The following is a 72,089-nucleotide window of genomic DNA, read 5'->3' on the forward strand; positions in this document are numbered from 1 at the left end:
GCTTGACAAATCACCCCGGGACTTTCAGGGTAGGAGCTAAGCGGAGCGCCCCATTAGTTTTGAAAATTTCGCGAGGATTCGTCAACCAGCGCCAAAGTTATTGAAAATAGAATTTTGAGATTTCCTATGGAAACTAGGTTGTAACTATAACTATCTACTGGCACCCGCCAGTAGATTATATATATATATATATATATATATATATATATATATATATATATATATATATATATATATATATATATATATATATATATATTCACTGAAAAAACCATAGGTTTCACACATGTTATAGTTAGCTGGACATTTTACTGATAAAAAACCAATGAAATTCCCCCGTTATAGTTACTGTAGGCAACTATAACTCACGCGACCGCAATCCTCTGCTGATGCTAATACTGTATTTAGACACTTATTTGCCCATGTCTTCTTCCATTATATTTTAGCTATACATATATTACAAATATTTTTTTTTCATAAAGACACATATGTCATCAGCAGAGGATTACGGTCGCGTGAGTTATAGTTGCCTACAGTAACTATAACGGGGGAATTTCATTGGTTTTTTATCAGTAAAATGTCCAGCTAACTATAACATGTGTGAAACCTATGGTTTTTTCAGTGAATTTGCAAGGTTTTTTAAATGCTAATTCCTAACTATAACGTGTGTGAAACCTATGGTTTTTTCAGTGAATTTGTAAGTTTTTTTAAATGCTAAGTTACTTTACGCCATTTGTGGCGTGCGCGCCCACTTAACGCAGTTCGTTCCGTGCGCGCACGGTGCGCTTCGCGCACCGTGCGCGCACAGTGAGCACGCGGTGCGCTTTGCGCACCGCGTGCCCACGTTACGCTAGATGGGCCATGAACGCACGATGCGCTTCGCGCACCGTGCGCACATGGAGGACATATGATGAGCATCGTTGTGATAGGTAAAATATATGTTTTGTTTAGCTCTAATTAGCCATGCACAAAAGGTGCCCTTCGGGCACCTTTTGGAAACGGGGTGGGGAGAATGTGGATATTTTTTTTTTTATTATTATTTCTTACCGTACGCGTACGGTAAGCGTAATCGGCGAAATTTAAAAAAAAATTAAAATTGCCTTTTTTCACTTGGGGGATCGTTGGGGACTCCCTCGACATGGCTAGGTGCTTGGGAGCTGTGTAAACAGCCCCTTTACATGTTTTTGCACTTGGTTTTTCAACCCCCTGTCAGAGTGTGAGAGAGAAAATGGCGGCCGCCGCTTCCTGGTTTCGACCGATTCGAATGTTTACTAAGATCTAAGGGCCAATCAGAATCGCGCTCGCGCACGCCACCGTACGCGTACGGTAAGCGCACCGTAAGCGCACCGTAAGCTGGCTCAGATATATATATTGATTTAAAGGCTATTTTCTCAGAATCTACTGTACAGATTTACACCAAACCTACAAAAGGCACTTCCTTGACCTGAGGACTACCTCTCTGCCAAATTTCAAGTAATTCTGTTCAGCCGTTCGGGCTGTAGCTGTGTCTAAAGGTCCTATGGAAAAATGCATGGGAAAAACGCGTTTTGGGACCCCTCTTTTATCTCAGCCCCCGCTTGACGAATCCCCCCGAGACTTTTAGGGTAGGAGCGGAGCGTAGCGCCCCACCTATTTTGAAAAATTCGCGAGGATTCGTCAACCGGCGCCAAAGTTATTCAAAATAGAATGTTGCGGATTTCCTATGGAAACGTGGTCCTAACTATAACTACCTACTGGCAACCGCCAGTAGGTAATATATATATATATATATATATATATATATATATATATATATATATATATATATATTCACTGAAAAAACCAAAGGTTTCAAAAACGTTATAGTTAGGAATTAGCATTTAAAAAACCTTGCAAATTCACTGAAAAAACCATAGGTTTCACACATGTTATAGTTAGCTGGACATTTCACTCGTGAAAAACCTATGAAATTTCCCCGTTATAGTTAGTTCAGCTAACTATAACTCGCGCACCCGCAATCCACTGCTGATGACGTCACATATTACATCACTCATGACATGGTCAGTGACATCACTCATGACATCACTGACCTTGCAAATTTTTTCAGTGAATTTGCAAGGTCTTTTAAATGCTAATTCCTAACTATAATGTTTTTGAAACCTTTGGTTTTTTCAGTGAATTTGCAAGGTTTTTTAAATGCTAATTCCTAACTATAACGTCTTTGAAACCTTTGGTTTTTTCAGTGAATTTGTACGGTTTTTTAAATGCTAATTTTTGTATTATTTAATTAAAGATATTTTTTTTTATTAAAAATAAAATTCCTATATATTCATTTATATATTATCTGTATCTTTTTTTTTTTTATTTATAAAAAAATTTCAATTAGGATAACGTTTTTTTTTTTTAATTAATTTTGTAAATTATTTTTTGTCCACTTTTTTTTTTAATATAAATTCTTGGGGTGCGCGCTCTGAGCGCGCTCCTAGTACTATTTCGTAAGTTTTTTATGAATTCCGTCGTACGTTATTTACGTACACAAATATACGTCATAGTGCGCGCTGGGAGCGCGCACCCAGTACGTATGTGTGCGTACGTACGTACGCATGCGTGCATGCGTCCTACGCGCTCTACGTGGTTTACTTCTGCATACGCTAAAATTACGCGCAATAACGGTCGCGTATACGCGTGTTCAACGTATGCGCGCTAGGTACGCGCATATGACGTATGCACATGCGCTCTTACGCGTTCGCGCATACGTAATCACGAGGTGCGCGCTCGGAGCTTGCGCAGTGCGCGCACCTCGGGTTTATGCATAATAAAACAATATTTCTTATTGGTTATCATTACTTTCAGTTTCTAATTGTTTCAATACCACACCCAATCCCCTCATGGCAAGTCATGTGATCAAGAATCATCTCTTTTGATTGGTTTGAAGTACTTTCAGTTCCAGATTCTTCCCAAACCACACCTACTCCCCTCATTATTAGTTCTGATTCCTTTGGAGAAGGAGCTATTCTGTTGTTGAGAGACAATGGCTGAACAGCAACCAACTTCAGACAGTGACCAGGACACTCTTGAGAGGCAGAGGAACAGGAAGCTGAAAGACAGCTTTATATGGCAGTTTTTCACTTTTCCAGAAGGTCTGAAAAAGGTAAATGCACCGAAAGTTACATGTGTACTTTGTGATAAAGTCTTATCTCGTGGGAATCCTAACAAGAAATATTCTTTTAGCATTCACACTATGTTGAGACATGTTAACAAAATGCATCCAGTAACTTTTCGTCGAGCTTCTGGAGCAAACCCTCCACCTGCTCAGCCGACGACATCTGCAGCAGCTCAGCCGAGCACATCTTCGGCAGCTCAGGCGAGCACTTCAGCTGCGATGGTGCCTTCACCTGTTTCTACACCTCTTGTTGGTCCACCTTGTTTGGCGAGGTTGTCTACACGGTGCACTGATTGCGGTTCTCTTATTTCTGTGGGGGAGACCAGACTTGATCTCCTTCAGAGAAAATTTGATGCGCATCCGTGCACTAGGCCATAGATGTTTTTTCTTTTTTTTCGTTTTTCTCTTCCTGTTTCCCTCCATTAACTCAAGGGCTCTTTTAAGAGCCACTTATAAACTAAACCCCCCAAATTTTTTTGGGAGATATTTTTTGGGGAAATTTTTTTGAGGTGCGCGCACCCTGCGCGCACCCAAGGTATTTTTTTAATTTTTTTTTTTTTTTTTAAATTAATATACAAAAAGAGGTGAAGAAATGGAAGCATGAAAAGGGAGGATTGAATAATACTAATATTTTTCACTTATTTAAAAAAAAAAAAATTCTTAAAAAAAATTATAAAAAGTATTTTGCAAGGAAACAGAATTTTTTTTTTTATTTTTTGTTTCCAGTTCTGCAAAAAAAGAAAAAAAGTATTAATATTCAATCATACATTACAATAAGCATTACATGTTTTTACATATTTTACAAAGCAATTTTTTGCCCTTTTTTTGCTGTTTTCAGAATTTTTTTATTTTTCACTTAAAATAGTGAAAACAATTGTATTCATCATTTAACAGCGGGCAAAAAAAAAACAATCTAAAAGATTGCTTAAAAAAAGCCCCAAAACTATCCTCACTAAAATATACCTTGTTAGAAAAATTAAATATATAATACAAGTACTTTTCTAGAAGAATAAAAAATTTCTAGACAAACCGTCTTTAAACCTTCTCGCAAAAGCACACATGCCAAAATAATTTCTGTCAAAGGAGTCCACAATTGTTTTTATTACTTTTCCTTTAGGCCAAATAGTAATTTCAAAATCCTTTTTAAGTGATATCTTCAATTATAAACCTTTAAAATTACAAAAAATGCTTTCTTCAGATGCAGTTTTTAGTTTTCAAAATTTAGGTTTCAGAAAAATTAAGTAAGAATTGGGTAAATCATAAGGCAAACGTTGCTTGAAAATCAATTGGGAATCATTACACAGTGTCCAGCCTTTTTCACATTTAAGATAAACTGTCTAATGTCCAGAAGTTACAGTAGGTCCTTCATGAAAAATTATTGCAACTGTAACAAAAGTTTTTCCAGAAATTGATAATTGCTGTCCTGTAAACTTCTTTATTAAAGTGTCCAATTTTGAACCATCACTTCTACAACGTTGCATCATTAAAATTACATACTGACCATATTTCTGTAAAAATAATGTAGAAAACATGTCAGATTTACATTCAGAACATTCCATGTTGTGATTGGCATCTTTAACTAATTTACTAAAAGTCACTGATTTACTTTGTGGTAATGGTAAAAATATGAACCTTTCGGAATCAACATTACTACTACATGTGTTCATACAGTTTTCACAGCAATGTTCCCACTTGTAAGAGACACCAAATAAGTTTTCTACTTCTACTCCTTCATCTTCTAGTACACTCAAAATAAATATTAAGAATTCCTGAGCATCTTGCTGGATATTTTCTTTAAACTGTGTAGAACCAGAACATACATCTAAAAGATTTCTAACATCAGTAGCACTTTCTATTTCAGTTTTATCAGTACTCAGCTTCTCATAAAGGAGACTCAGCAGTGAACACAATCTTTTTCCATGATTTACTTTTATCTGTTCTAGCAACTTTTCAAGATAAAATACAACATTCAGCACTACATTTGCATAGCAGTTGACACCAGAGCTATTTTCAAAATGGCAACCAACAACCTCTTCAACACTGTCCTTTTTCTTTTTCCTTGCTATCACATCACTGTCCATTTTTTTTTTGTTCTGTTCATCCACATTACAGATATTTTCAAATCTCCTTTTCCGAGAAACAACATGTTTTTCAATCACAGGATACTGACCTAAATGAGGAGCATAGGTTCTTCTTATTCTATTGTACTCCTTTACACAGTTTGTATCAGCACTAACTTTTGAGTCATCAAAGTCTATCATAAATAAACCAGATAAGGTTTTCACTCGTGACAAAGCAACATATGCCATACCTTCTTTGAACACAGTAGAACCAATGTTTACAAAAGCACTATCTACAGTCAATCCTTGAGACTTGTGAATAGTTACAGCATATGCTAGATGTTAGACCTGTCAGCCCTTTGGGTGGTCCCTCCTCATCATTATTTATTTTGTCCCACTTTTGCCTCAAACCCTGTTAGTATTTTTTCCTTTTTGGGAACCACCAGACTTTTTAGTATTGATGCAGATTCAGGGAGCCATTTTATCTACCCCTGGAACTTCTGTCTGAGGGCCTGGAGCACAAAATGGTGGCCACCCATTGTCACCTGTGACATCACTGGAACCTACTAGAACCTTCTGCAACATTCTGGAACCCTGTGACAGTTGGAGGCGGTTTAGAATGTTGGGAAGCTAAGTCAGAGTTGACAGTTGGGGTTGGCAGTTGGCACCTGACTGGTGAAGAGAGAGGAGCACAGAACTGAAGGAGGAAGGAGTGAGGCAGCAGGGGTGGAAACTTGTGCCTGGAGTGGGGTCCATAAACCCACCCTTGATACTAGTCCCTACTGACTGAGCCCAGCCTAGAGCCCTGTGTGGGAGAAAGCAAGAAAAACCATCTTAAGGACCTGGACCGCAGGAACAGGCCTTAAAAGTAAAGAACAGCAAGTTCCTGACCTGGTTACTGGTAACTTCTTGAAGTCCGACGTCGAGAAGCCTGGAGACCTGGAGCCCGAGGTGGAGAAGCGGCGCTGACTGGAAAGCAGATGTCGTACCCGGATCCGCCAGAGGTCGAGAGAGGGCGCCGACAGAGGTCGTGGAGAGTACCAGAGGTCGAGGAGGAAGTCACCCGAGGTCGAGTGTGCGGCGTCGACGGGGGAGTGAAGTCCGCCCTCCGGAGTCGCCGGAGACCGAGGTGAAGCGTGCCGGAGGTCGGGAGTGGAGATCGCACTCCGGAGTCGCCGGAACCTGAAGAGAAGCGTGCCGGAGGTCGGGAGTGGAGGTCGCACTCCGGAGTCGCCGGAACCTGAGGAGAATCGTGCCGGAGGTCGGGAGTGGAGATCGCACTCCGGAGCCGCCGGAAGTCGACATCGAGCCAAGGCCGCCCAACGTCATCAAACCGGAGCTGCCCGAAGTCGACATCAAGCCAAGACTGCCCGACGTCATCGAACCGAGGCCGCCGACATCGAACCGGAACCGCCTCCCGGCGTCGACAAGAACTGTCATTGAGCCGAGGCCGCCGACATCGAACCGGAACCGCCTCACGGCGCCGACACGACTCCAGCGGCGTCGGAACTTCATAAAAAGGGCAGTAAGTGGAATAGAGGGCGCCTAAGGCCCTGTGAAGCCCTAAGAGACCATCCTAGAGGCTAGAGAGGTGCTGGAACCAGCTTGATAGTGCCAGGGGTGAGCTGAGACTAATACAGAGGGGTTGTGTAGTGTGGGAGAGCCAGATCTCTAGATCCCCCCTTGATCTACCTCAGTTTAGGCCTCAGCCTTGTCCAAGCCAAGTAGTACACCCCTCAGGCCATCCAAATCTCTACAAGCTGGGATTGGGTCAAATCATCCCATAGTACCTCAGGAATGTGAACTGATTTTCAAGTGTCACTGTGGGCTTTTATTATTTCTTGAGAGCACTGTATTTATTGTATTCATCCTATTTATTGCCTCACAGTATTTATTGTTTCACAGTATTTATTGTCGCACAGTATTTATTGTCTCGCAGTATTTATTGCCTCATAATATTTAATTGCCTTTTATGTAATGCACTTATATTTATGCCTTGATTATTTATGATCTACCTTATTTATTGAATTGTTGAAGTACTATTTATTTGACCTACCCTTCCTCAGGAAAAGCCTTGTGTACTGTGATTGTATTATTATTTATTTAATCAGCAACTAAGAGAAAAGAAGATAAAGAGATATATTTTCAGTATAATTTTTAAGGTGTAGTGTCGTTTTTGGAACGGATGCACGCATGGTTATTGTGTGGGTATGACGTATGCTTAGCACGGTGCCTGATCCCTGACCACTCGAGCCAAGCTACCACAGTGTATGTCTGGGGGAGCACCACCACCCTTCCGGTGTGGGGGTGTTTTTCTAACATAATTGGTGTTCAGCGGTGGGTTAGAGCTGTGCCTACGTATACTCGACAATAACTGTGGGTAGTCCATAGGCCTACACCGGGAGTTTTCTCCAAGCGGCCTTCCTAATTGTGAGTTTTTGTTTTCTCCAAATTTACTCTGGTGGTGGGAGGAGGTATTATATAAGGTACCCCCCTGCATAGCTTCTGCAAATAACTGTCCTCTGACCTGAGTGGGCAAAATGGAGTTTGTGCTAGAAGACCTGGAAACCTATACTGTGGCCCAACTCAGGGAGTTTTGTCAGCGGGAGGGGGTGTATTGTCCCCCAGGAGCAAAGAAGGGTGCACTCCAAACCAGCTTAAGGGCTTGGGGGGAGGCACGACGAGAAAGCAAGGCTGAGGAGGAGGACAGGGATAGAGAGCCCGACAGTGAGGGAGCTGGTTTGTACCAACCTGAGGTGGGGAACCTGTTAGTGGGGCCCAGGACACTTTCTAGGAAGGGCAGCAGTGCCTCTAGCGGTGGCTTGTCTGAAGTGGAGTTAACAGACCGGAGGGAGAAAAGACAGCTCACATGGGACTTAGCAAGGCTGGAGAAAGAGAAGGAGGAACAGAGGATGGCTCATGAGCTAAGGCTGAAAGAGATAGATCTTCAGATCCTACGAGCCGGGGCACACCCTATTCCTAATGGTGGCAGCGAAGAAAGAGAGTTCACCAGGGAACCCAAACCCTATTTGCCGAAAGACATAGTGGCTAGCTATGGTGTGGGCGACGATATTGCCAAGTGGCTAGCGGCCTATGAGGTCTCATTAAGGGCCCATGGGGTTCCAGAGAAGTACTGGGGAGGGGGATTGTACAGGTACATGCCTCCAGCTGGTAGGGATGCATTATTGGCCCTAGAGCAGGATGAGCAGACCCACTACCCCACCATGAAAGTGGCGCTCATACGAAAGTTTGGACTAACACCCGAGAAATACAGACAGAAGTTCCGGGGTAGCCACAAACTGGGCACACAGAATTGGGTGGACTTCCTGGATTATGCAAAGAAGGCATTAGAGGGTTGGATTCAGGGCAGTGAAGTAAGGAACTACGAGGAGTTGTTTGATTTAGTATTGAAGGAACACCTGCTCTAAAAATGTTTCCCTGAACTGCGTCAACACCTGGTGGATAGCAAGCTGACCAATCCCCGGAAGCTTGCTGAGGAGGCGGACATTTGGGCTAGTACCCGGGTGTCCACAAGGGGGACTGGAGGGGATACTCAAAAGGCCGGACAGGGCGCCCCCCAGAAGAAAGAGGGAGGGGAAAAGAAAAAGGAGTTCTCCAAAGGCCCCCAAAATAATTTCCAAGGTAAGGGAACAGGATTCACCCCTAGGGCTAACCCACCCAGAAACCCTAATCCTGGCCAGAGTCAGCAGCCAAGGGTTGTCCATTGCTTTGAGTGCGGTGGCGTTGGACACTATAAGGGAGATGCGAAGTGCCCAAAACGACCACCCCCTCCCATTGGAGGAAAGACCCCCGGAGTAGCTAGTGTAGTGCTTGGGGAGGAGATGCCTTTAATTAAGGGAAGGGAGTGGGCGGGTGTCACTTTAGTGTCCCTGGGAGAACGGGAGATGGTTCCTAAGATCCAGGTGCCCGCAAATACTGTAAAGTATGGGCAGTGGGTCACCATCAACGGCCAAAGAGGGGAGGCTCTGAGAGACACAGGAGCCAGTATGACTATGGTACGTAGCCAACTGGTGTCTCCAGAGCAGGTAATTCCCGATGTACTCCACCCAGCCGCGATGGCTGACGGCAGAACAGGCCACTATCCAGTGGCCGAGGTTCCCTTTGAATGGGAGGGGGTTGCAGGTTCACTTCGAGTTGCCGTAAGCCCTGCCGTGCCAGTCGATTGTCTACTGGGGAATGACATGGAGCACAATGCTTGGAAGGAGGTGGAATACCGGACTCACACTGAGATGCTGGGTACACCTGACTGGGCCTGTGTGAGCACAGGGTCCGCGACTACCCGGAGAGGGAGTTCGTTTCGGCTGGAGCCTGGAACAAAGGCCCAGCCAGCTGCCAGTCAAGGGAAGAACCGAGGACAGGAGGAGCCTGCCTCGGCGTCCGCCCCCCGTAGGACGGATAGGCCACCGGAGGTGGTGGACCAGGAGTCTGCGGTGGGGGATGTCACCGAACTGGAGGACCTACCCATCCCGGCTGAGTGGCATGTGGAGGGAGGCCTGTCCAGGGAGGAATTCTGTCAGGGCCAGAAGGAGTGCCCTACCCTTGAGGGACTGAGGCGACAGGCCGAAGCCCAGGCAGCAGGGAACGTTGAAGGGAACTACAGTGTTTACTGGGAGGATGGCCTCCTCTACAGTGAACCCAAGGCACCCCTATATGGATCGTCACGAGCCTTGGTAGTCCCTCAACGTTATCGAGCCTTCCTTCTGGAGTTGGCTCACGAGATCCCATTGGCAGGACACCTGGGGCAAGACAAGACCTTCGCCCGTCTTGTCCCCCACTTTTATTGGCCTCAGATGAAAGTGTCGTCCGACACCTACTGCCGGACATGTGTGTCTTGCCAAGCCAGTGGGAAAACAGGGGTGAAGCTGAAAGCTCCCCTGGAACCACTTTCTGTCGTTAGCACCCCCTTTGAAAGGGTGGGCATCGACATTGTGGGTCCATTAGATCCACCTACTACAGCTGGTCACAGGTTTATCCTGGTTTTGGTGGATCATGCCACACGGTACCCAGAGGCTATCCCTCTGAGGACCATTACTGCACCTGTTGTGGCTAGGGCCCTGATGGGAATCTTTACCCGAGTGGGTTTTCCCAAGGAAGTTGTGTCCGACAGGGGGACGAACTTCATGTCAGCGTACATGCGGGCAATGTGGAAGGAGTGTGGAGTGACCTACCGGTTCACAACTCCTTACCACCCCCAGACCAATGGTCTGGTGGAGAGGTTTAACAAAACCTTGAAAGGCATGATCAGAAGTCTGCCTGAAAGCCTGCGGAGGAAATGGGACGTCCTCCTACCCTGTTTATTGTTTTCCTACAGGGAAGTGCCACAGAAGGGAGTGGGCTTCAGCCCCTTCGAGCTTTTGTATGGGCACCCTGTACGTGGACCTCTCAACCTGGTGAGAGACGGATGGGAAAGAACTCCCAGGAAGCTTCCCCAGGACGTGGTGAGCTACATGCTGGCCTTCCGGAGCCAAATGGCTAAGTTGTGGAAGCAAGCTTCTGACAACTTGGAGGCCAGCCAAGCAGTAATGAAGGCGTGGTATGACCACAACGCTCACCCGGTGGAATTGGAGCCTGGCCAGAAGGTGTGGGTGATCGAACCGGGAGAGCTTAGCGCCCTCCAGGATCGCTGGTCAGGACCCTTTGAGGTGTTGGAGAAGAAGGGTAAGGCTACCTACTTGGTGGATCTTAAAACCCCTCGTCAGCCCCTACGGGTGCTGCACGCCAACCGCCTCAAACCCCACCACGAGAGGCCCGAAGTCATATTGATGATGGTGACTGACGGAGGAGAGGACGTGGAAAGCGAGCCTCTCCCCGATTTATTTGCGTCTCAAGAGAAGGATGGGTCGGTGGAGGGAGTGATTCTCTCCCCCTCCCTAACTCCTGAACAGCAAGAGGACTGCCGCCAGGTCCTGGGACAGTACTCTTCGTTGTTCTCCCTTGTTCTGGGTAGGACTCACCTGTGCGTCCATGATGTGGACACAGGAGACAGCCCACCTGTGAAGTCCAAGATCTACCGGATGTCAGACAAGGTGAAGGCCAGCATTCACAGTGAAGTCACTAAGATGCTGGAGCTAGGAGTGATCGAACCTTCCAGCAGCCCCTGGTCCAGCCCGGTGGTGTTAGTACCAAAAGCTGCACCACCGGGTGCCCAACCGGAACTGAGGTTCTGTGTGGACTACCGGGGACTGAATTCAGTAACCAAAACTGATGCTCATCCGATCCCTAGGGCGGATGAATTGATTGACCGGCTGGGAGCTGCCCAATATCTAAGTACCTTTGACCTTACTTCTGGGTACTGGCAGATCTCTTTGACTGATGGAGCTAGGGAAAGGTCAGCCTTCTCCACGCCCAATGGCAACTACCAGTTCTGTGTGATGCCCTTTGGGCTCAAGAACGCACCTGCCACGTTTCAGCGTCTGGTGAACCAGATCCTCACCGGAATGGAGAGTTTCTATGCTGCTTATCTGGATGACATAGCCGTCTTCAGTAACAGCTGGGAGGATCACTTGCGTCACCTGCAAGCTGTTCTCCAGGCCCTGAGACAAGCTGGGTTAACGATCAAGGCCAGCAAGTGCCAGATCGGGCAGGGGTCGGTAGTGTACCTTGGACACTTGGTGGGTAGGGGAGCGGTGCAACCCCTCCAGGCGAAGATCGAGGCCATCATGGCCTGGGAACCCCCCAAGACACAGACTGAGGTCCGAGCTTTTCTGGGCCTCACGGGATACTAACGCCGCTTCGTGAAGGGGTACGGAACCATTGTAACCCCCCTCACGGAGCTCACGTCCAAGAAACAACCTCGACGGGTAGTCTGGACGGAGGCTTGTCAGCAGGCCTTCGTAAAGCTGAAGCAAGCCATGTGCGAGGCCCCGGTCTTAAGGGCCCCAGACTTTTCCAAGAAGTTCATTGTCCAGACAGATGCATCAGAACATGGCATTGGGGCAGTGTTATCGCAACTCAATGAACAGGGTCTGGATCAACCCGTGGTCTTCCTATCCCGGAGACTACTTCCCAGGGAACAGAAGTGGAGTGCAATAGAGCGTGAAGCCTTTGCAGTGGTATGGGCTCTGAAGAAGCTGCGGCTATACCTGTTTGGCACGCACTTCCTAGTTCAGACCGACCACAGACCCCTTCGTTGGCTGATGCAGATGAAGGGGGAGAATCCCAAGTTGTTGAGGTGGTCTATCTCCCTACAGGGAATGGACTTTCAGGTGGAACATCGGCCTGGAGTGGACCACGCCAATGCAGACGGTCTCTCAAGGTATTTCCGCCTTAGTGATGAGAACTCCCAAGGGGTTGGGTAGCTCTCCCCACTTTCAGCTGGGGGGGACGCGTGTTAGACCTGTCAGCCCTTTGGGTGGTCCCTCCTCATCATTATTTATTTTGTCCCACTTTTGCCTCAAACCCTGTTAGTATTTTTTCCTTTTTGGGAACCACCAGACTTTTTAGTATTGATGCAGATTCAGGGAGCCATTTTATCTACCCCTGGAACTTCTGTCTGAGGGCCTGGAGCACAAAATGGTGGCCACCCATTGTCACCTGTGACATCACTGGAACCTACTAGAACCTTCTGCAACATTCTGGAACCCTGTGACAGTTGGAGGCGGTTTAGAATGTTGGGAAGCTAAGTCAGAGTTGACAGTTGGGGTTGGCAGTTGGCACCTGACTGGTGAAGGGAGAGGAGCACAGAACTGAAGGAGGAAGGAGTGAGGCAGCAGGGGTGGAAACTTGTGCTTGGAGTGGGGTCCATAAACCCACCCTTGATACTAGTCCCTACTGACTGAGCCCAGCCTAGAGCCCTGTGTGGGAGAAAGCAAGAAAAACCATCTTAAGGACCTGGACAGCAGGAACAGGCCTTAAAAGTAAAGAACAGCAAGTTCCTGACCTGGTTACTGGTAACTTCTTGAAGTCCGACGTCGAGAAGCCTGGAGAGCTGGAGCCTGAGGTGGAGAAGCGGCGCTGACTGGAAAGCAGACGTCGTACCCGGATCCGCCAGAGGTCGAGAGAGGGCGCCGACGGAGGTCGTGGAGAGTACCAGAGGTCGAGGAGGAAGTCACCCGAGGTCGAGTGTGCGGCGTCGACGGGGGAGTGAAGTCCGCCCTCCGGAGTCGCCGGAGACCGAGATGAAGCGTGCCGGAGGTCGGGAGTGGAGATCGCACTCCGGAGTCGCCGGAACCTGAAGAGAAGCGTGCCGGAGGTCGGGAGTGGAGGTCGCACTCCGGAGTCGCCGGAACCTGAGGAGAATCGTGCCGGAGGTCGGGAGTGGAGATCGCACTCCGGAGCCGCCGGAAGTCGACATCGAGCCAAGGCCGCCCGACGTCATCGAACCGGAGCCGCCCGAAGTCGACATCGAGCCAAGACTGCCCGACGTCATCGAACCGAGGCCGCCGACATCGAACCGGAACCGCCTCCCGGCGTCGACAAGAACTGTCATTGAGCCGAGGCCGCCGACATCGAACCGGAACCGCCTCACGGCGCCGACACGACTCCAGCGGCGTCGGAACTTCATAAAAAGGGCAGTAAGTGGAATAGAGGGCGCCTAAGGCCCTGTGAAGCCCTAAGAGACCATCCTAGAGGCTAGAGAGGTGCTGGAACCAGCTTGATAGTGCCAGGGGTGAGCTGAGACTAATACAGAGGGGTTGTGTAGTGTGGGAGAGCCAGATCTCTAGATCCCCCCTTGATCTACCTCAGTTTAGGCCTCAGCCTTGTCCAAGCCAAGTAGTACACCCCTCAGGCCATCCAAATCTCTACAAGCTGGGATTGGGTCAAATCATCCCATAGTACCTCAGGAATGTGAACTGATTTTCAAGTGTCACTGTGGGCTTTTATTATTTATTGAGAGCACTGTATTTATTGTATTCATCCTATTTATTGCCTCACAGTATTTATTGTTTCACAGTATTTATTGTCGCACAGTATTTATTGTCTCGCAGTATTTATTGCCTCATAATATTTAATTGCCTTTTATGTAATGCACTTATATTTATGCCTTGATTATTTATGATCTACCTTATTTATTGAATTGTACTATTTATTTGACCTACCCTTCCTCAGGAAAAGCCTTGTGTACTGTGATTGTATTATTATTTATTTAATCAGCAACTAAGAGAAAAGAAGATAAAGAGATATATTTTCAGTATAATTTTTAAGGTGTAGTGTCGTTTTTGGAACGGATGCACGCATGGTTATTGTGTGGGTATGACGTATGCTTAGCACGGTGCCTGATCCCTGACCACTCGAGCCAAGCTACCACAGTGTGGGGGTGTTTTTCTAACACTAGAGAAAATGGAAACTGCTTCCTACGTACATATAAGTCTTTTACAAGCATGAAACGAACTGAACAACGACAAATGTCTTTAACTTCTTCTATCTGATCAAATTTTATTTTTAAACATTCAATTCCTTCTTTTTTCTGATAATTAATAAAACCCACAACTCTTCCCATAGCTCCATTCACTAAACCTTTTTCTACATCCAAATTTCTCCTTAAAATCACTCGACAATTCATGCAAACATATAGATTTTTTTCTAATCCAGCTGTTTTGGAAATATTCTTCTCTAGTGAATCCAATTTATTTTTCAGTTTGCCTGTTAACCCCTTCAGTGCCCATGACGAGCTGGACTCGTCATGGGCTGCGGTGGCGCTGTGCCCATGACGAGTCCAGCTCGTCATGAACTCCGCCCGCTAATGTTAAGCGCGGCACTGGGCGGGGAAAGGGGCGGGCATGCAAGGGGTTAATGTGATAGTAATTCTTCCATCCTCAATTTTGTCCACTGCTTCCATTTTCTTAATCTCTTCGTTTTCCAATTTCAAAAGATCCTCATTGAATATCGAGCACTCACGTAGTGTTGGCATTAAGCAGATTACAGTATTTTTTTCTGCAATGTTCTGGTATATTTTCTCTGCAACTATTTCTTCATTTGGAAATAAGTTATGTAGCAACCGACTCTGTAATGCTTTTTTGCCAACTTCTGTGAGTAGTCCAATTCTGATATCTTTCAGAATATTTGCATAATCTTCGTCGTTTGCTTGTCTCATATTGGTAGTGAGTTCTTTGTACTCAAAGAATGACCAAATATTCGCATTACCAATGCTTCCTAATGACTTCTTCGTGTCTTCATGTGTCACAGTATTAAACACTGGTTGTCCTTTAACTGGAGTGAGCTGCAGAAGATCCCCAAAAAACTATGACATGTTTACCTCCAAATAACACATCATAGTCTCTCTTTAGAATTTGCTGCATTCTTAAATGCACAAAGGCAAGCATTAAATTTGAAACCATGCTCACCTCATCAATAATGAGAACTTGAATCTTCTTCAACACTCTTGAAACTTCGAGGCATGCTTCTCCAGTTAGTTTGTGGTATTCTATTTTGTTCTCATGCTCCACTGGTAACATTAGCAAGCAATGTAAGGTAATTCCTTTTATGTTATAGGCTGCTAACCCAGTTGGAGCAGTTACCACACAAGACAAATTTGAAGCTGTTTTTTGCTGTAGGTAGCTTCTGATGACTTTTATTAAGAAACTTTTACCAGTTCCAGCTTGTCCACTCACATACATCCTTATTGTTTCAAATGATGTGCATGAGCACTCTTTCTTTTCATGTAGAAATCCATGATCAATTTTTTTGATGATTTCTTCATAAATTTCTTTTTGTTCTTCATTCAGTTGTTTTTCCAGATTTAGTAAGTCAATTTAATCTTCCTGTGCTTGATTCATAGCCGTTTCTACTTCAGTCATGGCTACTGCAGCTTCATTTTCTATGATCGGTTGTCCGAGGGGATCTTGACTAAGTGTTCCTGAACTTTGGCTGTCTTGAGAACTGTCTCTAGCTACTTCAGCTGCAATTTTTGCTTCCTGTTCATTTTCTTCATTTAACATTTGGACATAAGTTGTGAAAGTACTGCATTCTATGCTGTCTTTGCAAGCATTAAAAGAATCTTCATAGCTTTGAAATTCTCCCAGTAGTTCGTCCTCTGAACGCCATGGTTTAAAGAGCTGTAAAAGAGCCAAGTAGTAAAATTCCTTTTTGTCAGTAGTGTCGCAACTCAGCTTCCTGTGATTTATCAAACTTCCTTTTGTTTGCTTCACCAAACATCCTTCCTCACCAATGACTTTATATTTTCCATGGTTGATGTCTTCTGTGGCTTTCCGTGAATAAATGTAGTTCTGCAGCACTTCATAAAGACACATGTTCTCAAGATGATGACTTCTCTTTGGGTAATATGTGTCCAACATGTTTGATTTCAAAATATCTGTACTTTCTGGGTCATTCTCGGCCAAATATTCAATTTCTCCAACAGATTTCAGTACCCGATTTCTCATTCCTGCAAGGCCTAAGCTTACCCAAATTATTCTTCTGGATTTCGAGTAAAGACTTGCAGATGATAACCTATCTGAACATTCGTAGGATCCAATTTCTCGATGCGATAACATCTTTAAACTGAAACTGTACAGCTTCTTACTGACAGTCTTCTTGTGAGAAATCTCTTCCCACATTTCCTTCAATTCTGTTTTCTCAGATTTAGTGATGTAAGATGTCACATACCGAGCAACAGCAATAGAATTGTCTGCCACATACTGAATCTCCATGTTAGCATTCCACATTGTTAAAATCACTGGGTTGAAGTCATTTATTAATTTTGACTCTTCATTTCTTTTTAGGTTATAGGTATTTTTTGGAGACTTTCTGGTTATAGTATGTCGCACAGCTGACATAAAACTGCAGACTCTTCCTTTTGAAAGAACAGGTCTAGGAAATCCAAATCGACACTTTGTGTAGAATTTATCTTTGGTCTTGTACTTCCGTCGACAGTATTTTCCACACCGATGACTTTGGAAACGTAAAACTTGTTCTTTTAACTTTTTCTCTTCTGTGCTTTTAGGTATTGCACATGTTGCATATTCTTCAATGAAAGATAACACTGCTTCATCAGTATCTGTTCCAAACTTTGGGGCATCCTTGATCCACAACAGCATATGAATATGAGGAGCACCTCTTGCCTGGTACTCTTTTCTCCAAAAGAAATCCACTACTTCTCCAAGAGGTGGATTTTTTTTATTGCAGATGAAGGACATCATAGCCTCAAATCTATGATTGAAATATCTGCAAACATTAACCGGATCCAAAGAGCACAGTTCTCCAGCTGTCTTGTATTCAATGTTTTTAATGTTTGAATTTGCCTCTCGTAGAAAATCCAATAAATCATCCCAAGCGTACTCGGCACAGCTTAGGGTTACAAACCATGTAGGAGTTCCTAAATTCCGTAACATGCATTTTAACTCACCATGGCGTCGGTACCAATATTCATTTGTCCCACGCTGACAAGCCATCAGATTGATCAGTTGTGTTTCCAAATGATCATCTCGGTGCTGCACTTTCTCCATAAAATCCTTAGCAGACACATTATGTAGATGTACTCCACTTTTCAAAATGTGATTTACTGCATAAGATAATGCAGACAAGTCACTTTCAAATAAAAGATGGAACAAATATGGAATACTTTGTCGAAATCTTGGATCTTCTGCATATAGTCTTGTAGTCCGATACTCAGAAGCTGGAATCTGTTCTGGACGTTCATCGTATCGTCCTCCTTTTCCTGTAGGAAACAGCTGGGGAAAACATCGAGCTTCCAAGCTCTCCTCCCATACACTCACGGGAGTTCCTTTTGCTTTCCTCATCTGAAACAGATCAATAGTGTCTCCCATAACTTCTTTCGAATGAAGAGGATGTATGCTAAAATGTTCATAAATTTCTTCTTCCTTTGACTTGTCCACTTTTTCAATTTGACCAGTTGGTGTTTCTGTGTCTTCTTGTAAATCTTCTTCTTCTTCTTCTATATAAATTGATTCATACCATTTATTATTTTTTTTCAAATACAAATTTGCTCTTTGTACTTTTCGCACATCCACCAGCTCTTGCCAAATCTTCTTATTCTTTGTAGGTACACCATTAACCAGAATTACTAATGGTTCAGTTTCCAAAGTATCTGCATCAATAGTTTCCATATTTTTTTTCAAATCCAAGGGCAAATACACCACTCTTCCTTTTAAACCTCTCAGTAAATCAGAAGGAGGTAATTTTCCAGTTTTGGGCTCCATACGTACTATGGTCTGGAACGGATGAACACATTGAATAAGTATAGACTCATATGTATTTAATTCAGAAAGTTCGGCAGGAATAGCATCCAATTCTAAATTATTATGTACAGCTCTGGTCGGCATTCTATTTTGTTCTAATTTATTATAACAGTATTTACAAATACGCTGATCTTCACCCAATTCAAAACAATTTTCAAGAAATATATATGTTGCAAAATCCTTCCACTTATAATTATCTTCATTTTCACTTTTTTTATACAGATCAACATTCCTTGTTTGATTTGTATAATGACTTCTGCGGCAACAAATACAAGTAATATTTGGTGTTTCATTAGAGGTGATAGTAAATTTTGTCATTTCATCCTCAAAATTTTTAGTAATAATGAGTTCTACATTCTGTTCCTCATTTTCCTCATTTACTGTGTCATTTTCTGCACTTTCTTCTTCTGGACCAAAGTAACAAAACTTAATCTCATCAGTAACCTTCACTACATCTGATACAGATCCACGGAACAGAGCATTATTCAACTCATTCAACTTTACTGCTGGACTTTTAGCAAAATACAATGTTCTCACAAACTTTCTCATTTCAGTATGATGAACAGCCAGCATCCTAAAATGATGAAAAACACTTTTACACACTTTTCTAGATAGACAAGCCAGAGAATGTCCCTGCAAACCAGTATTTTCTCTCACTCTGCATGGATCTAGTGTTTGAAGCACCTTCATCTTCTGTTTTACACTCTTTTTACTATATTCTCTTAGAAAGTCACGTAATTTATCAATAGATTCCTGACGCACAGTACAAATACTACTACATTTCCAAGTATACACTGGGGCTTTTGGACGTCTCCCTATAGCCTCAGCAGCCATTACTTCTTCCTCATTTCTAGGGACCATTTTCTCTTTTTGCATCACACAACCATCCTTCACTTCATATACTCTACCATTAGTGTCAACTGCATGCAACAAACTATTACTTTGAAGATAACTCTCTTCATTAAAAAATGGTTCAGTACTTGAACTGTGTTTCCGTTCTCCCAAAAACACTTTACAAAAGTTACTTTTTTTCACTTCTCTTTTCCTTTTGCTTTGTGACTTCATTGCATTCACTAATTTTTCTAATCTACGCATCCTAATCAAAATTAGAATAAAAAGTTTTCTTTTTATTTCCAAAGCCTTACTTACAATTTTTTCTATACATTTTTTTTTCTTAATAAATTTAGTTTTTTTCTTATATTTTTTCACATCCTTTAGCAAATTTAACATCACTCTTCTCTGAAACAGTTTTCGACGAATGTTTTTAAAATCTAATTTTCATGTTAAATCTGTTTGACATACTTCTGATTGTACATTAGCTTTTTTTTCTGTTGTTGACTGTGTTGTGGCTTTGTACATAAAACTCTCTTTGTTTTGCAGTTATTTTTGCCATTTTTTTGTTTTTTGAAAATCTGTTTTATGAAATCTCTGCTCTGCTTACCAGTAGATTTTTTCTTTTTGCCATCACCAGCTTCTCCTGCTATTTTTTTTTCCCAGTTTTGTCCAGATATACTTGTTGTTGCTTTTCTTTCCTTTTTCTTGTCCTTAAAGGCATTTTTTTTTCACTGTTGCTCAGCAATACCTGCAAGGAACTTAAAAAAAATCCTTTTTGTAATTATAATTCATTTAAATATTTTTTTTTACTTTTCATTTTTTTCAAATGTTTTTCCATTTGTCTCTCATTTGTCATTTACTAATTTGTGCACAGTACTAACCACCACAGTTGAAAAAAAACAAGCTGCCCCTTTCAGCAAGAGCATTTTTAAACAGAACAACTGCAACACAAATTATATCTGTGGCCACAATTTCTGTGCACACACAGCCTCATGGTGTGCTTCTAAGCAGAAAACAGAATTTGATTTGCAAATTCAAAGCACATTTACTACTCTGTTAGATCAAGTGATAATTGCTGTTACAGCCTTACACATTTTACCTGGAAAATCACAGAGGCAGAAAAGAGCACATTTCCTAACAGCTACTTCATACCATAAGTATCTGCAACCTGGCTGAGTGTTTAGAGTAGAGCAAAGAAAAAGAGACCTTGATGACGTTGAATGTGTTTGCATTACACACAGACCTGAGTACTACACATGAGAGTGTTGGAGAAGCTGCTGCGTGTGTGCCAAGAGTGTGTTTCTGGAGACTGTGTATTCTCTGGTGCAAGAGAGATGAGCAAGGAGATTTCCAGAACTGCATGAAGACTAAAGGGATGTACGTAACAATGCATGTGTGCTAAGGGATAATTTTTGTAAACACAACAGGCTGCCCCTTTCATGGGACTGCATTTCTTACTGAACAACATCTTCACAAATTAAATCTCTGCCCACAATTCCTGTGCGCACACAGAGTCATGCTATGTTTTTTGGAACAAAACAGTGTCCCTGAATAGTACCAAATTACTGTTACAGCCTGATACATTTCCCTTATTATTTACAGAAGCAGAAAACAGCACATTTCCTAACAGCTCCTTAAGACCATGTCCATATGTTACAGAGTGAGTGATTACACTAGATCAATTTAAATGAGGCCTTCGTGACGTTGAATGTGTTTGCATTACACAGTGCTATCTGAAACAGCACACAGAGCTGAGTACTACACATGAGGGTGTTGGAGAAGCTGCTGCGTGTGTGCCAAGAGTGTGTTTCAGAACACTGTGGATTGTCTGTTGCTTGACAGATGAGCAAAGAGACTTCCAGAACTGCATGAAGACTGCAGGGATGTATGTAACAGTGCATGTGTGCTAAGGGATAATTTGTGTACACACAACAGGCTGCCCCTTTCCAGGAACTGCATTTCTTACTGAACAACATCTTCACAAATTAAATCTCTGCCCACAATTCCTGTGTGCACACAGAGTCATGCCATCATTTTAAGCACATAACACAGGCTGCCCCTTTCATGGGACTGCATTTCTTTCAGAACAACAACTTCACAAATTAAATCTCTGCCCACAATTTCTGTGCGCACACAGACTCATGCTATGTTTTTTGGAACAAAACAGTGTCCCTGAATAGTACCAAATTACTGTTACAGCCTGATACATTTCCCTTATTATTTACAGAAGCAGAAAACAGCACATTTCCTAACAGCTCCTTAAGACCATGTCCATATGTTACAGAGTGAGTGATTAAACAAGATCAATTTAAATGAGGCCTTGGTGACGTTGAATGTGTTTGCATTACACAGTGCTATCTGAAACAGCACACAGAGCTGTGTACTACACATGAGAGTGTTGGAGAAGCTGCTGCGTGTGTGCCAAGAGTGTGTTTCTGAACACTGTGGATTGTCTGGTGCTTGACAGATGAGCAAAGAGACTTCCAGAACTGCATGAAGACTGCAGGGATGTATGTAACAGTGCATGTGTGCTAAGGGATAATTTGTGTAAACACAACAGGCTGCCCCTTTCCAGGAACTGCATTTCTTACTGAACAACATCTTCACAAATTAAATCTCTGCCCACAATTCCTGTGTGCACACAGAGTCATGCCATCATTTTAAGCACATAACACAGGCTGCCCCTTTCATGGGACTGCATTTCTTTCAGAACAACAACTTCACAAATTAAATCTCTGCCCACAATTCCTGTGCGCACACAGACTCATGCTATGTTTTTTGGAACAAAACAGTGTCCCTGAATAGTACCAAATTACTGTTACAGCCTGATACATTTCCCTTATTATTTACAGAAGCAGAAAACAGCACATTTCCTAACAGCTCCTCAAGACCATGTCCATATGTTACAGAGTGAGTGAATAAACAAGATCAATTTAAATGAGGCCATGGTGACGTTGAATGTGTTTGCATTACACAGTGCTATCTGAGACAGCACACAGAGCTGAGTACTACACATGAGAGTGTTGGAGAAGCTGCTGCGTGTGTGCCAAGAGTGTGTTTCTGAACACTGTGGATTGTCTGGTGCTTGACAGATGAGCAAAGAGACTTCCAGAACTGCATGAAGACTGCAGGGATGTATGTAACAGTGCATGTGTGCTAAGGGATAATTTGTGTAAACACAACAGGCTGCCCCTTCCATGGGACTGCATTTCTTACTGAACAACATCTTCACAAATTAAATCTCTGCCCACAATTCCTGTGTGCACACAGACTCATGTCATCATTTTAAGCACATAACACAGGCTGCCACTTTCCTAGCACTACATTTCTTACTGAACAACAACTTCACAAATTAAATCTCAGACAACAATTCCTATATACACACAGACTCATGCTGTGTTGGTAGGCACAAAACACAGGCTGCCCCTTTCCTGGGTTATCAATTCTAACAGAACTAATGCTTTTTTCAAATGTGCTGCCATTTTCCTCTCTTTTTTTTCAAAGTGATTTCTGCTAAATGCTAACCATCACAATTAAAAAGAAGCTGTCCTTTTCTTTCAACTGCAAGTCTTACTTTTCAACAGCAACACAAATTAAATCTCTGCCCACAATTCTTCTCTGCACACAGACTCATGGTTTGATGGTAGGCACAAAACAGTATTCCTCATTGTTACCAGTACACATTATCTTATGTTGAAAACATACTCCATAATATTTTACATATTCAAAACAGTTAAATATCTCGCAAAACAGAAAATGTAAATCACAACTTTAAACAAATAATCATAATTTTTTTTTATATATCAAAATTAACCACAAACACCCCCTCTTAAACTCATAACTCACCTTTAAAATTAGTTAGTTGTGAAAGAAATGTGGCAGTCACACAGCAGTTTATCAGACCAGAATCACTGAGCTCCACACCTCTCTCCTCTCAGCAGAACCAGTTAATGGCACAGTTTCCCTCTCTTTTTTCACACATATAGATGTTCATTTTCAATCTCAGTACTTCCCACATTTTTTCAAATGAAATCACACATTTCTATTGGTTGAAAACTTCAACCCCTTTCCAAATGTACCCTTCCCCCAACTTAACTTCTGCCTGCTACCATAGCAACAGGTCATGGAACACAGGTGTGAGCAGAGAGGTCAGAAGTTCAACAGAGTGCTTGACTTTTCAAACCTAACAGCAAATCCAAACTAATGTTCTTTTTTCACACTTTTTTCTGAACCAATGCAATACATGCTTTTTAAAATTTAAACATACAGCCTAGTTTTTAGTGTAGAATGCTTTGAAATAGCCAATGAGTTCTTTTTATAAAAAAAGTATCTGTGCCCCCTTTTTTCAACTGTCTTTCCTTTCTTTTTGCCTTTCTACTGAAAGACACCTCCTGAGTGCATCCAGATCTCCTTTGAAGATGTTCACAGTGTGGATTGTAGGTCACAGCTATGTCTTCTGGAGTGAAAAATTTGCAGTAAAAAGAGGTATGGTGAGAGACCTTGCTTTGCCAAATGTAGACATCAAATGGATTGGTCAGAGAGGGTTAAAGTGGCACCAATTAATGCCTTTGGTGAAAACCTTTCTACATCTCCCACAGCCTAACCTTATTATTGTGCACTGTGGTGGAAATGACCTAGGCACTTTAACTGGGGTAGGTCTGGAAATGCTTATTAAGGACACCTTTGTGCAATTGATGTCGCTTTTTCCACAAACTGCCTTCGTATATTCTAACATATGCCAAAGGCAAAAGTGGAACTGGTCCAACCAATTTTGTCCGCAGATTGACAAAGCAAGGAAGCACGTCAACAAATCCATTTCTGCTTTCCTCAGAGACTATGGTATGGGTTCTATATACCACAACAACTTGCGTTACAACATGCAAGACATTTATAGAGGAGATGGTGTACACTTCACTGATGAAGGCAACAGAGTCTTCCTCTTGAACTTTAGACTCTGCATCGGTACTTACTTGTAGGTACCAAAAAACAAACAATAAACACAAGGGCTCTTTTTAGAGCCACCTTTTATCTAAACACTTAAATGCGATTTTTTTAATAAAGTTTTTTTTCGGGTGCGAGCTGGGTGCGCGCACTCGGCGATATTTTTTAACAAAATATAAATCTTTTTTTTTGCCCTACAAGGTCCTACTGTGACCCCCTTACAATGCCTACTGGGTCAATTTCTCCCCACTCTGCCCCCTTTTCAAGTTCTCCCCCTTTGTTTATCACCCCCTCTTTATGCGATAGACAAAATGGCGGCCGCCGCTTCCTGATTTCCACCGATTCGAATGTTTACTAAGATCTAACAACCAATCAGAATTGCGCTCGCGCACGGCAAGGTGCGCGCACCCAGCGCGCACGCTGCGCGCTTACAGATATATATATTGATTTAAATACTATTTTCTCAGGAAATACTGAACAGATTTACACCAGACCTGCAAAAGGCACTTCATGGACCTTATGGCTACCTCTCTGCCAAATTTCACATAATTCTGTTCAGCCGTTCGGGCTGTAGCTGCGACTAAAGTCCCTATGGAAAAATGCATGGGGAAAACGCGTTTTGGGACCCCCCTTTTTTCTCAGCCCCCGCTTGCCGAATTACCCTGAGACTTTCAGGGTAGGAGCTGAGCGGAGCGCCCCATTAGTTTTGAAAATTTCGCGAGGATTCGTCAACCGACGCAAAAGTTATTCAAAATAGAATTTTGAGATTTCCTATGGAAACTCGGTCCTAACTATAACTACCTACTGGCGACCGCCAGTAGGTAATACATATATATATATCGAAGTTTTCGCCACAGAGATACCAGCACTCCCAGAATACTCGGGAACCGGAACAGACGATATCAGACCCAGTTATATGTGCAACGTGAGTTTTTATTCTTCAAAGCTCAGCATGCCTGCCATGACGCGTTTCAGCCTACCAGAGGCCTTGTTCACATAGCGCCTTGTAAGTAGTATGTCTGAATTTAAAGTGCCCAGTGCAAAGTAACACCCATCGTGATTGGTTGGCTGCACCAACTATGGACATAGAAGAAATTTTGCAATGTAAACATACGTAACAGTGTTGTACAAAATCCTGCAATAAATATTTTAAAATACTTTATGTTAAAAACACAATGTTTGTGCAGATATTCAGTATTTTATTTTAAAAAAGCAGTATTTTATATTAAAAAAAGCAGTAAAACCAATTTCAAAAATGTGATAAAAATACAGTTAAATGCGCAAAAAGTCAATAAGACACAAGCGGGTTTAGACTTAAATGCTAGACACAATGAATTTGATTTTAATCATATCATAAGCCACCTCCCATAGAGAATAAAACCCAAATAATGATCTTCTTTTTCTGGTAAACATAAATAGGGAATAAGTATAACATATAGTTAAAGATGCCAGATTTAAGCTTATATTTCAACCCATTTGTTAACACCTGGCATTGTTGTGTCTTGAATCACACTGTTTATGCAAAACAAACTGCTTGGTTGTTATAGGTAATGCATTGGCAATTGCAAAAGATCATTTAATGAGTGCCCAAGTGGCCAACTAAGCAATATGTCCAAATAAATAACCGTAAAACTTGTCAGTGCGAATAAAGTGCTAAAAGTGCTTAAACTGATAAAAAAAAGTGGTGTTAAAAATGATTGAAAGTATAAATATATATATATATATATATATATATATATATATATATATATTTTTTTTTTTATATTTTTTTTTTTCACTTGTCAGAATAAGGAGGAATTGTACAGTTGACAAGGATTTTATTAAGGCAAAAGATGAAACATTCAGCAGGTTAAGGAAAAGGGGGTACAAAGAAAGAACATTGAATAGGGCAGAGAAGAAAGGGGAACACCTGATAAGACAGGATTTGATAATGGGAGAACGTAAGCCCCGAAACTCAGACAACAGTAATACAGTGAGGATGATAACCGAATATTCGGCCCAGTCATCAGAGGTTGTACAAATTTTCCGAAGAAATTGGAAAATATTAAAAACAGATGTAGTTATAGGGCCACATATCCCGCAGACCCCACAGATCACATATAGAAGAGGACCTGCCCTAAAAGATCACCTTGTAAGGAGCCACTTTCCCACGAACCCTAAGAGAAAAGACTTAATAACAGGGTTTTTTCCGTGCATGAATTGCAAAGCCTGCAAAAATGGAACTAAGGTGAAAGAGTTCTCGATTCCAGGCAGAACCACAAAAAGAAAAATCAACAAATTAATAAATTGTAACACCGAATTTGTTGTATACTGCCTGTCCTGTCCCTGTGACTTAAAGTATGTAGGGAGTACTATTCACCCCGCCAAAAAGAGAATTTTAGAGCACATGCGTGCTATAAAGAATCATGATGTCAATTATCCGGTGGCACGCCACTTCAAGGAGTTTCACAAGTCCAATCCGAACCTTTTGAGGTTCTTCTGCCTGGATCACGTCCCAAAAGATGAGAGGGGTGGGGACAGAATTAAGAAACTTAGAAGACTTGAATCGAAATATATATTAGAGATGCAAACCAAAAGCCCCTCTGGGTTGAACAACGAGGAAGAGCTCTGGGTACACATTACATAGTAATCTGAGAGCAGCAAATATTTACTATATCGGTACTACCCTAACTTCTTCTCTGTGAAAGGTTTGGCAGGCAACAAAGGGGGTGGAACAGGGGAGACACTGATCAATAAAGATATGAGCTTAGACAACAGGGGTTATTAATGATGACTATATAGTAGCAACGACATTAACCTCTGGCTGCGTATGCCCATTCAGGGCTAAAATCATATAGGTGTATTTCATGAATTATAATGAACATCTAATGTATAGATGTATTATAAACTGTGTAAATACATGGAACCATACATGATATCAAAGCACGTTACAAGATGTCTGCCCATTAAGAGATCTTGAAAAGTGATACAATGTTTCCCTCCTCTATTTCAATGATATAGAAAGTAGCGACCTCCTCTCTCGATGTCAATGAAACTTTATTATTTGATTTAAACGATGAAAAAAATGTAAACCTTACCGACATTGACAAAGGCGTGTAGCCGAAACGCGTCTGTCGGGTGTTTTCTTGTTCTATTGCTAAATAAATCTTAATGAAGATATTCCCATGGAGTGCGCCTCATTCATGATCCGGGATAGGATCAACGACTAGGAATATATATATATATATATATATATATATATATATATATATATATATATATATATATATATATATATATATATAAATCTCAATCTCTCCACAACCACAACTGCAATCCTTTGGCAAGGACTTGAGCACGGACCACAGATAGGTGCAAACAATTTTTTTTATTTTTCCATCAGCAGTTTGTCAGCCATTATGCGTTTCAGCCCCAGCTTCACTTTGCTTTCTCTAACATACATATTTTTTTTAAGTGGCATGTGCAATTTGTAACACACATAGACATAGACAATATACTTGCATGCTTTACATGAATCGTACTGTGATTGTTGCCGATTTAAATAATTTTTTGTAATCATCAAAACATTATAATCCTGGTATAAATACCTGAATTCTCATGGTTAAATAATTGTATAAATACATTAATCATCTAACAATTTTTGGTAACGCATGGTAAAAGAAATCGGCTTGGGTTTTCTTGTTAGTATATGTTGCTAAATGCCACAAATATGTTAAAAAATAGAATTTAATATTCATTGTTTAAAACATATATAGCTAAAAAAAACAATTTCAAAATTCATGTATAATACATACACAGAACCATTTGGTCATAACGTCAGTAAACATTAATATTGTAAACATCTTGAACGTTAAAGTGCTAGTGTTGTACTTATCAAAGTGCCAGTGCATATATACCCAAGTGAAAGAACTAAAATGGATTACAAAACTGTGAAATCGATCGGGAAGGCGGTTAGATCTGTTATTTTGATTCATATGTATAAAATGACCTGTATAAATACATTATCTCCTCGACTAGGTGATACATTTGATCTATGCTCTAGACTTTGTAAAACCTTAATTAAAAAAATGTGTAGTGGTCCTCCGTGGTGTTTAACCCACCCGGTTGTTTACAATCAAAGTCAAGGATGTATCAGGTTTCTAACTTTCGTAGAATCCTTTCCATATTGCCTCCTCTTTTGTTAAATGGGACAGAGTCAATAAGATAGTATTTGAGATCTTTTGGATCAGTGTTGTGGCAGTCTTCAAAATGCCGAGCTACAGGGTAAGACTGATCATGATTTTTGATGGCACATATGTGCTGGAGTATCCTTTTGTGGCCCTGAAGCTTGGTACTTCCTACGTATCGCAGGCCACAAGAACACTGGCCCGTTCTTGGCTGCCAAAAGGCTCCCAGTATGAATTTTGTTGATACCATCCTGGCAGGCTTTACACATTTTACATTTGTAAAATCCCTTCCGTTGTGTAAGCCATGTAGTTCCTATCTGGCTATCAATGTTGTTTCTTACCAGGAAGTCCCTCATTAATGGGGCCCTTCTGTGAGTGATAGCTAGATTAGTAGGCAGCAGATGTCCAATGATGGGATCATTTAGGACTAAAGGGCAGTTTCTTTTGATTATCTTTTTGATCTCCTTTTCCTGTCTGCTGTAGTTTAGAATCATTCTGAATGTATCTTCATTTTCACTAGATTTCATATCAGTTTTGTCAGTTTTAGTGGCTGGCTGGCTATGTTTTTGTGACTTCAAATTCGAAAGAAGATCCAACCTGGCTATTACATTGCTTTTGTTGATTGCTAAATGAATGCATTTTTTGGAATAGCCTCTCGCTAGGAATCTGTTTTTGCTGGCTTGTTGTGCTGCTCTGAGGTCCTCATTATTGCTGCAAATTCTCCTTAGTCTTAGCATCTCCCCAGAGGGGATGCTCTGTACTAGATGTCGAGGGTTGGAGCTGATTGCATGCAACACTGAGTTGCCTTCAGTTTGCTTCCTATATGCTTTAGTTTCAATCTTTCCCTCACTAATGTAGACTTGGACATCTAGAAAGGTAACTGACTCTGCACTAATAGTTGCAGTGCAATTAAAGTTCATGTCTCTCAACAAATTCCTGTGCCAGTGACAAGGTCCCTTGCCAAATTATAGAAAGGTCGTCAATAAACCGCAACCAAAAGTTTGATATTGTTGTTAAAATACATTCCATGGGCTTTTTTTCAATACCAGCTCCTCCCACCAGCCCATGTGGAGACAAGCATAGCTGGGGGAGAAGCTGGCCTCCATTGCTACACCTCGTAGTTGCTGGTACAGTATGTTCTGGAACATGAAAGCATTGTTATGTAAACAGAATTCAACCATATTTACAAGCATTTTGCTATGATGTAACATCTGATTTGGCCTGCTACATGGATAATATTGTAAAGCCCTTATACAGTCCTGATGGTGTATGCTTGTGTATAGGGCTATTACATCATGCGTTATCAATAGGAAGTCATTCTGCCACCCCAAATCCTTGATCCTTACCAGGAAATCACCCGTATCCTTGATATAGGACGGAAGTTGTTGAACGTGGCCTTGTAGAAAGTAGTCTACATATTGGGATGATTTCTCAAGAAGACTGTTCCATGCTGATATTATAGGTCGTCCTGGTGGCTTCAATGGATTTTTGTGGATTTTGGGGAATGAAATAAATAATGGGAACTGTTGGATTGTCATTCCGCAGAAATGTATACTTTAGCATTGTTATTAATCCAGCACTTTTCCATGCCAATAATTTAGTATAGTATTCATTATAAATGGCCCTTAGAGACAGTGTATCACTTTATTCGATAACAATTTCTGTCAGACAGTTGCCCCATGGCTTCCTCCACATAGTCCTCTTTGCCCCAGATTACCAGATTACCTCCCTTATCTGAATTTCATCCAATGATTTTGGAGTTTTTACGTAGCTTGGTCATGAGTTGATGGTATTGATTTTCTTGTCTGCTGTATTTTTCTTTTTTAGTTCCTTGTACTTTGTAATTCAGTTGTTTAATTCCAGCCACTACTTGTTCCTGAAATATATCTATTGCATCCCTAGGTGTTATGGGATTGAAGGTGGATTGGGGTTTGAAGGACATGATGATTTTGCCCTGCTCTGTTGTATTAATGGTTGCACTGTTGTCAAGATTGTCTCGATTAGTTCTTTGCGAATCAGATGAAGCATTTTCTTCAGCCAGCTCTTGAAGGTCCCTCAATATCGGTAAGTCAGACATGGTGAAATTCGGAAGGGGCGAATGCGATGATTCATTGCGCTCTGTGTTGTCCAGTGTATTGTTACAAAGTAGATGATATTTCTTCATTTTCAGCTTACGCACACTTTTAAATATGTCCATTCTGGTTGTAGCGTAGTTGAATCAATACTGAAATATCTGCTTCATAAGTGTAGTGATTGGCATTCAATCTATAGCGATCTCTGCTCCATTGGCTGGTATTTCGACTGGTGTATGCCACTGGATCACTCTATCTATGCTGCTCTTCTTGGGTCAGGACTGCTCTCTAGTCACATGGACTGGTGTGCACCACCAGCTCTTGGGTTCAAAGTGCATAAACAGGAATTAGCCTGTAGACTAGTATCGGTGGTCTGAAATGATACTTGAGTTTCCAGCTGGAATATACGGGAGCTCTTAAACATTCTGAAATAGTTTTTGTGATACATGCTAGATTTGGGGTGAATATTTCAGAAGAATTCACCATTGCTAAAAGCTTTTTCACCTCTCGCCTTTGTGATCAGATGCAGTACTGATTTTCCCCTACATTCTTAAGGACTACCTATTCTCCTCTGTAAGTGATCCAATGCAAGAATCCCACAATGGATTTCATCAGCTCACACTTCTGCTTTTGCTGTAGGCTAGGAGTCTTGAAAACCCAAATATCACCGGGATTGAATATCTTTTCAACAATATTAAGGGGCAAAATGTTGAAAGGTAAGTTTCTATACATCTTTTATACCTAACTCCACATATATGTACCTTGATGATTCAGATTAAAAGGCAATTACTGTACTATGTGGGTTCTAACATGTTGATTTGCGTGGGTAGGATCAGCGATTCTTAGTGGTCATGAATTAACAACCAGTGTTCCAAGGTCCACTAACGTGTCAAGAAGAATTGAAAATGGCTGCTTCCATATTAAGAATCTCAATTAAAACTTCAAAGTGGCCTTGGTGAAGAGAACACCAGTAGACTACTACCTACTCAACCCTTTCCAATTGAGTTTTCGTAGCCTTAACTGGATGCGCCTTTAGAAGTCTACAGGACATTTTATCAAGAACGGTGATAACATTATCGCCAGTTTAGTGGCAGGAAACTGCCGCTAAAGCTGCGATAAAGGGGCTTGATAATATGCCCTTGTGAATGCCAATAGAAGCCCAGGTTCTGGTGTCAAGGACATCAAACCAGGGCTTCTATTGGAATTCACAAGGGCATATTATCAAGCCCCTTATCGCCACTTTAGCAAACCGGTTATAATGTTATTGCCGTGCTTGATAATATGGCCCTACTACTTTATTATGAATAGACATCACAATAAGATTTATGCTATCCTAATTCTTCCAGACCTATCCACTATCTTCAACACAGTAGATTACTCTGCTCTTCAATCCTTCCTGACATCACAAGGCATCAGAGCATAACCCACAATGACTCACCACCTGCTTCCCTGAGTTCTCCTTCTTGGTAGCTTCAGTCCTAAAATATCAATATCCTTCTCAGTCCTTATGGGTGTCCTCCAAGGTTTTGTCTTTAGTATTCTCCTCGTGGCAGTTTACACCACTTCCTTGGGAATGTTATAGCCCCTTTTGCACTTCAGTATCATCTTTACGCTGATGAAACCCAAATCTAATTTTCTATATTTTCACCCCGAAATCTAAATCTAATTTTCTATATTTTCACCCCTTCTTCAGGCACGGATATAAGATTGTCTCAGTGCCACACCTCTGCAAACCCTTATGCTACCTTATGTTTAACAGGTCTAAATGGGAGGTCCTTTACCTCCTAAATCAGCCATCTCTCAAACTAACTTTATTAATTGTTCCTCTGACCATCTCTAAAGCTCACCTCTTCCACAACAAACCTTTGGTTCATTCTAGCCCATCCATGAGGATGGGATCTTTTTTCATGATAGACCCTTAGCAGCACATCACATGCAGTAGCCCAAACCTCTTGTCAGTTCACTGGTGCGCAGCAGACTAGAATACCCTAATACTCATTTGCCCCTATTGACGAAGGGGCTAATTTACTAATGTTTTGCACAATGCAGGCAGCAAGCAAAGGTGCTGTGCTGCGTTGCGTGAAACGGAGAGAGCGGAAATGTGCCATATCTACTAACATATGGCAACCTTCTCCCTCCTAGAACTGGTGTACTGTGTGCTACCCAGACGAATGCAGTTACCCTTGTGCTATGCTGCAAGGGAGCCTGAATTATGGCTAGGATTGTTTTTGTGCACAAAGGAATACCATCCCACACAAAATAAATTCTAAGAGGCAATTTTCTCTATCTATATGTGCTGCAGAATAAAGCATACGTGGAAAGAAGAATTAATAAGGAGAAATCAACATGTTTCCCCTTGTTACACCATGGTTGAGTTGGCATGCCATTTTGTCGCAATCACATATTTACTGAATTCCGTAAAACTGGGTTTGAATCAAATTCCATGAGTGGATGCTTGGAAATGCCCATGCTCCTCCCATGGAATGCATACCACTATGAAATGTAACGCAATGCTGAGCAAGCCACTCGTAGAATTACATTTCGTTACGAAGCCATGCAAAGCTGCACAAATAGCCCCTTAAGTGGCTTTGCAAATCTTACTGAAGCCTTTGCACTGTCCTTGCATTGCCTTACACAAGCGGTTAGTAAACCTGGACCAAAGTTTTTAACTTTGTCACAAAAACCCTGTGCCATCTGCCCAAGCATAGTTCCACCTCATCAGGTTGTCAAAGCTTTTTCTTCTGTGCAAGTTTGGGTGCCAAATAGCTTGTGCAAAATGTTGATTTTAATGGTGCATGTGGTCGTGACTGATATACTAATGAAAATGTATTTGAAAAGATTTAAGTAGGCGAGTTTGAAGTGTGATTAATAACTGTTGGAAAATGGCCATCTCTGCAAGGTAACCACCAAACTTTTTGCCTTCCTCCTCCACTTTCCTTGGCCTCTTTTTTGTTGGCTTTAGAACTCTGAGCACTTTAACACTGCTAATCAGTGCTAAAGTGCACATTCTCTCTCCTCTAAACATGGTAACATTGGCTCATACCTAAATGGCATATTTAATTTACTTCTAAGTCCCTAGTAAAGTGCACTACAAGTGTCCAGGGCCTGTAAATTTAATGCTACTAGTGGGCCTGCAGCACTGATTGTGCCGCCCACTTACATGGCTCCCCTTAACCATGTCTCATGCCTGCCATTACAGAGCCTATGTGCAGTCTACATTGCCATTTCAACCTGACAATATAAACCTCTTGCCATGTCGAAACCTTCCCTTTTTATGCACATGAGACCCCCTAAGGTAGGCCCTGGACAGCCCAGAGGACAATGTATTTAAAAGGCAGAACATGTACTTTTAAGTTTTACTTGTCCTGGAAGTGAAAAACTCTCAAATTAGTTTTTCACTACTGCAATGCCTATTTCTCCCATAGGATAACATTGGGATTACCTTATTCCATTTTATAAATGTAATTACCAATTGTGAAGAGATAGACATTTCAACTTTGGTGTCTCTAGAATCACAAAGTAAAATTCTAACTGATGGTGAAGTGGAATTTTAAATTGCAATTCTGAAAATTGCACTTTTAGAAAGTTGGCATTTTCTTACTTTAGCCATTTGGTGCCTGTGTCCTGTCTCTGATAGATGTCTGGGAAGGGTGGCAGCTTTGTGTATTCCCCCTTGTTAGCCACACAAAATGGGAGCTTATGTATAACTTGGTAAGACCAGGTAAGATTGGAGGGAGGAGCTGGACCCAGCCTCACTTACACCTGAATAAGCTGTATCCTGTCCCCACACAAAGGGCTGCATAACCTCTCTAGTGACTCTGGAGCCAGACCAGGAAGGGAAGTCCTCTGTGCACTTTAAAGGCATGTCTGTGAAGTCTCCCCCACTTCAAATGCACAACTGGACCTCTGGCACCACCACTTCTGTGCACTCCTGGGCCTGTGAAGACTGTGCCAAGAAGAAAGACCACTGTGCTGCTGAAGGACTGCCACTCTGCTGGACACCTGTCTTGCTGTGCTGCTCTGCTGCCTGCTGTTCCCCTGCCTGTGTGAGAAGGACTGGACCTGAATCACTTGAACCCAGAGTGACTCCATGGGCTAGCTGGATGGCCTCCTGATGTGAAGTCTCAAGGACATAAAAGACTTCCAACCACCCTACTTTGGCACCTGGACTCTGCCTTCTGTGAGTCTGCCCTACTAAGTGGTGCCACCCCGGTCCTGGACACTTGGAAGAGGGTCTAAAGTGCTTGGTCTAGCAAAACCCACACATCTTCTATCGAAGCTGCACATTGCCACACTTTCCTGGATCATAACCGGTGCCTTCTCCAGATCTCAGCTCTTCGCTCATCAATCTCAATGCATCGCTGCTGCTGTGCGAATCACAACCGGCACATCATCGACATTGCGTAGATCAACATCAAAGCATTTCTTTGGCTGTACCCCATATCTTTGATATCTATGCAGCCAGGATTAAGGTACTTTTGTTGAGCAGGCCTTACAAGGCCCTGTAGTTGGCACGCACTCCATCATGGTCAACCTGAACTTTTGACTTTGTCCCGGTGTGGCCCGACCAGATATCCCAAGTAAGCGCTTATTGCATCTAAGTTTATTGTTTAAAAATTAATTTCTCAAGTTCTGCTTATTAGATTTTTGTTGTTTTGGCCTTGTTTTATTTATTAAATTAGATTCTATTTTTCCAACCTGGTGTGGAATCTTTTTGTGTGGTGTTTTCACTGTTTTACTGTTAGAAGTGTTGCACAAATATTTCACACATTGCGTCTAAAGTTAAGCCCAACTGCTCTGTGCCAAGTTACCAGACGTGAGCCCAGGATAATTTAGGGTTTGCCTGCTTCTTACCCTGACTAGGAATGTGGCTATTGCTTGACTAGGGCTTATGCCCCAGTTAACCTACAAACCAATTTCTAACACTTCTGCAATTTGATTATCCACATTTTTATCTGAGACTCTATTTTAATAGAATAGATTACGTTTCTGAAGTTCTGCTTATCTTGCTCCTGCTCATTTGCTCCTTCCAATCGAGTACCTGCTGCGAGATTTCTCTCCTCACAGTTTCTGCGGAGCATTCTGTGCTATGATGCAAATGCTGATTTGTCTCGGAAAGTGTGTATTGTGAATGAAACTTTCAACTGTGTACCCAATGTATCATTTTGAAGGACCCCTGTAGGAAGTTACAATGAAGACTTGCAGAAGGACAGTAATTCTATAAGTTATTGTTTGAGAAATGCTTCATATTGTGTTGTCCATCTCCAGAGTGCAGTTGCTAAGGAGGCAAGCAGAAGATTTTCTTTTACCTTAAGAAATGGGTTAGTGTTAAGATTTGTAATTACAACAATGTTGCTTAAGATTTGCCAATGCGACCTAACAATGATCATGTCATGCTGAATCCACGGTTTTGCTCATTGTTTATCCATAAAATGTGTATAAAAAACGCGAGTTTTCAAGGTTCGGTGTGACTTCACATTTTCCTCCTGAGACTCTGCCTGATTATTTTGAGACTTTCTCCGCTCCCTTAGAATGCTGTCAAGACTTTTTCTGAGTTATGAGTTTGTTACCTAGGGCCTCATTATGACGGCAGTATGAATGCCATCACAGTGGGATGGAGACCACCCGACAAGTAGTTGGCAGTTCCATCCGCCATATTTTGGCCATGTAGGTGGTCTGAAACATGCATTTTTCTATTACGGCTTGTGCTGTGGGCTGGAAAAGGGCCGCAGCAGAAGCTGCAGTAGATAGAGGCTTGTTTGTAAACATCCATGCACCGTGTGCCCGGCACACTGTGCAGTGATGTTTGGGGGGCATCACATGTGCCCCCCTCACCACAAAGCAGTGGCCCCTGCTAGGGGCCCCCAAAGTCTCTTTACAACAGCCTTTCCATGGCGGTGGGACAACCATGAAAAGGCTGTCAGAACTGGACATCATAATCCCTACGGCGCTGGCTGTGCAGGCACCTCCTTTATTTTAGGGATTACTGTCCAACTGCCGCCCCGACGGGATACTTGAGCCTATCGGAGGCAGCAGTCTTCTCCCTGCCCACTTCGCTCTGACCGCCGGTATCGTAATCCGGTGGTTGGACCTTTGCCCTGGAAGTCAGGCGGACCAGCTCCGACGGCATGTCGGTGGCGGTCCGCCTGACATCATAATGAGACCCTTAGAATCTAAAGAAATGTAACTGCTTCAATTGGGATTTTTTATTACGATTCTGTATTCTATGTCTGAGCCTTCATGGCAAACCATGAATTTTCCTGTATCATTTTTATTAACAATTTTGTATTAAACTATTTAAACTTAATTTCAATCAAGATCGCAGTTATTGCGTGGTTCCAAATTTTATTTGAATTCTACTCTGCTATTTATTAGGCTTAATGTTGGTGAGGGTGGTCTCTTGCTGCTCGATCATTGAGGAATCACGGAGCCGAACTACATGAGGTAAAAATTGAGTAAAATATTGGGGTTCAGTAAATTATTGGTGTTGGGGTTCCCACAAGCTGGCTGGTTAAGAGCTAAAACAGACATTTACAAGCTCCTGCCACTTGTATTTACAGCATTGAATAGCAGCATCCCTAAATGCCTCTCTGACATCATACAGCCCATCATGAAACCCAAGATCCATTAGCTTTAATCTTTGTTTTGCACCTTAACTTCAATGTGCAGACTCCAAGTTCCATTAATTTCAACTTCTACACCCTATTTACTGGAAATCTTTACCAACAGGCATCCAGGCAATCCTCTCTCTCCATAAATTCAAGAAAAAACAGAAATGCCTTTTCATGCAAATTGAAAGAAACAAGTGAGCAGCACGCTCCCTCCATGCTGCTGTTAATACGTATGGTGCAAATCTGTATGACTGTTCTTCGCATAGAATATTCATTCAAATTTGCGTACTTACCCTGTCGCTATTCTTGCATTAACACCTCACCATCTATTACTCTATGTGCCCTTGTTGTTACTGTTTGAAAATGTTTCTGATCAAAATGTTATTGTTGAAACCTAAATAAATAAAATAAAATATAATACATCCAGACATTAAGGGCCTGCCACCCTTAATACTACAGTAAGGCAACTAGCACTGAGGAACTTGTCATGATACTAGTGAACAATGACCCACGGGACAATTGGGGTGGCTACACAAAAGGACACATTTTTACAAGTTTCGCTAGAAACTCATACAGTTAACAAATGGAGGAACCTGACTGAAGTACACCAGAATGATGCCACAGAAAGTTGAAATGGTTGCAAGTACTCATGAGCAGATAATGGGAGCTATCAGAGCTGGTACAAGGCCTGTTACAGAGAGGACAACACGTAGCAACACCTCTCTCTGGCAAGGCACACAGTACCACTAGGTCATGAAAGACACAGGAGTATAGTAAAGGCAAAAGCAAAAACCGTTCTTAAATGGGCAATTTTTTCTCACACACATTTCGCCTGCTTTTAGCGAAGTGAAATGTCCTGGGAAGAAGACATCAGAATGTTGTTTTCTCTCATGACTTGTGATGTCAGATCTTGTATTGCTGTAATTGGACCATAAGAAGATCCCCAGACCATCCCTGGTGAGTTCACCAAGCCTGAACTGTCTACAGCAGTAATGGGAAGTGCAGCGTGCAGTGGACCTGTGGATGCACTTTGCTGTTAGAAGTCCATAAGTGTATTGTAAGCCTTCTTCCCCCAGGGGATTTTACTGTGGGGAGTGCCTTGTTTTACAACATGTAGTAAGTGTTCATTATTATACGCAAACATGCATACTCCACTAATCTTAACTGGATGTCAAAGTTATGTGGTGCTTCTGCTGATTCAGTAGTTACATTTAGAAATACAGAAATCAAAGCAAGAATGGATCCAACTCAAGGTAGACACAGAGGAAGAATTTGAAATGCTCTTCTCTCTGGAAGTAACAGTGGAAGACTGGTGGTTAATTCCTCTCTTCAAAACAAGTACAAAATAAAGTAAAAAACGTGTTTATTTGACTTTGTTTTAGATTATTTTGAACGATGGACCTGCAATATTTTCGGATTGGTCGGCATTTATTATAAGGGAAATGTGCATACTTTTTCATGGATTTCACTTTACATTGGTGAATCTGCTGGGTCTTTGCCTATCTCCAGCAGCAGTTTACGAGTGTTGCTGCATATCGTAATCTGTCTAAAACTATCCTAAACAATTTACTTATTTTATTTTACTATTTTCTTTCAATTTGATATTTTAGACTGTTGTGTTTAATTTTCATTTTTATTTCTGATCATGGCAGTGGCTACCATGTCAAATATACCTTCATTTCAAAAGGAATACATGGACGAGTCTTCTTTGCTGTGGAAAAAAAGGGTCAAATTCACAGAGGTAAATGTACATGTGTAAATCTACATGTGTAAATGTAATCTTACACTTTTACTGAATTTACAATTTTTTGCTATCCCCCAGTAAAAAGTGTAAATGTATTTCAAAGTGTAGACTTACATGTCTCCACCCCCTGAAACAGGGGATGGAGCCAAATTTACAAGTGGAAAGTTACTACTAGTACATTTTCAGACATAGGCAGAGGGTTCCACCCCAAGGATTGATATCTAGGTATGGTAATATATAGGAAGATTCTAGAAAGTTTACTAAACGTTTTTATTAAATCTGTAAAAATATTTAATGATAAATGTTAATGCAAATTAATTGAATATATTTATTTTAAATGTAGATCAAAATACAAAAAAATGCTGGAGCACTACTAAGTTCATTTTCAATTAAATATTTAATTAATGAAATACAAACTTTAATAAAACATATTTCAAACAAAATCCCACCTAAAGTAACATGTTTATCTTTTATTTATGTATTAAAAATTACTAAAAGTTATGTGTATAAATAATTTAAATTAAAATTAATGTAATTTAAATTAATGTATTGTAATTAAGAAGGGCGTTATTTTTCATTTTTATCTTTTTATCATTTATTTATTTGCAGCTTTTATTGTTGAGTATTGTCAATGCTGCAGGCTACATGGCAATTATGAAGATGCATTCACATATGCTGTCTTTTGAATGACTGGACAGCACGTGATATTTAAGGTTTATGGCATTTACGTATTTTATGTTATTTTATGTTTCTAAATTTGTCCTGAAAATGTGTTTTCATTCATGTTGATTATGTGCACCTTGAGCCGGATACTAACAAACTTACAAACATTTTAAATTGGAAAATATGGGCAAGTATCTTTTCCATGGCCATGCTGCTGTGCAAGGTTTTTAAAGGTGATGGAGTGTGTTTTTCACTATTACAGGTTTTACCAAAGACCGCTTTGTCAATGCCCGCAAGCCGATTGCATTTTGTTTCTGAAAAGCAACATCACGAGTGGGAGCTTTGCATGGCACCGACCCCATGAGGTGGATCGGACCGGCAGTATATTATCTACTGGCGGTCGCCAGTAGATAGTTATAGTTAGGACCGTGTTTCCATAGGAAATCCGCAACATTCTATTTGGAATAACTTTGGCGCCGGTTGACGAATCCTCGCGAATTTTTCAAAACTAATGGGGCGCTACGCTCCGCTCCTACCCTGAAAGTCTCGGGGGGATTCGTCAAGCGGGGGCTGAGAAAAAAGGGGGGTCCCAAAACGCGTTTTCCCCATGCATTTTCCCATAGGACCTTTAGTCCGAGCTACAGCCCGAACGGCTGAACAGAATTACTTGAAATTGGGCAGAGAGGTAGTCCTCAGGTCAGGGATGTGCCTTTTGCAGGTCTGGTGTAAATCTGTTCAGTAGGTCCTGAGAAAATAGCATTTAAATCAATATATATATCTGTAAGCGCGCTCCTTGCGCTTACGGTAAGCTTACCGTACGCGTACGGTGCCGTGCGCGAGCTCAATTCTGATTGGTGGTTACATGACTGTAAACATTCGAATTGGTCGAAATCAGAAAGTATCGGCCGCCATTTTCTGTCTCTCGCACTGAAAAACAAAGGTTGATAACATGAAAAGGGGGCAACGAAGAGAGTTGCAGACCCCCTAGCGTTCGTCAGGGGGTTCACGAAGGACCAAAAAGTATGAAAAATAAATTTAATAATTTTTAAAAAAAATCACGGAGTGCGCGTACGGTAAGCTTACCGTACGCGTACGGTTAAAAAAAATAAAAAAAAAAAAAAGAATTAACAATCACATTTAATATATAAATCTAAGGACCCCCAAGGGAGAAAAAAACAATTGATATTTTGTAAAAAATGGCGAGGCGTGCACGGTACGAAATGCGCAACGTGGGCACTCGGTGCGCGAAGTGCACCGAGTGCCCACAGCGTGCGCACGGTGCGCGAAGCGCACCGTTCGCGCAAAAATTAAAAATAAATACATAACTTAGCATTTAAAAAACCGTACAAATTCACTGAAAAAAACATAGGTTTCACACACGTTATAGTTAGGAATTAGCATTTAAAAAACCTTGCAAATTCACTTAAAAAACCATAGGTTTCACACAAGTTATAGTTAGCTGTACATTTCACTCGTAAAAAACCAATGAAATTCCACGTTATAGTTAGATCAGGTAACTATAACTTGCGCGACCGCAATGCACAATGTGTCATTTCAGATGTCATCATTGATGTCATGAGTGATGTCACTGACCATGTCATAAGTGATGTAATATGTGACGTCATCAGCAGTTTATTGTGGGCGCGCAAGTTATCGTTACCTGATCTAACTATAACGTGGAATTTCATTGGTTTTTTACGAGTGAAATGTACAGCTAACTATAACTTGTGTGAAACCTATGGTTTTTTAAGTGAATATATATATATATATATATTACCTACTGGCAGTCGCCAGTAGGTAGTTATAGTTAGGACCTATTTTCCATAGGAAATCCGCAACATTCTATTTGGAATAACGTTGGCGTCGATTGATGAATCTTCGCAAAAGTTTCCAAACTTTTGGCCAGCTCCGGTCGCTCCTATCCTGAAAATTTCACGGTGATTCGTCAAGCGGGGGCGAGAAAAAAGGGTGGTCCAAAAACGGGTTTTCCCCATGCATTTTCCCATAGGACCTGTTGACGCAGCTACAGCCCGAAGTGCTGAACGGAATTACACCAAATTTGGCAAAGAGGTAGTCCTCAGTTCAGACTCGTGCCTTTTGCTTAAATGGTGTAAATCCGTTCAGTAGTTCCTGAGAAAATCAAAAGTAAAATCACATATATATCTGGGCGGAGCCTAACCACACATCTCATCGTGAGATCTGATTGGCTGTCAGCACTTCATCCAAGAAGTGTTGGCAGCCATCTTGGGACCAATATACATGATACCACCTCATTAAAAAGCATTGCAGTTAATAGAAGGTTTTAAGACTTTAGTTACATTATAAATAATTTGTTGATGGTACCATACTCATTTTAGGAATTGTGGTGTGTTCTAAGGTGATTTTACCATGTGAAAAAGCCTTCTGCTGTGATATCATGAATCATGTTTGAGAGAAAACTATTTTCTCATGCTTTTCCCACAGAGGTTTGGAAGGTGATCTATAAGCTAAACTGAGAGCATATTTTCTGTAAATTCACATTATCTTTCTCAGTCATGTGAGAATGAAGTCTGACATTCTCAATAAAACATGTACATCAGTTGATTCCTTTGTGTTCTACTGCAGCTTCCCAGAGTGTTCTAAAGAACAACTAGAGCGCTAACAGTCCTACTTATGACAAACGTATGGCACACCTGAAGCCATCTTGGTTGGAATAAAGTGGTAACTCTTAAAACATTTAATTTAAAAAGGAACAAAATGAGGGGGTTCATTTTGCCATAGAAATGATGATTAGTTGTGCAGAAAGAAAAATTAGGGCACATTTTGACTTCTCAAATCCTCTTCTATTTCATAAACAAATTCTGACATGCAGACTGAAACATGCACTTTGAATACCAGCAGCAGACTTCCCTGGTGAGCAGTAGTTTTACTACAGTGATCTAATGAGCAACTAGAGTGCTAACATTCAGAATTTATGGCAAATGTGTGACACATCTGCATGCCTTCTTGATGGAACCAAAATAAAAAACTGAAAGTATTCCCACTGAGGAGACTGCAGTAAATGAGGAAATTAGGAAACTTCATAACAAATAAATCTCCCAAGATGGCCACCAGAGACAAAAGAGCCCAAATGTAGCCCAAATATCACCCAGATGTAGCCCAAGTATAGCCCAATGACAGAATGTCCCAGAGTGTTCTTAAGAACAACTAGAGCACTTACTGCCTTACTTATGACAAAAGTATAGCACACCTGAAGCCATCTTGATTGGAATAAACTGGTAACACTTAAAACATTTAATTTAAAAAGGAACACAATGAGGGGGTCCATTTTGCCATAGAAATTATGATTAGTGCTGAAGAAAGAAAAATTAGGGCACATTTTGAGTGACTTCTCAAATCCTCTTCTATTTCATTAAAAAATTCTGATATGCAGACTGAAACATGCACTTTTAATACCAACAGCAGACTTCCGTGGTGAGCAGTAGCTTTACTACAGTGACCTAATGAGCAACTAGAGTGCTAACATTCAGAATTTATGGCAAATGTGTGACACATCTGAATGCCTTCTTAATGGAACCAAAATAAAAAACTGAAAGTATTCCCACTGAGGAGACTGCAGTAAATGAGGAAATTAGGAAACTTCATAAAAAATAAATCTCCCAAGATGGCCACCAGAGACAAAGAGCCCAAATGAAGCACAAATATCACCCAGATGTAGCCCACATGTAGCCCAATGACAGAAGTGTGCAAAACACTTATTTGTTGTATATTTGCAGTTTTATATAGTGCAGACTTGTCAGGTATTGGAGTGCTTTACATGAGCATTGGTTACATCACACAAGATCAAATTCATTTTGGTTGTAGACATGGGGAGATTAAGTGATTTGACCAGAATCACAGAATGTTCAGCTGAAGCAGAAACTCCAACCTGGTTCCCCAGTTGCAAAGTCTGCAGCTCTGGAAGTAACACCAAATCCTCTCCCCTAGGTGCAAAATTTAATCAAGTGGTCAACTGGATAAAAAAACATAAAGATTACAAATAATTTAAAAGTTCTTTGTCGCTAGTTGAATACTCAGAAAATATGTCCTCATTTTTGTTTTTTAGAGCACTAACCATAATTTTGATGCAAATAAGACCCTCTCATATATGTAATTTCTAAAGGAAATACTCTAGGTATTACAGTTTTGATTACATCAACATGACGTCAGGCGTTCCACACTTTTGTAATAAATATAGAATGTTAGCAATCTAGTTGTTCATTGGGATACTGTTGAGAGGCAGAGGCCAGGGGCATGGACTCTGAAAATTGAAGGCAGGTAGGAGAGTGCAGAGGCAACAATTTGACCACACTGGGCAGGCAGGAAGGACAGTGGCAGCACAACAGACTATGGAGGGCAGTGGAAAGGGGGGCAGGGGCAACAAACCAACAATACAGGACTTGCAAGAGAGGCTGTGACAATGTAATAGACCATTGTGGGCAGAAGGAAGAGGCAGTGGTAGTACAACCATACATGCCAACAGACCCGTTTCAGCCAGGAAACGTCCAATGTTTTTAAGCTCAAATGGGCTTTATTTGATCTGTCTCCTGTCTACAATCTCCTCTTTTTCAATGTAACTCAAAGGGGAAAATCAATACCCCATTTTTTTTCAAAATCTCCCTCTTACCAAGTTCAAAATGTTCGCAAGTATGGTACATTGGATCATGGAAGGAAATGGGGTAGGGACAAGGACTTGGATAACAGAGGACAGGAGGGACATGGAGAGGTGCACCAAACTGACCCTGCAGGGCAGGCATCAGGGTTTGCAGCAGCACAATACACCACACAGGGCATGCGGGACGGAAGTGCAGCACAACAATCCATAGAAAGCAAGAGGGAGGGGACAGGACCATGCACATGGACAACAGAGAACAGAGGGGCAAGAGGCAATGGTAGCTAGCTGACCATAATGGACAGACAGGAGAGAAAGCTGCAGCATAACAGACCATAAAGGGCAGGAGGGACAGATCAGGGGCATTACAATGGAACAGACAAGCCAGGAGGGAGGGAGTAGGGGTCTGCACATGTAAACAGAGGGCTGGGGGCAAGGGGGCAGGGCAGGAGCAGCAAGATAGCCATGGAGGTCAGGCAGGATGGGCACTAGAAGCAAGACACACCATGAAGAGCAACAGTGAGACTGTGATGGCATACACACAGACTATGGAGGGAAGGTGGGAGGGGGTCAGGGGCACCTAGCTGACCACACAGGGAAGGTGGGAGGGGCCATGGCAGCACAGAATACCATGCATGGCAAGCGGGAGGGTTAGTAGCAGCACAATGGCTATGATGGGCAAGAAGGAGGGTGCAGGGGCATGCACAAAGGACCATGGAGGATAGAAGGGAGGGTCAGGACCTGGGCACAGACAAGAGAGTTCAGGGGAAGGGGCCTCACAACAGACCGCGCGGGGCAGGCAGGAGGAGCAGTTGCAGCACAACAGACCAGGGAGGGCAGAAGGGTGTGGCAGTAAAATGGACCATGGAGGACAGGTGGAAGGGGATAGGGGCATGGTATGTGGACAGGCAGGGTGGAGGTGGCAGGGACAGGTTACAGTCATCTGACAATTCTAGGCAGGTGGGAGGGGAGTGGCAGCTCAACAGAAAACTCAGAGTAGATAGGAGTGGCAGGTCCATGGAACATGGTGGGCAAAAAGGATGGAGCAAGGGCATGCACAAAGACATCAGAGGGCAGGGGGAAGGAGAATAGGGGCAGCAAGCTAAGCACAGAGGCTAAGCAGGAGGTCAATGATGGGCCATAGAATTGGGCAATGGAGGGCAGGAGGAGTGGACTGGTACATCATGCTAAATGGAGGGCAGTGGCAGCACATCAGACCATGCATGGCAGGAGGGAGGAGGCTAGTCCATGGATTCAGACAACAGAGGATAGGGAGGAGGGGGATGGGGCAGCAAGCTAACTGTTCAGAGAAGGCGGGTATTAGGAACTTTATTGTTTTTAAAACGTGTGTCTGTGCGAACTACTTAAAATATGAACAAGTATGCAGCATAATCTCACTTTTATTCAGGAAGAAGAGGACGTTTGTGACTGTGACTCCGGGCTCACTTGGCAGAAACACCCCCTGACCCTCCACCCCCCATCGCAAAATGTAATGCCCGTGAAAAGGGTAGGTGGACGCAGTGTTATATAGAACATAGTCCTGAGAGCACGATTGAAAATGAAAACTAGATATAGTATATGGTATAAACTATGCACCAAAAAGTGTGATATAAGATGAACCGGGGCGTGAAATATAATATGCAATACATTGTGCGCAATGACAGATTCATTGGAGAGCGCGAGATAGCACAGGCACTAGCGCGTGCTATGCGATATGCGCCTTGGAGTGTAATATGCACAGGGCAGTGTTGTGTAACCTAACTAGTCTCTAAAGTTGTAATATAAAATATGTGCTGGGGAGTGTAACGTTGCATATGCACTGTGACAAAGATATGGATCCCAGATTGTAATATGTATGGCATAGCGCTGTGCGTTATAACATAGGTATCGAGGAAGGCACGTTAGCTGGGGCAATATAACCCGTGCGAAGGCAAGTGTGGCATGACATATTCACGGGGTGGTGTTACAGTGCACATGGGCTAGAGAGTGTCATAGCATACGCACTAGCTGGTGGAATACACCACAGAGGTGTGAGGCACTCGGCGGGCACTGGTGGGTGTAACACAGCATTGGGCTCAGCCAGGAGCACGCTGTGACTCTCAAGTGAGGTTTGTCTCCTTTCCAGAGAGTAAAATAAAAAGTATTACACATCCGGCGGTGGATGTGTTTTTTTTTAACCGTGAGGGGGATTTCTTGCATAGTTTGGTCGAATTTTTGTCGAATCCCCTTTGAATCTCTTGGTGTGCGTGTATATTAAATGAGCCCGTCAATAGCTACCCATGTTTGTATAAATAAACGACAAGGGTGTCTACTTGGAGAGTACCCACCGGTGGGGGCGCCGGGATTAGGCACGGTAGGGCGTCAGACACGTCAGAGCTTCACTAGCGGTGTAAATACATTCCATGTGGATTCATTCTATGCATAGTCGCCTTTTAATGAATATCACACATATCATCATGGTGATAGGTATGTACGGTTTGTGCAGCACGTCCTAGGTGTTTCTATAAATATTTTTTTTTTTTAAATAATAACAAACAAAGGCCAGCCCCGGGGGATGGGGTCCCCGGCGCCATAAGTGGCCTGAGGAGGGGCGCAACGCAGCCCCATCCTAAAGATTTTTTTTTTAAAAAGGCCATGACCCGGGGGTTGGGGTCCCCGGGGCCGATTAAGGCCTTGGGAGGGCCAAATGTATTTATTTCAACAAAAAGAATTAGGGTGCAGGCCCAGGGGGATGGGGTCCCCAGGGCCAGTAAATTAGAAAAAGAAGGGGGGCCACACAGCCCTCCTTCTTAAAAAAATAAAATAAATAAAAGACCGGCATCGCGCCGGAGGCCACGCCCCCTCCTTGTAGCACTCTGCAAACGCGCCCCCTGGCCAGTTGTAAGTTGGGGAATTAATTCCCCTTCAATACTGAGGGCCCCTGAGGGCCAACTAGCCCAACAGGTATCTCCAGTATGCACCAGGGAGCTGTGTTGCAGACAGGTGTTCTGAGGCCATACCCCTTTTACACCTCTATGCAACGCAGCTCTGTGGAGCTTACTGGAGGTACCTAGTGGGCTAGTTTGACCCTAGGGACCCTTAGGATTCAAGGGGACTTAATCTCTCAACTTAGAACGGCCACAGAGCGCGTTTACACAGTGGTGAAGGGAGGGGACGGGGCCTGAGGTGTCGTGTGCAAACACGCCCTCTGGCGCGTTTTAAGTTGGGGAAATAATTCCCTTTCAATCCTGAGGGACCCTGGGGGCCAACTATCCCACCAGGTGCTTCCAGTAAGAGCCACTGCTCTGCATTGCAGAGAGGTGGTGCAGGCCGTGCCCCTTTTTACACCTCTCTGCAATGGCGCTTACTGGACGTACCTAGTGGGCTATTTTGCCCCTGAGGATCCTCAGGATTCAAGGGGACTTAATCTCAACAACTTAAAAAACAGCCACAGGGCGTGTTTACACAGTGGGGAAGGGAGGGGACGGGGCCTGAGGTGACGTGTGCAAACACGCCCTATGGCGCGTTTTAAGTTGGGGAAATAATTCACCTTCAATCCTGAGGGCCCTGGGGGCTAACTAGCCCACCAGGTGCTTCCAGTAAGCGCCACTGAGCTGCGTTGCAGAGAGGTGGTCCAGGCCGTGCCACTTTTTACACCTCTCTGCAACGCAGCTCTGTGGCGCTTACTAGAGGTACCTAGTGGGCTAGTTGGACCCTAGGGACCCTCAGGATTCAAATGAACTTAATCTCCCAACTAAAAACAGCCACAGGGCGTGTTTACACAGTGGGGAAGGGAGGGGACGGGGCCTGAGTTAACGTGTGCAAACAAGTCCTGTGGCGCGTTTTAAGTTGGGGAAATAATTCCCCTTCAATCCTGAGGGACCCTGGGGCCCAACTAGCCCACCAGGTGCTTCCAGTAAGCGCCACTGCGCTGCGTTGCAGAGAGGTGGTCTAGGCCGTGCCCCTTTTTACATATCTCTGCAACGCAGCTCTGTGGCGCTTACTGGAGGTACCTAGTGGTCTAGTTGGACCCTAGGGACCCTCAGGATTCAAGGGGACTTAATCTCCCAACTTAAAACGGCCACAGGGCGTGTTTACACAGTGGGGAAGTGAGGGGACGGGGCCTGAGGTGACGTGTGCAAACACGCCCTGTGGTGCGTTTTAAGAGGTAGTTTTAATCCCCTGCCCTATTATATACTAGGGGCTTACAGAGGAGGTCATGCTGATCACAGGGGGACCCCAACACATAGTGTTCCCTAGTGTATGTAGGTGTTTTCACTGTATTCTGGGTATCTTTTAACATAGCACTGCCTCTAGGACTGGTTAGTCAGACTCAGTTACCACCAGTATCCGTCTGAAAAAGTTGAGGGTACAGGATGATTTTGCAACAAGGCTTCTTTCTGCTCTTCTGTTTGTTCTTTCTGCACGTTATCCTTCTTCCTGCACTTTTCTTCGTCTTTGAGGACTTCTGTTGCTTCTTTCTGCATTTCTTTTTTTTTCTTTCTGTGCGTTTTTTCTTCTTTCTTCACATGTCCTATCTCTGTAGGTATAGTTAGAAATTAGCGTTTAAAAAACCTTTGAAATTCACTGAAAAAACCATAGGTTTCAGGCATGTTATAGTTAGGAATTAGCATTTAAAAAACCTTAGAAATTCACTGAAAAAAACATAGGTTTCAGGGGCGTATAGTTAGCTGGACTTTTCACTCGTACAAAACCATTGAAATTCCCCCGTTATAATTAGTTCAGCTAACTATAACTCGCGCGCCCGCAATGCACTGCTGATGACGTCACATATTACATCACTCATGACATGGTCAGTGACATCACTCATGACATCACTGATGACATCTCAAATGACATCACTGATGACATCATCCTTGTGATAGAGTGGCAGACCTCCTCTCCCCCTAATATAACCTTTGATACATACATTCAAAAATAGAAACTCATATTTTCAAAACAATGGACATACCAATACCAGTTACAACAACCTCTTCAGTAATTCTAAGATCCACATACACATCCACTCATTCACCAACAGTCCTATACAGTCACTCATACATGTACTCACTCATCATATGTACTCATACACCTATACATCCTGTTACACAATGCCACTCATCCATAGTTACTCACACACATAGTCACTCATGCTAATAAAGAATCAAACATACATTTACTTGCATATACAGTTATACACACACCACCACACTTACTTCTACGGAAACTTACACATACTTAGTCTTTTAAACAATCACTTATAGAAACACATACTTATTCATACAGGAACTCTTTCAATCTCTCACTCTCACATATACTCACTTATATACACCAATAGTCACATATACTAGTTTAAAACATATGTAGTTACTCATAAAGACACTATTGAGACAGTCATTCACTCACTAACACACCCATTCACACTCATCCACCCATACAGTCCTGCACACATGCTGTCTTCAACACATACAAACAGTGAGTCACTCATTCATGCACCTATGCACTACGTAATACCCCCCACCGAACCATGCAGACACTCAGGCTGATACTCAAAAAAACAACTAATAACCTATATAGACACCCATGTAGCTACTCACCAACCCATGCAGCCACTTATACACAAAGTGAGAGACTGAGACAGATATTTACATATTTAAACATTACTCACTAAGCCATGTATTCACTATGATACACTTAATCAGTCAGTTACACAATCAATTTTTCAAAAACAAATCATCCATTTAGACACTTATATACCCATTTATTCTTCCATCGACCTTGAGATATACATATATAAAACATATTTAATTTTCAGAAAAACAGACATTCACTGGATGATGTCATCAGTGATGTCATTTGAGATGTCATCAGTGATGTCATCAGTGATGTCACTGACCATGTCATGAGTGATGTAATATGTGACATCGTCAGCAGTGCATTGCGGGCGCGCGAGTTATAGTTAGCTGAACTAACTATAACGGGGGAATTTCAATGGTACAAAACCCTAGAAATTCCCCCGTTATAGTTAGTTCAGCTAACTATGACTCGCGCCCCCGCAATGCACTGCTGATGACGTCACATATTACATCATTCATGACATGGTCAGTGACATCACTGATGACATCTCAAATGACATCACTGATGACATCACTGATGACGTCATCCAGTGAGTGTGTGTTTCTGTAAAGTTTAAATATGTTTAATATATATAGGGAAAGGCATATGGAAGAATGAGTGGGTGTATAAGTGTGTGAATGGATGATTTAGTAGGTGCGTGACTGACTCTATAAGTGAGTCATTAAACGTATGTTACTGCAGACTAGTGACTAAACTGTGTGAATGTCTGTATCTGTCTGTCTGTTGCTGTGTAAGCGGCTGTATGGTTTTCTGAATAGTTACATGAGTGTCTATATGGGTTATTGATTGGTTGTCTGAGTATCTGTATGGGTGTCTGAGTGTTTGTGTGGGTGGTCTGTTTGTGACTGTGCATTGATGTGTGAGTGGGTGATTCTATGGGTACATGGTTTTAAGAGTGCATCTGTGATAGACTGTATGGTTAGGTGAGTGTATGTATGAGTGTGTTAGTGATTAAATGTATATCTCAGTGGTACATGTGTGAGTAACTACATCTGTGACAGCCAGTATATATGTGTGTAAGAGTTTATAAGTGTGTATATGTGAGAGTGTGTGATTTTGAGAGTGGCTGTATGGATGAGTGTGTGCTTGAATCAGTGATTGTATAAGAGCGTAAGAATGTGGTAGTATTTTTATGAGTAAGTGAACTTGTGTGAATATAACTGGATAGATGAGTAAATGGGAGTGTGATTAATTATTTGCATGACTGACTAGGTGTGTGAGTACCTCTATGGATGATTGGTGGTGTGTGAGTATCTATATAGGTGTATAAATGCATATGATAGTCCTGTACTGAGTGACTGTAAGCATGAGTGACTGTACAGGTGAGTGACTGGATGTGTATGTAGACCTAAGAGTCAATGAGTGGGTATGTAGTTATTGGTATTGGAGTATCTATGGTTTTGAGAATGTACGTCTGAAATTTTCATTGGGTATATCAAAGGGTGTGAGAAGATGCACTAATTTATCACATGGATGACGTCTTCAGTGATGTCATCAGTGATGTCATTTGAGATGTCATCAGTGATGTCATCAGTGATGTCACTGACCATGTCATGAGTGATGTAATATGTGACGTCATCAGCAGTGCATTGCGGGGGCGTGAGTTAGAGTTAGCTGAACTAACTATAATTGGGAATTTCTAGGGTTTTGTACGAGGGTAATGTCCAGCTAACTATAACGCCCCTGAAACCTATGGTTTTTTCAGTGAATATATATATATATATATATATAATCCGCAACATTCTATTCCCAATAAGTCTGGCGCCAGTTGACGAATCTTCGTGAAATTTTCCAAACTTTTGGCCAGCTCTGGTCCGCTCCTATCCTGAAAATTTCACGGTGATTCGTCAAGCGGGGGCTGAGAAAAATGGGGTGTCTCAAAACACGCTTTCCCCAGGCATTTTCCCATAGCACCTGTTGACGCATCTAGAATCCGAACTGCTGAACGGAATTACACCTTATTTGGCAAAGAGGTAGTCCTCAGTTCAGACTTGTGCCTTTTGTATAAATGGTGTAAATCTGTTCAGTAGTTCCTGAGAAAATGAGGGTAAAAAAGTTAGTGATATCTATGGCCTCGGAGGATCCGCGCACCCTACCCGCACCGTAAGCGCACCCTCCCTGAACCAAGTGCGCACCTGCCCGATTACGCACTGAGTGCTAATTGGCTGTCGAGTGTCTGTCTACATTCGAAACCAGGAACTGTTGGCAGCCATTTTGTGCCTCGGTAGAAGCGAGGCTGAAGAAGTAAGGGGAATAAGTGTTTAAAACATATAAAGGGGGCAGGATAGAAATACTCTGACCCACTAGTGTTGCTCAGGGGGTCCCAGAAGGACCCCCTGGGGTCCCCTTTTTTTTTTTTTTAAACGGCGAAATGCGCGCAGGGTGCGCGGATCCGGACGAAAACAAATTTAAAAACCCGAAGCGCTGGCTTCCACGCTTTGTTAATATTTAGTCCCCGGGTGGGCCAAATACCAGGGGCAAAATGTTTATATATTAATAGGGGAGGGGGGCTGCATGGCCCCCCTCCTGGAGCCCTTGAGGGCCCTGGGGACCGCCACCCCCCAGGGCCGGCTCCTACAGTGTCCTGGGGTGCCCACCCCCAGGACACTGTTGTTTGCTATGAGAGGGCGGGAGTCTCCCGCCCTCCCATAGAAAACTTTGTTAGGATTTTGAAAGAGAGAGCAGGCCCTGCTCTCTCTTTCAAAATCCAAATGATATTGCTTTTCCACACGGGGAGCTGCATGTCAGCAACTCCCCGTGTGGAAAAGCAATGCCGGCTCCAGAAGGATGCGGGGAGCCGGCTGGGACCGTGGGGGCGTTGGGGCTCCCCCCACGGTCTCCAATGTTTTTTTATAAGCCCCAGGGGATGGGGTCCCTGGGGATAATAAAAATTAGTGATAGGGGCTATTTTTTTTTACGGTAAAATTAGGAGTCGTGCATCCTATCGCATTGGGTGCACGGTTCCTCACGCGTTGGGTGCGCGGTTCCTAACGCGTTGGGTGCGCGGATCCAAGGAAAAAAAACTGACATTTTTGGGAGATAAACATCTAGCTTAAGTGTTTTGTTCTTGAGTGGCTCTAAAAAGAGCCGTTGTGTTCATTGAGAGTTTTTGGTACTTATAAGTAAGTACCTATACAGAGTCTAAAGTTGTTGAGGAAGACTCTGTTTCCTTCATCGGTAAAGTGTACTCCATCTCTCCTATACATCTCTTGCATATGAAAGCGCAGATTGTTATTGTAAATGGACCCCATTCTATAGTCTCGGAGAAAAGCAGAAACAGATTTATTCACATGTTTCCTAGCTTTCTCAATCTGTGGACAAAAATGATCGGACCAGTTCCATTTCTGCCTTTGGCATATGTTAGAATACACAAAGGCAGTTTTGGGAAAAAGTGAAAACAATTCTGCAAAGGTGTCCTTCATAAGCATTTCCAGACCTACCCCAGTCAAAGTGCCTAGGTCATTGCCACCACAGTGCACTATTATGAGGTCAGGGTGTTGGATATGCATAAAGGTTTTTACCAATGGCATCAATTGGTGCCACTTTAACCCTCTCTGTCCAATCCATTTAATGTCTACATTTGGCAAACCTAGGTCTTTGTGAATGCCTTTGTTTTCTGCATACCTTTGGCTCCAGAAAATATAGCTGTGTCCCACAATCCACACTCTAAGCATCTTGAAGAGAGGTCTGGATGCACTCAGATGGTCTCTGTAAATGAAATGGCAGTTTGAAAAGTAAGATTTTTCTAAAATGGTGGCTAAGATGCAGTTTTGAAAAAAGACAAGAAATCATTGGTTGTTTGACAACCTTCTAAACTGAAAGGTAGGGTGCATGTTTCTGTTTTTTAAACGCATGATTCTTATTGGTTAACAAAAAGTGCATGAAAGGAACATTATATATGATATGCTGATATGTTGAAAAGTCAAGCACTCTTGCTGTTTTAATTAGCAACATTGTGTGCTGAATTAGTGACCTGTGTGCTCAGTTCAGTGTTCCATGACCTGTTGTTATGGTAACAGGCAGAAGGCAGATTGGGGGTAGGGTTCAAATTTATGTCATTTGGAAAGGGTTGAAATGTTTAACCAATAGAAATGTGTGTTTGCTCTGGAATTTATGTGAGAAGGAATGTAATTTGATGTTTACATGTATATGTATGGAAAATGAGAGGGAAACTTTGCCATTCTTTGGTTTTGCTGAGAGGTGCACAGTGCAGAGATTCTGTATAAGAAAATCTGGTGAGTGACTGATATCTGGTGTGTGACTGATATACTTCTTAATCTACAAAACAACTTGAAAAGTGAGTTATTTAATTGTGAGGTGATGTATGTAGACTATTTTGATTTTAATCAGACTAATGTATTTCTCCTGCTAAAGTGTAGGGAGTACTTTTTTTGTCTACAATCTTATTGACAGTGTGTGTGCATGTAGAAACCATTCTGTGATAAGCATTTTTGTTTTTCATGTGTTTGCAGGCAGATAACTGTGCTGTTTTTATATTTTGGTACAATTAGAAATCAGTCATTGTTTATGAATTTGCAAAATGAGTCATGTTTGAACACTAAAATGTAGTACTCGTAGATTAAGAAATGTGTTTTGGTAAACTCCTAGGGATATTGTTGTTTGTCTAGAATCACACTGTGAGTCTGTGTGCATTTGGGTAACCATTGTGAGAGAAGAATTTGGTAAGATCATGTATTTGCTGACAGATAACTGTTTTAAAACCTTTCAAGTTTTAGTAGCATTAGAAGCCAGTCTTTGCTTATGCATTGATAAAATGAGTCCGGCATTGACAGTAAAGTGCAGTATTGAAATATGTAGATTGTGTGCAGTCCCTTTACGCCTTCCACAGTAGTGAATGAGTTTTGGTAAACTCCTAGAGATAGTGTTGCTTGTCTAGAATCACACTGTGAGTCAGTGTGCATTTGGGAACCACTGTGAGAGAAGCATTTGGTAACATCATGTATTTGCTGACAGATAACTGTTTTAAAACCTGTCATGTTGTCATGTTTTAGTAGCATTAGAAGCCAGTCTTTGCTAATGCATTGATAAAATGAGTCAGGCATTGACAGTAAAGTGCAGTATTGAAATATGTAGATTGTGTGCAGTCCCTTTACGCCTTCCACAGTAGTGAATGAGTTTTGGTAAACTCCTAGAGATAGTGTTGCTTGTCTAGAATCACGCTGTGAGTCAGTGTGCATTTGGGAACCACTGTGAGAGAAGCATTTGGTAACATCATGTATTTGCTGACAGATAACTGTTTTAAAACCTTTCAAGTTTTAGTAGCATTAGAAGCCAGTCTTTGCTTATGCATTGATAAAATGAGTCCGGCATTGACAGTAAAGTGCAGTATTGAAATATGTAGATTGTGTGCAGTCCCTTTACGCCTTCCACAGTAGTGAATGAGTTTTGGTAAACTCCTAGAGATAGTGTTGCTTGTCTAGAATCACACTGTGAGTCAGTGTGCATTTGGGAACCACTGTGAGAGAAGCATTTGGTAACATCATGTATTTGCTGACAGATAACTGTTTTAAAACCTGTCATGTTGTCATGTTTTAGTAGCATTAGAAGCCAGTCTTTGCTAATGCATTGATAAAATGAGTCAGGCATTGACAGTAAAGTGCAGTATTGAAATATGTAGATTGTGTGCAGTCCCTTTACGCCTTCCACAGTAGTGAATGAGTTTTGGTAAACTCCTAGAGATAGTGTTGCTTGTCTAGAATCACGCTGTGAGTCAGTGTGCATTTGGGAACCACTGTGAGAGAAGCATTTGGTAACATCATGTATTTGCTGACAGATAACTGTTTTAAAACCTGTCAAGTTGTCAAGTTTTAGTAGCATTAGAAGCCAGTCTTTGCTTATGCTTTGATTAAATGAGTTAGGCTTTGACACTAAAGTGGAGTCCTGAAATATGTAGATTGTGTGCAGTCCCCTTAGCCCTTCCACAGTAGTGAATGAGTTTTGGTAAACTCCTAGGGATAGTGTTGCTTGTATAGAATCACACTGTGAGTCAGTGTGCATTTGGGAACCACTGTGAGAGAAGCATTTGGTAACATCATGTATTTGCTGACAGATAACTGTTTTAAAACCTTTCAGGTTTTAGTAGCATTAGAAGCCAGTCTTTGCTTATGCATTGATAAAATGAGTCAGGCTTTGACACTAAAGTGCCGTACTTATATATGTAGATTGTGTGCAGTCCCTTTACCCTTTCCACAGTAGCGAATGTGTTTTGGTAAACTCCTAGAGATAGTGTTGCTTGTCTAGAATCACACTGTGACTTAGTGTGCATTTGGGAACCACTGTGAGAGAAGCATTTGGTAACATTATGTATTTGCTGAGAGATAACTGTTTTAAAACCTGTCATGTTGTCAAGTTTTAGTAGCATTAGAAGCCAGTCTTTGCATATGCATTGATAAAATGAGTCAGGCTTTGACACTAAAGTGCAGTACTTAAATATGTAGATTGTGTGCAGTACCCTTACCTCTTCTAGACTAGTGAATGAGTTTTGGTAAGCTCCTAGGATAGTGTTGCTTGTCTAAAATCACACTGTGAGTCTGTGTGCATTTGGGTGAGGATTGTGAGAGAAGCATTTGCTAACATTATGTATTTGCTGACAGATGACTGTTTTAAAACCTGTCATGTTGTCATGTTTTAGTAGCATTAGAAGCCAGTCTTTGCTTATACATTGATAAAATGAGTCAGGCATTGACAGTAAAGTGCAGGATCTAAATATGTAGATTGTGTGCAGTCCCTTTACGCCATCGACAGTAGTGAATGAGTTTTGGTAAACTCCTAGAGATAGTGTTGCTTGTTTAGAATCACACTGTGAGTCAGTGTGCATTTGGGAACCAATGTGAGAGAAGCATTTGGTAACATTATGTATTTGCTGACAGTGTTTTAAAACGTGTCATGTTGTCAAGTTTTAGTAGCATTAGAAGCCAGTCTTTGCTTATGCTTTGATTAAATGAGTTAGGCTTTGACACTAAACTGGAGTCCTGAAATATGTAGATTGTGTGCAGTCCCCTTACCTCTTCTAGACTAGTAAATGAGTTATGGTAAACTCCTAGGATAGTGTTGCTTGTCTAAAATCACACTGTGAGTCTGTGTGCATTTGGGTAAGGATTGTGAGAGAAGCATTTGCTAACATTATGTATTTGCTGACAGATGACTGTTTTAAAACCTGTCATGTTGTCAAGTTTTAGTAGCATTAGAAGCCAGTCTTTGCTTATGCTTTGATTAAATGAGTTAGGTTTTGACACTAAACTGGAGTCCTGAAATATGTAGATTGTGTGCAGTCCCCTTAGCCCTTCCACAGTAGTGAAGGAATTTTGGTAGACTCCTAGGGATAGTGTTGCTTGTATAGAATCACACTGTGAGTCAGTGTGCATTTGGGAACCACTGTGAGAGAAGCATTTGGTAACATCATGTATTTGCTGACAGATAACTGTTTTAAAACCTGTCATGTTGTCATGTTTTAGTAGCATTAGAAGCCAGTCTTTGCTAATGCATTGATAAAATGAGTCAGGCATTGACAGTAAAGTGCAGTATTGAAATATGTAGATTGTGTGCAGTCCCTTTACGCCTTCCACAGTAGTGAATGAGTTTTGGTAAACTCCTAGAGATAGTGTTGCTTGTCTAGAATCACGCTGTGAGTCAGTGTGCATTTGGGAACCACTGTGAGAGAAGCATTTGGTAACATCATGTATTTGCTGACAGATAACTGTTTTAAAACCTTTCAAGTTTTAGTAGCATTAGAAGCCAGTCTTTGCTTATGCATTGATAAAATGAGTCCGGCATTGACAGTAAAGTGCAGTATTGAAATATGTAGATTGTGTGCAGTCCCTTTACGCCTTCCACAGTAGTGAATGAGTTTTGGTAAACTCCTAGAGATAGTGTTGCTTGTCTAGAATCACACTGTGAGTCAGTGTGCATTTGGGAACCACTGTGAGAGAAGCATTTGGTAACATCATGTATTTGCTGACAGATAACTGTTTTAAAACCTGTCATGTTGTCATGTTTTAGTAGCATTAGAAGCCAGTCTTTGCTAATGCATTGATAAAATGAGTCAGGCATTGACAGTAAAGTGCAGTATTGAAATATGTAGATTGTGTGCAGTCCCTTTACGCCTTCCACAGTAGTGAATGAGTTTTGGTAAACTCCTAGAGATAGTGTTGCTTGTCTAGAATCACGCTGTGAGTCAGTGTGCATTTGGGAACCACTGTGAGAGAAGCATTTGGTAACATCATGTATTTGCTGACAGATAACTGTTTTAAAACCTGTCAAGTTGTCAAGTTTTAGTAGCATTAGAAGCCAGTCTTTGCTTATGCTTTGATTAAATGAGTTAGGCTTTGACACTAAAGTGGAGTCCTGAAATATGTAGATTGTGTGCAGTCCCCTTAGCCCTTCCACAGTAGTGAATGAGTTTTGGTAAACTCCTAAGGATAGTGTTGCTTGTATAGAATCACACTGTGAGTCAGTGTGCATTTGGGAACCACTGTGAGAGAAGCATTTGGTAACATCATGTATTTGCTGACAGATAACTGTTTTAAAACCTTTCAGGTTTTAGTAGCATTAGAAGCCAGTCTTTGCTTATGCATTGATAAAATGAGTCAGGCTTTGACACTAAAGTGCCGTACTTATATATGTAGATTGTGTGCAGTCCCTTTACCCTTTCCACAGTAGCGAATGTGTTTTGGTAAACTCCTAGAGATAGTGTTGCTTGTCTAGAATCACACTGTGACTTAGTGTGCATTTGGGAACCACTGTGAGAGAAGCATTTGGTAACATTATGTATTTGCTGAGAGATAACTGTTTTAAAACCTGTCATGTTGTCAAGTTTTAGTAGCATTAGAAGCCAGTCTTTGCATATGCATTGATAAAATGAGTCAGGCTTTGACACTAAAGTGCAGTACTTAAATATGTAGATTGTGTGCAGTACCCTTACCTCTTCTAGACTAGTGAATGAGTTTTGGTAAGCTCCTAGGATAGTGTTGCTTGTCTAAAATCACACTGTGAGTCTGTGTGCATTTGGGTGAGGATTGTGAGAGAAGCATTTGCTAACATTATGTATTTGCTGACAGATGACTGTTTTAAAACCTGTCATGTTGTCATGTTTTAGTAGCATTAGAAGCCAGTCTTTGCTTATACATTGATAAAATGAGTCAGGCATTGACAGTAAAGTGCAGGATCTAAATATGTAGATTGTGTGCAGTCCCTTTACGCCATCGACAGTAGTGAATGAGTTTTGGTAAACTCCTAGAGATAGTGTTGCTTGTTTAGAATCACACTGTGAGTCAGTGTGCATTTGGGAACCAATGTGAGAGAAGCATTTGGTAACATTATGTATTTGCTGACAGTGTTTTAAAACGTGTCATGTTGTCAAGTTTTAGTAGCATTAGAAGCCAGTCTTTGCTTATGCTTTGATTAAATGAGTTAGGCTTTGACACTAAACTGGAGTCCTGAAATATGTAGATTGTGTGCAGTCCCCTTACCTCTTCTAGACTAGTAAATGAGTTATGGTAAACTCCTAGGATAGTGTTGCTTGTCTAAAATCACACTGTGAGTCTGTGTGCATTTGGGTAAGGATTGTGAGAGAAGCATTTGCTAACATTATGTATTTGCTGACAGATGACTGTTTTAAAACCTGTCATGTTGTCAAGTTTTAGTAGCATTAGAAGCCAGTCTTTGCTTATGCTTTGATTAAATGAGTTAGGTTTTGACACTAAACTGGAGTCCTGAAATATGTAGATTGTGTGCAGTCCCCTTAGCCCTTCCACAGTAGTGAAGGAATTTTGGTAGACTCCTAGGGATAGTGTTGCTTGTATAGAATCACACTGTGAGTCAGTGTGCATTTGGGAACCACTGTGAGAGAAGCATTTGGTAACATCATGTATTTGCTGACAGATAACTGTTTTAAAACCTGTCATGTTGTCATGTTTTAGTAGCATTAGAAGCCAGTCTTTGCTAATGCATTGATAAAATGAGTCAGGCATTGACAGTAAAGTGCAGTATTGAAATATGTAGATTGTGTGCAGTCCCTTTACGCCTTCCACAGTAGTGAATGAGTTTTGGTAAACTCCTAGAGATAGTGTTGCTTGTCTAGAATCACGCTGTGAGTCAGTGTGCATTTGGGAACCACTGTGAGAGAAGCATTTGGTAACATCATGTATTTGCTGACAGATAACTGTTTTAAAACCTTTCAAGTTTTAGTAGCATTAGAAGCCAGTCTTTGCTTATGCATTGATAAAATGAGTCCGGCATTGACAGTAAAGTGCAGTATTGAAATATGTAGATTGTGTGCAGTCCCTTTACGCCTTCCACAGTAGTGAATGAGTTTTGGTAAACTCCTAGAGATAGTGTTGCTTGTCTAGAATCACACTGTGAGTCAGTGTGCATTTGGGAACCACTGTGAGAGAAGCATTTGGTAACATCATGTATTTGCTGACAGATAACTGTTTTAAAACCTGTCATGTTGTCATGTTTTAGTAGCATTAGAAGCCAGTCTTTGCTAATGCATTGATAAAATGAGTCAGGCATTGACAGTAAAGTGCAGTATTGAAATATGTAGATTGTGTGCAGTCCCTTTACGCCTTCCACAGTAGTGAATGAGTTTTGGTAAACTCCTAGAGATAGTGTTGCTTGTCTAGAATCACGCTGTGAGTCAGTGTGCATTTGGGAACCACTGTGAGAGAAGCATTTGGTAACATCATGTATTTGCTGACAGATAACTGTTTTAAAACCTGTCAAGTTGTCAAGTTTTAGTAGCATTAGAAGCCAGTCTTTGCTTATGCTTTGATTAAATGAGTTAGGCTTTGACACTAAAGTGGAGTCCTGAAATATGTAGATTGTGTGCAGTCCCCTTAGCCCTTCCACAGTAGTGAATGAGTTTTGGTAAACTCCTAGGGATAGTGTTGCTTGTATAGAATCACACTGTGAGTCAGTGTGCATTTGGGAACCACTGTGAGAGAAGCATTTGGTAACATCATGTATTTGCTGACAGATAACTGTTTTAAAACCTTTCAGGTTTTAGTAGCATTAGAAGCCAGTCTTTGCTTATGCATTGATAAAATGAGTCAGGCTTTGACACTAAAGTGCCGTACTTATATATGTAGATTGTGTGCAGTCCCTTTACCCTTTCCACAGTAGCGAATGTGTTTTGGTAAACTCCTAGAGATAGTGTTGCTTGTCTAGAATCACACTGTGACTTAGTGTGCATTTGGGAACCACTGTGAGAGAAGCATTTGGTAACATTATGTATTTGCTGAGAGATAACTGTTTTAAAACCTGTCATGTTGTCAAGTTTTAGTAGCATTAGAAGCCAGTCTTTGCATATGCATTGATAAAATGAGTCAGGCTTTGACACTAAAGTGCAGTACTTAAATATGTAGATTGTGTGCAGTACCCTTACCTCTTCTAGACTAGTGAATGAGTTTTGGTAAGCTCCTAGGATAGTGTTGCTTGTCTAAAATCACACTGTGAGTCTGTGTGCATTTGGGTGAGGATTGTGAGAGAAGCATTTGCTAACATTATGTATTTGCTGACAGATGACTGTTTTAAAACCTGTCATGTTGTCATGTTTTAGTAGCATTAGAAGCCAGTCTTTGCTTATACATTGATAAAATGAGTCAGGCATTGACAGTAAAGTGCAGGATCTAAATATGTAGATTGTGTGCAGTCCCTTTACGCCATCGACAGTAGTGAATGAGTTTTGGTAAACTCCTAGAGATAGTGTTGCTTGTTTAGAATCACACTGTGAGTCAGTGTGCATTTGGGAACCAATGTGAGAGAAGCATTTGGTAACATTATGTATTTGCTGACAGTGTTTTAAAACGTGTCATGTTGTCAAGTTTTAGTAGCATTAGAAGCCAGTCTTTGCTTATGCTTTGATTAAATGAGTTAGGCTTTGGCACTAAACTGGAGTCCTGAAATATGTAGATTGTGTGCAGTCCCCTTACCTCTTCTAGACTAGTAAATGAGTTATGGTAAACTCCTAGGATAGTGTTGCTTGTCTAAAATCACACTGTGAGTCTGTGTGCATTTGGGTAAGGATTGTGAGAGAAGCATTTGCTAACATTATGTATTTGCTGACAGATGACTGTTTTAAAACCTGTCATGTTGTCAAGTTTTAGTAGCATTAGAAGCCAGTCTTTGCTTATGCTTTGATTAAATGAGTTAGGTTTTGACACTAAACTGGAGTCCTGAAATATGTAGATTGTGTGCAGTCCCCTTAGCCCTTCCACAGTAGTGAAGGAATTTTGGTAGACTCCTAGGGATAGTGTTGCTTGTATAGAATCACACTGTGAGTCTGTGTGCATTTGGGAAGCACTGTGAGAGAAGTATTTGGTAACATCATGTATTTGCTGACAGATAACTGTTTTAAAACCTGTCAAGTTGTTAAGTTTTAGTAGCATTAGAAGCCAATCTTTGCTTATGCATTGATAAAACGAGTCAGGCTTTGACACTAAAGTGCAGCACTTACATATGCAGATTGTGTGCCTTACCTCTTCTAGACTAGTGAATGAGTTTTGGTAAACTCATAGGATAGTGTTGCTTGTCTAAAATCACACTGTGTGTCTGTGTGCATTTGGGTAAGGATTGTGAGAGAAGCATTTGCTAACATTATGTATTTGCAGACAGATAAGTGTTTCAAAACCTGTCATGTTGTCAGGTTTTAGTAGCATTAGAAGCCAGTCATGGCTTATGCTTTGATTAAATGAGTCAGGCATTGACACTAAAGTGGAGTCCTGAAATATGTAGATTGTGTGCAGTCACCTTACCCTTTCCATAGTAGTGAATGAGTTTTGGTAAACACCTAGGGATAGTGTTGCTTGTATAGAATCACATTGTGAGTCTGTGTGCATTTGGAAACCGCTGTGAGAGAAGCATTTGGGAACATCATGTATTTGCGAACAGATAACTGTTTTAAAACCTGCCATGTTGTCAAGTTTTAGTAGCATTAGAAGCTAGTCTTTGCTTATGCTTTGATAAAATGAGTTAGGCTTTGACACTAAAGTGCAGTACTTAAATATGTAGATTGTGTGTAGTCCCCTTACCCCTTGCACAGTAGTGAATGAGTTTTGGTAAACTCCTAGGAATAGTGTTGGTTGTCTAGAATCATACTGTGAGTCTGTGCATTTGGGAACCACTGTGAGAGAAGCATTTGGTAACATCATGTATTTGCTGACAGATAACTGTTTTAAAACCTGTCATGTTGTCAAGTTTTAGTAGCATTAGAAGCTAGTCTTTGCTTATGCTTTGATAAAATGAGTTAGGCTTTGACACTAAAGTGCAGTACTTAAATATGTAGATTGTGTGTAGTCCCCTTACCCCTTGCACAGTAGTGAATGAGTTTTGGTAAACTCCTAGAGATAGTGTTGCTTGTCTAGAATCACGCTGTGAGTCAGTGTGCATTTGGGAACCACTGTGAGAGAAGCATTTGGTAACATCATGTATCTGCTGACAGATAACTGTTTTAAAACCTGTCAAGTTGTCAAGTTTTAGTAGCATTAGAAGCCAGTCTTTGCTTATGCTTTGATTAAATGAGTTAGGCTTTGACACTAAACTGGAGTCCTGAAATATGTAGATTGTGTGCAGTCCCCTTATCCCTTCCACAGTAGTGAATGAGTTTTGGTAAACTCCTAGGGATAGTGTTGCTTGTATAGAATCACACTGTGAGTCAGTGTGCATTTGGGAACCACTGTGAGAGAAGCATTTGGTAACATCATGTATTTGCTGACAGATAACTGTTTTAAAACCTTTCAGGTTTTAGTAGCATTAGAAGCCAGTCTTTGCTTATGCATTGATAAAATGAGTCAGGCTTTGACACTAAAGTGCCGTACTTATATATGTAGATTGTGTGCAGTCCCTTTACCCTTTCCACAGTAGCGAATGTGTTTTGGTAAACTCCTAGAGATAGTGTTGCTTGTCTAGAATCACACTGTGACTTAGTGTGCATTTGGGAACCACTGTGAGAGAAGCATTTGGTAACATTATGTATTTGCTGAGAGATAACTGTTTTAAAACCTGTCATGTTGTCAAGTTTTAGTAGCATTAGAAGCCAGTCTTTGCATATGCATTGATAAAATGAGTCAGGCTTTGACACTAAAGTGCAGTACTTAAATATGTAGATTGTGTGCAGTACCCTTACCTCTTCTAGACTAGTGAATTAGTTTTGGTAAGCTCCTAGGATAGTGTTGCTTGTCTAAAATCACACTGTGAGTCTGTGTGCATTTGGGTGAGGATTGTGAGAGAAGCATTTGCTAACATTATGTATTTGCTGACAGATGACTGTTTTAAAACCTGTCATGTTGTCATGTTTTAGTAGCATTAGAAGCCAGTCTTTGCTTATACATTGATAAAATGAGTCAGGCATTGACAGTAAAGTGCAGGATTGAAATATGTAGATTGTGTGCAGTCCCTTTACGCCATCGACAGTAGTGAATGAGTTTTGGTAAACTCCTAGAGATAGCGTTGCTTGTTTAGAATCACACTGTGAGTCAGTGTGCATTTGGGAACCACTGTGAGAGAAGCATTTGGTAACATTATGTATTTGCTGACAGTGTTTTAAAACGTGTCATGTTGTCAAGTTTTAGTAGCATTAGAAGCCAGTCTTTGCTTATGCTTTGATTAAATGAGTTAGGCTTTGACACTAAACTGGAGTCCTGAAATATGTAGATTGTGTGCAGTCCCCTTACCTCTTCTAGACTAGTAAATGAGTTATGGTAAACTCCTAGGATAGTGTTGCTTGTCTAAAATCACACTGTGAGTCTGTGTGCATTTGGGTAAGGATTGTGAGAGAAGCATTTGCTAACATTATGTATTTGCTGACAGATGACTGTTTTAAAACCTGTCATGTTGTCAAGTTTTAGTAGCATTAGAAGCCAGTCTTTGCTTATGCTTTGATTAAATGAGTTAGGTTTTGACACTAAACTGGAGTCCTGAAATATGTAGATTGTGTGCAGTCCCCTTAGCCCTTCCACAGTAGTGAATGAATTTTGGTAGACTCCTAGGGATAGTGTTGCTTGTATAGAATCACACTGTGAGTCTGTGTGCATTTGGGAAGCACTGTGAGAGAAGTATTTGGTAACATCATGTATTTGCTGACAGATAACTGTTTTAAAACCTGTCAAGTTGTTAAGTTTTAGTAGCATTAGAAGCCAATCTTTGCTTATGCATTGATAAAACGAGTCAGGCTTTGACACTAAAGTGCAGCACTTACATATGCAGATTGTGTACCTTACCTCTTCTAGACTAGTGAATGAGTTTTGGTAAACTCATAGGATAGTGTTGCTTGTCTAAAATCACACTGTGTGTCTGTGTGCATTTGGGTAAGGATTGTGAGAGAAGCATTTGCTAACATTATGTATTTGCAGACAGATAAGTGTTTCAAAACCTGTCATGTTGTCAAGTTTTAGTAGCATTAGAAGCCAGTCATGGCTTATGCTTTGATTAAATGAGTCAGGCATTGACACTAAAGTGGAGTCCTGAAATATGTAGATTGTGTGCAGTCCCCTTACCCTTTCCATAGTAGTGAATGAGTTTTGGTAAACACCTAGGGATAGTGTTGCTTGTATAGAATCACACTGTGAGTCTGTGTGCATTTGGAAACCGCTGTGAGAGAAGCATTTGGGAACATCATGTATTTGCGAACAGATAACTGTTTTAAAACCTGCCATGTTGTCAAGTTTTAGTAGCATTAGAAGCTAGTCTTTGCTTATGCTTTGATAAAATGAGTTAGGCTTTGACACTAAAGTGCAGTACTTGTTATTGTTATTGTTATTTGGATATTTATAAAGCGCAACATTCGCTCCGGAAGGAGCATCTTGGCGCTGAGCATGCGTATAGGGGATAAGCGGTGAAAAGATCTAGATGGCTGCTAGCACATAGGTATCTGATTGCTGATAGACCCAGGTCTTCAGTTGTTTCCTAAAGGGGCATTCAGACTCGATCAGTCTAAGATTTACAGGTAGATTATTCCAAGCTCTTGCTGCTAGGACTGTGAACGTTTTTCCGCCCCTAGTTTTGTATTTATGCCTCGGGATCTTAGCAAGATTGGCCCCTGAGGATCGCAGACAACGTACAGGATCATAGCGAATAAAACGTTTGACAAGGTATTTGGGACCTATATTTTTCAAAGATTTAAAAGCTGTGAGCAAGAGTTTGAAAAGAATTCTCTTATGCAGTGGCAACCAGTGCAGAGAATTTAATGCAGTTGAGGCTGAAGATTTCCTAGGGAGTTTTAACACTAACCGTGCCGCTGCGTGTTGTACACTTTGCAACTTCTTCAAAGTGGACTTTTTTACCCCTGCCATCAACCCATTGCAATAGTCGAGTCGGGAGAGTATTAGCGCAACCACGACCGATTTCCTGGAGGCAATGGGGAGGAAGTCAAAAAATTTCTTTAAAGATTTGATAAGGCCAAAGCAGCAGCCAGCCGTGATCCTAACATGATCGTCAAATGATAAGGTAGCATCAAATTGCACGCCTAGGTTGCGAGCAGAAGACACAGCACTGGGCGGGGCCTCAGAGTCTTTAGGCCACCAATCCCTCGGGCAGAAAGGTAAGTCCTGACCCAATGGTATAATTTCGGTTTTCCCACTGTTGCACTTTAAGTGGTTTTTGTTTAACCACTGAAATACCTCAGTGAGACAATTCCGAAAACACAATTCAGTATCCGTGCGGTTTTTGTCTATGGAGACGACCAATTGAGTGTCGTCGGCATATGACGTAACAAGGATCCCGTGTGACTCTATCACAGCGAGGAGGGGTGCCATATAGATGTTAAAAAGAAGTGGACTTAATATGGATCCCTGCGGGACTCCAGATGTAATAGTTTTTTCGCTGGATAGGTAATGGCCCAAAGATACAGACTGGGACCTATTGGACAGGAAAGATTTGACCCATGCCAAAGCTGTATCTGTCACACCAATCTCTCGCAGCCTGTCATTCAAGATGACATGAGAGATGGTGTCAAAGGCTGCTGTTAGATCGAGCAGGATGAGGACGGCCTGCTTTCCCTCATCCTGCAGGAACTTGATGGAGTCAGAGAGTTCTACCAGAGCCGTTTCAGTGGAGTGGCCAGAGCGAAACCCAGATTGTTGGGGATGCAAGATGTTATGGTTCTCCACAAATGCTTTTAGCTCCGAATGCACCATCCGTTCAGTGATCTTTCCTAGAACAGGCAGGAGTGAAATGGGGCGCATATTGGTCAGATCCGTTGGCAATTTATTCTGCTTTTTCATAAGAGGTTTTACGATAGCCTTTTTCCATTCATTAGGTACAATCCCTAATTTTAAGGATGTGTTTATGATGGCATTGATGGTTGGATTCACTACCTCAACTAGATGATGTAGAATGCAGGGGGGACAGGAGTCAGTGGGTGCTCCAGATTTGCAAGCCAAGATCGCTTTGCGGGTCTGTTGGAGGGAGACCGGTTGGAAACTACCAAGGAAATGGCTATTTTCGGCTACATGTTTTTGGGTGCCTAAAGTAGGAGAAATCAAAGGAGGCGGGAAATCCTTTTGGATGTTTACAATTTTCTCCTCAAAGAATTCTGCAATTTGGTTGCACAAACTCTCAGAGGGCGGGATTTCGGGCTGGAGGGCTTTGGGGTGAGTAAAGGATTTAACTATAGAAAAAACAGTTTTTTGTTTCTGCTGTGCATCGTTGATAGCTTTAGTGTAATACACCTTTTTGGCAGTCTTTATGTTAGAGAGGTACAATTTCCTCTGTTGAACATAAAGGGCTCTTGAGGCCTCATCATATGTTTTCCTCCACTTCCTTTCTCTTATTCTACAGAGTAAATGGCTCTCAGTTAAGGCCTGGGTGTACCATGGGGCACTTAACTTCCGTTTAGGACAGTTCCGGCGATCGCCTTTAGGGTCAGAATTTTCTAAAATAATCTGATCCATCCAGACGTGAAAGTTACGAGAGTCGGCCGTGACGTCTCCTCTCAATTCAGGGGCCTGAGCCAATAACTGGGTATCCAGTTTGATACGATCAATCAATTTCCTCCAATTTACTGAGAGGGAAGATTGAGGGTGCTTTGTTGTTGATGGAGCTAGAACTTGTTTCTTGATGCCAAAAGAGATGAAACTATGGTCGGTCCAAATTTGCGGAATGGGGGGAGACATAATCATGGTACTTAAGTTGGAACAAATACCATCAAGAGTGTGGCCCGCTAAGTGGGTGGGTGCAGTCACTAATTGGGTCAGTCCAAAAATATTTAGGGTATGGTGGAAGCAAATAGCATAAGGGTCTGTATCTGATTCCAGGTACAAATTCATATCTCCTAGTAGAGTAAAGTGTGGGTAGCGTAACATAAGTGATCCGAGCACTTCATCTAGGGAGTCTAGAAAGGGAGTAGCATTGCCTGGGGGGCGATAGATTAGACCTCCCGAAAAGGAGGTAGAGGCATTAAGTCTGATCGAAAAGCCAATACTCTCACCTCCTTTGAGGTGTTCCAGATCAAATGTATGACACGAAAATGACCTTTTGACAATGATTGCAACCCCCCCTCCTCGCCCGATTTGTCTGTCCCGCCTAAAGATGGTAAACTCCGGGGGAAGGGCAATAGCCAAATCAGGATTGGATGATTCGTTGAGCCATGTTTCAGTTATGAAAAGGGCGTCAAGACTATAACCCATTATTAAATCGTGTATGTCCTGGCTGTGGCCACACAACGAGCGGGCATTGATCAGACCTCCCTTAAAGTTGTTGCCTCCTTGCATAGAGGGCACGGGAACTTTTAGCATTTCTAAAGGCATCGCGGGAGGAGTCCATTTACAATGAGAACATGAGAAAGGGCCCCGGAGATAGTCAGTAGGTGGACAACTCTTACACAGTAGATTGTGTGTAGTCCCCTTACCCCTTGCACAGTAGTGAATGAGTTTTGGTAAACTCCTAGGAATAGTGTTGGTTGTCTAGAATCATACTGTGAGTCTGTGCATTTGGGAACCACTGTGAGAGAAGCATTTGGTAACATCATGTATTTGCTGACAGATAACTATTTTAAAACCTGTCATGTTGTCAAGTTTTAGTAGCATTAGAAGCCAGTGTCTGCTTATCGATTGATAAAATGAGTCAGGCTTTGACACTAAAGTGCAGTACTTAAATATGTAGATTGTGTACAGTACTCTTACGCCTTCTACACTACTGAATGAGTTTTGGTAAACTCCTATGATAGTGTTGCTTGCCTAAAATCACACTGTGAGTCTGTGTGCATTTGGGTAAGGATTGTGAGACAAGGATTTGGTAACATCGTGTATTTGCTGACAGATAACTGTTTTAAAACCTGCCATGTTGTCAAGTTTTAGTAGCATTAGAAGCCAGTCTTTGCTTATGCTTTGATAAAATGAGTTAGGCTTTGACACTAAAGTGCAGTACTTAAATTTGTAGATTATGTGCAGTCCCCTTACCCCTTGCACAGTAGTGAATGAGTTTTGGTAAACTCCTAGGGATAGTGTTGCTTGTCTAGAATCACACTGTCAGTCTGTGTGTATTTGGGAACCACTGCGAGAGACGCATTTGGGACATCATGTATTTGCTGACAGATAACTGTTTTAAAACCTGTCATGTTGTCAAGTTTTAGTAGCATTAGAAGCCAGTCATTGCTTATGCATTGATAAAATGAGACAGGCATTGACAGTAAAGTGTAGTATTGAAATATGTAGGTTGTGTACAGTACCCTTACCCCTTCCACAGTAGTGAATGAGTTTTGGTAAACTCCTAGAGATAGTGTTGCTCGTCTAGAATTACTCTGTGAGTCTGTGTGCATTTGGGAACCACTGTGAGAGAAGCATTTGGGTACTTCATATGTTTGAATATGCATAACTGCTTAAAAACTTTCCTGTTCTCACGTTTTGTTAGAATTAGAAGGCAGTTATTGCTTATGTAATCACCCAGGAAGTGTCCTTGCAATACTGTAAACATTCAGTTAATATTCAAGTAGTAGCTAAGTGAGGCAGGCCTTAGCACATGCATTGATTCAAATGCTTATCCACTATGCATGCAGTCCTCTAACTATCTACACAGTTCTCTTTCACACCTTTAATTCCACAGTCAGTATTCATACACTTCAAGCAAACACTCTGTTACTCCTCATGTACTCCTCTAGTGACCCATTCAGTAGCATATACTAAACCATTCACTTTGCCAAAACCCAAACACTTATACATTCACTCAGGCACTCTCTTTTTAGTACTCTTATCATTCAGTCAGTATCCAAGTGCTCATGCAGCCAGGCCTTACAACCTGGACTGTTTGAAACCCCTATGCAGTATGCATACAGGCCTCTAGTCACCTACACATTTGTCTTTCACTTCTTTAATTAACTAGTCAGTTTCTATATACTTCAATAAACATCTTGTCACTCATCTTGCACTCATCCAGTGACTGATCCAGTACCATGTACTAATCTTTTTACTGTGCCAAAACTGAAAAACTTAACAGTTTTACCCAGGCACTCTTCTAGCAGGAATCTAATGATTCAGTCAGTTTCCAGGTACTCATGTAGTGAACCATGCATTACCACCTAGAGGGCTACAAATGTCTATGCAGTATGCATGCAGTCTTCTAACATACTATACACTGGTCCTTAACAGCTTCAATTCCCCGGTCAGTATCCATGTACTTTCAGCAAACATCCTGTCACTCCCCTTGCAGTGTTCCAGTGACTTATTCAGCACCATGTAGTAATGCATTCATTGCGCCAAAACTGAAACAATTGTAAATTCACCCAGGTACGCTTCTTGCAATAGTCTAATCATTCAGTCAGTACCTAAGTACTAATGGAGTGAGGCAGGCCTTAGCACATGGATTGATTCAAATGTGTTAGCAGTATGCATGGAGGCCTGTAAGTGCCAACACAATTGCCTTTGAGACGTTCAATTTCTCTGTCAGTATCTATAAACTGCAATAAACACTCTGTCACTTTAATTGCACAACTCCACTGACTCATTTGGCAGTAAGTACTAACCTATTCACTGCACTAGAATCCAAAATCATAAAAAGATTCACAGAGTCACTTTTTTTGTAGTACTCTAATGATTCAGTCAGTAGTCAGGTAGTTTTGCAGTGATCCAAGTGTTACTCTATGGACTGTTTCAAACGTCTGTCCATTATGGATGTAGGTTTCTAGCCACCCACATACTTGTCTTTCACACCTTCAATATCCCAGACAGTATTCATACAGTTCCTGCAAATACTCTCTCACTCTCCTTATACTACTCCAGTGTCAGTGACCCATTCAGCACCATGTACTAATCCATTCACTGCACTGAAAGGCAACCACTTATAAATTCACCCAGGTAGTCTCCTTGCAGTGCTTTAATCATTCAGTCAGTATCCAAGTACTCATGCAGTGAGCCAGCCCTTAGCACATGAATTGCTTCAAACGTCAATCCAGTATGCATGCAGTCTTCTAACCACCTACACACTTGTCTTTCACATCTTTAATTCCCCACTCAGTATACATATAGTGCAGCAAACATCCTATCACTCCACTTGTACTCCTCCAGTGAGCCATTCAGCACCATGTACTAATCCATTCAGTGCGCCAAAACCCAAACACTTATAAATTCACCCAGGCACTCTCTTTGCAGTACTCTAATCATTCAGTCAGTATCCAATTACTCATGCAGTGAGACAGGCCTTAGTACATGAATTGCTTCAAATGCCTATCTACTATGCATGCAGTCCTCTAACCACCTACACACTTGTGTTTTACACCTTAAATTCCCTAGTCAATATTCATACACTTGTAGCAAATACTCTGTCACTCCTCTTGGAGTCCTCTAGTGACCCATTCAGCACCATGGAGTAATCCATTCACTGTGCCAAAACCCGAACACTTATAAACTCACCCAGGCATTCTTCTTGCAGTACTCTAATCATTTAATCAGTATCCAAATAGTACTGGAGTGAGACAGGCCTTAACATATGAATGGATTGAAACATATGTCCAATATGCATGTAGGTCTCTAATCACCTTCACACTTGTCTTTCACACCATCAATAATTATGTCAGTATTCATACACTTCTAGGAAATACCCTGTCACACACCCAGTTTGTTTTCTAATAGTATTGTAATCATTCAATCAGTTATCATGTACTCTTTTAGTGAGGCAGGCTTTAGGGCATGAACTGTTTCAAAGTAGTATGCACAATGCTTGTAGTGTTATAACCATCGTCACACTTGTGCTTTATGGCTATAGTTTCTTGGTCAGTTTTTATATAAAATGTGTTTTTACAGTAATAGAATAGTATGAATTTGAAAGTTATTAATATACTTTTATTTGTGATTCTTTTTTACAGATACTGTTTTTCGACGTTAAAAAAGAGAAATCATGCCTAAAAAAACAACAACAAAAAAGGACAGAGACAGGAGAATTACTTGAAGAAACGTCAACCACAAGTATTGAATGTACAAGATAATGTGGCTAAAAAGAAAAATTCTTC

The sequence above is a fragment of the Triturus cristatus genome, chromosome 5_2 (assembly GCF_964204655.1).
Source record: "Triturus cristatus chromosome 5_2, aTriCri1.1, whole genome shotgun sequence".
Lineage (NCBI taxonomy): Eukaryota > Metazoa > Chordata > Amphibia > Caudata > Salamandridae > Triturus > Triturus cristatus.